Consider the following 72,089-nt stretch of genomic DNA (forward strand, 5'->3'; position numbering starts at 1 on the left):
CCATTAACAGGGGAACACTCTGTGCATCCCTCCCGGTGTAACAAGACCACAATCCATGAGATAGGCCCAACTCATAGTGATCATGCATGAACGTTATTCACCCATGATGAAAAAATGGGTATAAAGGATTTCACTGCAGCTGGTGCACTGAGGGCAAAGGTGCACATCTGTTACCTTGCAGGGGATGATTTCATTCCTACAGCCAGATATTTAAACTGCACCTGTGCACAAGCACATATTGAACTATATTAGCACATATACCAAGGCACTAATGCTAAAGTGGAATTGTGAAAATACGTTTGCATTACTGCATCAGCGCCAGGATACCCTTGGGTGACAGCTGCGCTTAATAAGCATTAAATACATACATTACTGAAGTTCAATCTTAGCACTAGCATTTTGCACATGTGTAATCAAAATAAGTGACGCTTATAAAAAATATAGCAGTGCACCAAAGGTGACCATCTAGCACATCAAATGGCAGAGCATGTGTCACTAAGACAGGCACACTGTTTGTAAAGGAACAACTTTACAAGCACAAACTCATCAATAAATATGCCTGCATAGTGTGTGTGATTGACCGGAAACCCAGTAATAGCTGCTGGTAGCAAACATTCCATGGAGCCACCATGCAACTATGATACTATAATCAAAATGGATGGAAAATGTAATGTACTCATGAAAATTAACTTTAACTGTTATCCTATTTCAAGCTATTCTTATACATCAAGTTGGCATACAAGCAACTCTCATGAGAAATAGATGAAAAGCAGCCGGGTGCACTGCTTGACAGGACTGCAGGTAAATGACGTAGAATGGCAGTCTCTGTGACAAATCCATCAATCAAACTATATCTCAAAAACATTTCAGTGCTTAACTTTAGTTATACCCAAGGTTATACATGTCCCACGTTGTGTACCTGATGCAAATTCACACAACAGCACACCATGTCTTGTTTTTATTGGTTGATGTTTCATGTTTATGGGGTTGTGGCTTCCATGCCAAACAAGATGGCAGCGGACCTAGGAGCTCTGGTGAAACGTGGAGCTTTGTCATCTTTTATTGCCATATTCCACAGGCGTTCTTCTCTTCAGACCGTAGTTACTGCCTTCCCATGTGTCCAGCGCTGATAGGGTTGCGCTATTTGCCAAACTGAGAGCCTCCCTATGTAAGGTGCTGATGAGATGAGTTTCCGACTTTTGCAGCCACCATTTTGTTGACATGGTGCTCAATGTCACCCCGTTTGACCATTTATTATTTATTATTTCTGCTTGCTTCAACTTTGTATGTCCTCTGGGTACTCATATCTAATGTGGTACCTTTCCACCATTTTAACCATTGCAGTGCTGCACAGTTTCTTCAGTTATTACAGTTGTGTTTTTGTTAAATAATTTGGAGGAGCTGACATTTTGTGTGTCGCTACAATCTTCTTCCTCCTCTCCCTTCATGGCTTTGTTTACACTTCATTTCATATGAAATATATGCTGGCCATGAAACTTCCTTAATAGTAACGTTCTTATACAAATAAGGTCCACTTCTAAACTACAGGCAACTATTCAAGAAATATGTGGTGAACCTCCTAAACTCCCTCTTGTTGGTTTATCAGAGACATTCTTTTAACGGTTGGCCTTCATTGGTGATATCTGCCAGTGTTGCAGGATCAACTCATCCAAAAAAGCTACTCTACAGCACATAAATATGGCGTGTAATCCTCTTGCCTTTGCTAAAGCAAACTCTACTAATACTAAACCTAAGAGGGCAACAAATTATCTTCCGTCACTCATCTTATCTTCTCGCAACGCTGTTTTGGATGAAATGAGAGGTCTGAATCCTTTCATGTGTGCCACCAATGAAAATTTGCAACAGATTGAGGATCGTTGAATTGCTATAGAGAGTAAATTGCTAGAAATGGAACAATGTGTCAGTAATCTGCAGGACATGAATACAAAAATTCTTATTCTTGAGCAAGAAATCCTCAAACTCAAACTCCAATAATGAGGACCTTGAAAACAGAAATCTACTGAATAATCTCCACATTTACGGACTACCTGAGGCCATTAAGGGTCCTAATCTGCTTGGTTTCCTAATGAAATTTCTTCCAGACCTTCTTGGCATTCGAAATACACCTTCTCTCAACATTCAGCATGCACATTGTATTGGTCATCTTAATTTGCATGCTTCCAAACCATGAGGAATTATTCTATTGTTCCTGGAATCTACACACTTCTTACATGTCTTGAAAGCTGCAAAGAGCAAGTGTCATGTCATCTCATCCTCGGATCCACCCTCTCTGCCTGGGATGACTCCTGATGGCCGACCGCACTGGGAACAGCTCCTACACCCGCAGACCATGCACGCAACCTTGGGGTCATCCACGACTCCACCCTCTCCATGACAAAGCAGGTCAACACCGTCTCTTCTGCCTGCTTCAACACCCGCTGCATGCTCTGCAAGATCTACAAGTGGATCCCCACCGAAACTAGTAGCACGGTCACCCAGGCCCTCGTCAGCAGCAGGTTGGACTACAGAAACGCCCTCTACGCTGGAGCCTCCGTCAAACTCCTGACATGGCTTCAACGCATCCAGAACACCTCTGCACAGTTGATCCTCGACATCTCCTGCCACAGCCACCTCACACCCCACCTGAGAGACCTGCACTGGCCCCGTCAACAAGAGGATAACCTTCAAGCTCCTCACCCACGCACAAAAGGCTCTCCACAACACCGGACCAGCGTACCTCAACAGACGACTCAGCTTTTACACCCCCACCGCCAGCTCTGCTCCGCCGACCTCGCCCTCGCCACAGTCCGAAGAGCAACCTCACGCGGCAGTTCGTTCTCCCACCTCGCCGACAAGACCTGGAACACCCTCCCCATTCACCTACGGCAGACCCAAGACCTGCTGACCTTCAGAAGACTCCTCAAGACCTGGCTCTTCGAGCAGTAGCAGCACTCCCTCCTCCCCCCTAGCGCCTTGAGACCCTCACGGGTGAGTAGTACGCTTTACAAATGCTATGATTGATTGATTGATTGGTCTGGTCTGGTCACAACATCTTTATCTCCTAGGATCTTTCCAATGCAACCAATGCAAGAAGAAAATAATTTCTGGCCCTCCGACCTCAAAAGCATTCATTAAATATTCGTTATGTCATACTTCATCCCTGCTTATGTAAAATTACTCATGAGGACAAAACAAGATAATTCGAGGATTTTGTGAAATTAAAAGCATTTCTTCAGACTCTCTCTCCTAACTCGATGGATATTATTGTTCATCAAACCTAAAGATTATACTATTACACATGTTTTCTTCTCCTTTTTTCCTTTTTAGGTTTTGAAATGCATGGCTTCTGTGTTCTAAATTATGGATCATCTCTCTGTCATATTTCTGTTCTGCCGTTGACTCATCCCATAAAGAGTCTTCATGTTCTTCTTAGATTTGGAGGTCTTACCTTGATCTGTCACATCCTTCTGATTTTCCTTTCATCTCTTTCTAATATTTCCTTTTCTTTTTTTCTATATATGAGTTTGTAGTACCACGCCACCCGTGCCCAAGAATTCCAATATGGCGGCCAATAGTGGGATGAGTGGAACAGAAGTCAGCACATCAGTCTTTTATGGTGCGCGTCACAGAAAAGACGGGAGTTACCAATGGAGCGGTTTCTTCTTCAGAAATGGAGTCGAGTGCAGGAGAGAGTGAAAACCACAGCAACGAGGAGGCGAAGTACTGGAAAGCAACAGCGGATGAGGACCAGAGCAGATCGAACTACAGCAAGACTGCCAACAGGGGACTTGGAGAGCTGACGACAAATCCTTTCGAAAAGCAAGATCATAAAGTTTCCAACTCTGATAGTTTCCAGGAGAAGGAGACCGCTGATACCCAGTCTGTCATGACCTAGGAGGCCTGTGGCTGCAGGCAAGTGCCTTTTTATAAATGTATTTTCCTTCACAATGTGGTGTGCGGGAGACGCAACACTTCCACTAGTGTGAAAGAAAGTACGACAGTTGATTTAGGGTCACGGTTGTGGTGGAGGCACAAAGGGTGAGGGAAAAGGACTGAAGCTACTCACAACCTACTTACGGCATCCCCTCTTTGATTCTTTCTGAGGGCCGCAACAAGTCTTCTCTTCTTGGGAGCCAACCACAGACCTAGGGACATCTAAAGAGAGATTAGTACAAGGAGCCAGAAGAAGGATCATATAATAAAATCTAGTGCCCAAGAGGGACAGTTGTTATTTTCACTTTGTAACCCTACATTGCCTGCAAAAAATAAAATAACAATTGCTGTCTTCATTAACTACACAACTTACCCCTTTATAGTATCTGAAAAAGCGGGGGACTTCAGAGTGCTTATAGTTTTTTTGGTATCAATGTGTGTATATTTTTGATGCATTTTGTTGTTGTTAATTTGTGGTGTAAGTTTATATCCCTTTTCGGTTTTGAAGCTTGTTATCTATGCCCTTGTTCCCCTATATGTGCTCTTTTTTTATGGTGAATGATATCTCATGAAATGTTTGTGATTTGGAACAGCCAGTTAAAAGCCAAAAGGTATGATCTCATCTGTCTAAACTTCTAACTGTCTAACGCAAACTTCACCCAGGGTTAGTTAAAATCCTTGCTACCAGCTTACAAACTGCTATACCCCTCGCGTTGAGAAACAGCCCGTTTGTGTTGAAAAAGCTGCCGCTCGAGTAAAAATCTACTTAAGTGGCAGAAAAGGAAAGCAGGGACCACTTCTAATGCGGATGGTGCCGTTTGCGATGATTGCACAGTGTGGACAAGCATCCGGCACTGTGCAATCACCACAAATGGCATTTTTCTATCGTACTTTGGCGCTTGTGGAGCTCCGTTTAGTGCGCCAGATTTTTTTTTGCACTTCGCTGAGTTCCGCGTAGTGCAACTCCGCAAACTTCACCCAGGGTTAGTTAAAATCCTTGCTACCAGCTTACAAACTGCTATACCCCTTCTAATCAAACCTGATCAATCTGGTTTTATCAAGGGCAAACTTGATATGGATAATGCCAGAATATTCTCAAATATCATTGCATTAGCTAAAACGCATAAGGACCCCTTTGCTGCCCTATCCCTTTTTTTTTGTTTAAGAAATTTTTATTGATATATTTTAAGGAGAAAATTATACATATGTCATAAATATTGGTAAGAATCACAAAAGAACATATATTCTAAAACATATGTATAAGAAAGAGAGAAGTATAGAAAAGGAGAGAGAAGAGAGAGAAAAGACAGAAGGGGAAAAGAAAAGAGAAAAGGACAGAGGAAAGGAGAAAAGAAGGAAGAAAAGGAAAGATGAAAAGCCATAGGGATAAAACATATGTGGGAGTAAAGGAGGATCAATCAGATAGGAGAGTTGGAAGAAAGATAAGAAGTAAAGGGATGCCAAAGAAGATCAGATTTAATTTTGGGGGGAATAGAAGAAGAGGAAGCAATTGCGATCCTATGTTCATCACAAATGAAATTCCACCATGTATGCACAGAAAGTTTGGAGTTATCCTTCCAACACGATAAAATTACTTTAAATGCAAGAGCAATAAACAGGTCCAACAGTTTAGCAGAAGAAGATACAATATCAACATCATCTGATAAGGAACCTAGAAAAATATTCAATAGCGATAAAGGGGAGGAATAGTGAAACATTGGCATGCAAATATTCCAAACATCATTCCAAAATTATATAACAGGGAGGCAATCATATAACTGATGTTTAAGTGAACCTAAATCTTTAGAGCACGACCAACATAACGGGGAGGAAGTCGGGGAAAACGTATTAATACTAACAGGAGTAATAACAACTCTATGAAAAATGAAGAACAAAGATTGGGTAATACGAGCAGAAATAGATACTTTAAACAGTTTGGACCATAAACGATCCCACAACGAGACAGGAAGGGAGATGGCAAGATCATGTTCCCAAGCAGACTCTACCTTAGATTTAAGGCGCTCCGTAGCATTTGATAACAGAATAGAATAAACAAGAGCAGCCTTAGGCTGTTGAGTTGAAAATAATGGGTACAGTTGAGTGGTGGGTGTGTAAATGGGAAAGGTATCAGGACATGAAAGAGATGCTAAGTGAGATTGAATGGCAGAAGTTATAATAGTGTATTCGTTAAGAGATGAAGAGGGTAGGTGATATACATTTTGCAGTACATGGAAAGGAATAATAACATTAGCATAAAAAAACTGATGAACAAACAAAATATCCTTCTCTTTCCAGTATTTAAAGTAAAACGATTTGCCTTTGTATTTAAGGAATTTGTTATACCATACAACGGAGGATAAGAAGCATTGGAGAGGGGAAAGATTAGAAGAGAATGCATTATAAAGCAGTGTTCGTGAGTATCTTAAAATAGGGAATTTAGTTAGAAAAGAGCAATTCGTCATAAATACAATCTGCTGGAATGAAAAATCTTTAAAAAGGGAGCGCTCTAAGAGAACCCATTTACGCACAGGATTATCCACATAATCATAAGCTAATGAAAAGGACTGTTTAATCAAAAAGGCGGAATGATACGATTTAAAATTGGGGAAACGAACACCACCCTCGTTTTTAGGGCGGGTAAGTTTGTGTAAAGCAATACGAGGGAGTTTGTCATTCCACAAAAAATTTGTACAAATCGAATTCATGCGGGAAAAAAAAGAATTAGGGATTTTGAAAGGGAGCATAGAGACAATATAAAGAACATGGGGAGTAATCATCATTTTAATCATGTCCAGCTGCCCCACCAGGAAAGGAATAAGGGGGACCAAATTTGAAGGAGAGACTGGAGTTTCTTTAACAGGGAATCAAAGGTAAATTTTAGTGTATCAACTAAGGATGATGAGAACCATATACCAAGGTACTTGAGTTTGGAGGGGCACCATGCAAATTCAGTGTCACTAAACATGTACTGATAGCAGGCTGCATTTATAGGTAGGACTTCTGTTTTGGATAGATTGAGCTTATATCCCGAAATGGAGGAATACAAACGCACTTCATCCAAAAAGTGTGGAAGGGAAGAAGTAGGGTCAGCCATATACACCAGTACGGTACAAAAGGGGATGATGGACGGAGCGTTTGAGCAAATCAAACACTCACCCCCAGTCAACTGATCTGGGTTTAATCCATCACCATTCTTTAGCCCACTCAGCCACCCCATTTCAGACATGGCCATATGCAAATCAGTCTGACCCTGTGCCTCATGGGAACAGTCCAGCCCGAACTGCCAAGCCATGTCTTCCATGGACCAGAAACAAGCATCCTGGGACCGGTTTCGGATTCATAATCCTCATCAGCCAGGCTATCTTGAATCCAGTGGCCAAGTGAGCAAGGGACTCACGTCTGAGCATACCCTGCCACACTTAGGGCGAACAAAGCGATACAAAAGGGGATGATGGACGGAGCGTTTGAGCAAATCAAACACTCACCCCCAGTCAACTGATCTGGGTTTAATCCATCACCATTCTTTAGCCCACTCAGCCACCCCATTTCAGATATGGCCATATGCAAATCAGTCTGACCCGGTGCCTCATGGGAACAGTCCAGCCCGAACTGCCAAGCCATGTCTTCCATGGACCGGAAACAAGCATCCTGGGACCGGTTTCGGATTCATAATCCTCATCAGCCAGGCTATCTTGAATCCAGTGGCCAAGTGAGCAAGGGACTCGCGTCTGAGCATACCCTGCCACACTTAGGGCGAACAAAGCGATACAAAAGGGGATGATGGACGGAGCGTTTGAGCAAATCAAACACTCACCCCCAGTCAACTGATCTGGGTTTAATCCATCACCATTCTTTAGCCCACTCAGCCACCCCATTTCAGACATGGCCATATGCAAATCAGTCTGACCCTGTGCCTCATGGGAACAGTCCAGCCCGAACTGCCAAGATTAAACCCAGATCTTTTGACTGGGTGTGAGTGTTTGATTGATTCAGATGCTCCGTCTATCACCACCCCCTTTTGTACCGCATTTGGCCGCCATAAGTGTGGCAGCGTATGCTCAGACGTGAGTCCCTTGCTCACTTTGTCACTGGATTCAAGCAAGCCGGTCCTCAGAAGCTTGTTTCCGGTCCAGGGAAGACATGGCTTGGCAGTTCGCGCTGGACTGTTCCCATGAGGCTCAGGGTCAGACTGATTTGCATATAGCCATGTCTGAAGTGGGGTGGCAGAGTGGGCTAAAGAACGGTGATGGATTAAACCCAGATCTTTTGACTGGGTGTGAGTGTATGATTGATTCAGATGCTCCATCCATCACCACCCCCTTATATATACCAGTACATCATCCACATACGCAGACAATTTAATCTCCATGGACGGTAGTTTAAGGCCAACAATATTGGGATTGGAACGAATACGTTCTAAAAAGGGTTCCAGACATAAAATAAATAATAAAGGGGAGCGAGGGCAACCTTGCCGAGTACCCCTAGATAGAGAGAAGAACTTAGAAAATTGATAATTAACAAAAATGCTGGCCCGAGGAGAGGAATATAGGAGCTTTACCAGGGAAATGAAAGAGGCACCAAAACCAAACCATTTGAGGGTGTGGAACATGAATGGCCAATGAATGCGGTCAAACACTTTTTCCGCGTCTAAGGACAAAGCTGCCATTGGGGATTTGAGATTTTTACTATGGACAATGACATTGGAGAACATACGAGCATTGTCAGCAGCAAGTCTACCCTTCACAAACCCAACCTGGTCCGTTTTGATGAGACAGGGAATAACGGAGTCGAGGCGTGTAGCCAGAATTTTAGCAAAGATTTTGCAGTCATAATTATTTAATGAAATAGGGCGGAAATGTTTGCATTGTGAATGGTCTTTATCAGGTTTAGGTATTATTATGATGAGGGCATCTAGAAAAGAGCCATAAGCCTTAGCATCTGCAATAAAGGAATTAAACAATTGCAGAAGTTTTGGGGCAAAACATTCAACAGGTAGTCCATCAGGACCTGGCGCTTTTCATCTCTTAAGTGAAGCAATGGCCCAAGTAACTTCCTGGATAGTAATCTCCCTCTCAAGTAGCGCAAATTCATCAGTAAGGGAAGGGGGTGAGGGGAGGTTGTCAAAAAAAGGAAGATAAGTTAATCTCAGAGGGGTGTGTATCATCGGTATATAGAGATTGGTAATATTGATGAAACACATCAGCGATATCTACGTCTGATGAAACCAATTTATTGATCGAATCATTGTAAATAGGGCCAATATTTTTATGTTCTGACTTAATTTTTAAGTAGTTAGCCAACATTTTCTCCGCTTTGTTTTGACCACCATGGAATTTGGATTTGATTTTAATAAGGGTATTACAGGCTTCATTAGTGATAATTTTATTTAAGTCAGATTTGGCATGAATTAGCTCCTGAAGTGGAAACTGGGATTTGGAAGTGAAGTAAGAATGTTCAAGCTCTTTAATTTTTAGAAGTTGGTCCTCATATTTCCTCCTGTTAAGCTTCTTTTTCTTAGAAACATAAGATATAGTGAAGGCCTAAGTGCAGCTTTAAAAGCATCCCAATTATTAGGGATAGAGGTGTCTGCAGGGTCATTTATTGCAAAAAAGTCATTAAAAAAACCTTGAATTGCTTTCATAAAGACAGTGTCGGATAAAAGAAAGGAATTAAATTTCTATCGACTAAATTTAGGCAAAATGAGGGAGAGGTCTAGGGAAGTATAAACAGGAGCGTGATCAGATATAAATATGGAACCAATCACAGATTTCTGAATAGAGGGAAGAAGAGATTTACTGACCATAATGTAATCGATTCTGGAGCAGGTATGGTGTACATTAGAAAAAAAGTGTATTCTAGTACGTCAGGATTACACATTTTCCATGAATCAAATAAAGGACGAGAGGCAATGGCAGATTGAAAACTCTTATGGGATTTGTCAGGTTGAAACCTATTAGAGGACAATCTATATGAGAAAGGGTCTAACCACTGGTTAAAATCATCAGCAATTACAAAGTCAGGACAATCAATGGACGGTATAAGGACCTTAATATCTTTCCAGAATTTGGGATCCGGTCTAACCGGGCCATAAATGTTTAGTAAAACCAATGTTTTATTTTGGATTACAACCTTCGCCATTGCCCAACGTCCTTCATCATCATTTTGGGAGGAAACAATTTGAACATTTAATGCTTTTTGAAATAAAATAGCAACCCCCCCTTTTTTACTAACAGCAGGAGAGAATACTACTTGCCCCACCCACTGCCGCTTCAACCTAAGAGATTCAACATCAGAACAGTGCGTTTCCTGGAGAAAAACAGCCTGTGAATTAAATTTAGACAAGTGAGACAATACCTTTTGATGCTTGACAGGATGACCGAGACCTCGAACGATCCACGATACAAAATTACACACGATGGTAGAGGGGAAGGATGGGTGACAAATGGAGTAGACACACTGCAAGGAGGTAACTAAACAAAGGGAAACAGCAAACAGCCATTAAACATGAGAATGAAATACCCAACACACCAACAACACTGAAGTACAATGCAATTAATAACAGAAAGGAGAACAGCACCCAGAGGAAAAAAGAAAGAGAGACCGTTCAGGACCACAGAAACAAGAGATACAGACGACTGGGTAGAAAAGCCATAGGAAAAGAGAACAAAAAAGAGGAGAAAAGAAGGGAGTACAGAAAAAGAAGAAAAAGAAAGGAGTACACAGATCAAGGCAAAAGAGCCTGACCAGTAAAGAGAAAAGCAACCAAGACAACAGGGGCAAAGATACACCAGAGAGGGGACAGAGCCCCGCGAACAATCAACGAAAAGGCAAATATAAGAAGAAAGACATAAAAAGATATAAAGGCTGAACGTTAGGGAAGATAGCAATAACTAGAAGAAAAAAGTCAACAGAGGTCAGCAAGAAGGCAAGAAACACTAAAAGAAGGTCATAAGAAGAAAACATTAATGGGCAGTGTCCATATTGGATGGAGAAACACTCTGAAGAAATGAATGAAGCTTTTGTGGATCGTCAAAGGAACGGGTACCACCATCGTGCGTTATTTTGCAGAAGCATGGATGCAGGATTCCATATTGAATGTTCAATTGTCTCATCAGAGGACGAAGATTCAAGAATTCCTTGCGTCGAGCATTTGTGGCAGACGAGAGATCCTCTGAGATAAAAATGTTGTGACCAGACCATTGGAGACGACGTTTAAGCCTCGCTGCCTTCAAGACAGACATTAGTTCAGTAAACTCAAGGAAAAGCATAATAATGCCACGAGGCTTGGAAGAGTTGGAATTCAGACGACCTAAACGGTGTGCTCTTTGTATGTTTAGGGGATGAGTAGATGGTTGAAGATCCAAAAGTTCCTGTAGGAATTTACAAATAAAAGACACCATATCTGGACCCTCCACGTTCTCCGGAATACCATAAATGCATAGATTGTTCCTACGATTACGATTTTCAAGGTCCTCGGTGTGTAGTTTCAGTTTGTGGATCTCTTGTTCCAGTTGAGAGATTTTGGCAGAGACATCCTGGATATTACTTACACGCTGTTCCAAATTCAACACTTTGCCCTCCATAACGACCCAGCGCTCCTCTATCTGCCTAAGCTTTTCATTGGTGGCAGACATGAATGGTTGTAGACCACGAACCTCTTCCAAAATGGAATCCAGGACAGGGTTAGAGGAAGACTGGATGGGGGAAGGAGGATCATTTTTGGGTCTCTTTGGTTTAGTGCCAGTCTGGGTTAATTTTGTGGTAGGTGGAACACTCGCCATTGTGCTATACAGATGCTGTACCACTGAAAAGTGTAGAAAAGTAAGCTGCTCTGAAGTGGACACAGCACAAAAGCCACCCAAGTGAGTACCTCCTGGGTACTCCTCACAGATTCCAAGAAACAAAGACAGTCATAGGGGCACGACAAACCCAGCACAGGAAGTAGAGATAGAGAGCGCTAGAACTGTGGGCAAAGCACTTGAATAAGAGTGAGAGCACTGGAGTGAAACAACTGGTTGAAGCGTCACAGCCTGAAGAACTGGTTAATGCGCCACAGCATGAAGAACAGAACCTGCCACAGAGACCTCTTCATGTGCCTACACCATTGATACGTACAGCTGATAAATATCATCCACAGGAGGCTGCATTATGAGGGCAAGGACATTGGTAAGGCAGAGAGACTATGCAGGTAAATCATACCTAAAATTGCAGTCATAATGGGTCAAACACATGAGGAGATAGCAGCTGAAAATGAACCTCAGCATGAAGTGATGAATAAAAACAACATTGGCAGTGTCAAGTGAGGAAAAAACATCAGCGCTGTCAAAACTTAGAAGAAACAGTGAAGAAACTCCAACGCGGTGGAGCTCACCTCAGGAGCATTACGAGACACGGGAGCAGCATCTCAAAATGGCGGCCACCCGCGTCTCCCGTGACAGAGAGTTACCGCAGATGAAATGGAGTGTAACCGCGGCATTTAAGCAGCCGCCGATAGGCAAGGTTTGTTCCTCGCACCTTCCGCCGGCCTCAGTAACAAGCAGCCCGTTCAGGTGAAGTGCCAAGTTGGTGATAAGGACATTCGCAGGTCCCGGCACCTCGGAGCTCACGGGAAATCTGTCCGTGCTCTCCGGCGAGTTAGCCACACCCCCTGCTGCCCTATCCCTTGAAGATGAAAAGGCTTTTGACCATATTAATTGACATTTTATGATTAACACACTCCAATGGTTTGTCTTTGTTCCAAATATTTAAATTTTTGTATTATTATTTGAACTCACATGACAGTGTTTTTGTTAATCAATAGACACAGATGATGGACAGAAGGCAGAGCAAATCAAATATTCACAACTAGTCAAGAGATCTGGGTTAAATCCATCATTCTTTTGCTCACCAGGCCACCCCAGTCATATGCAAATTAGTCTTGACCCTGTGATTCATGGAAACAATCCAGCCCGAATTGTAATGCCAGGTCCTCCCTCGACAGGAAACAGGCATCCTGGGACAGGTTTCGGGGCATCACCCCTCATCAGCCAGACTAGCTTGAAACCAGTGGCACAGTGAGCCCGGGATCCACGTCTGGGCATACCCGTCACACTTAGGGTAAGAAAGCAAAAGATACACAGATGATGGATGGAATGCAGAACAAATTGAACATTCACCCCCAGTCAAACTGGAATGGCGCGGGGAGCAAAAAAGATGGATTTAGGCCCAGATCTCGGTACTGGGGTGAATGTATGCCATTGTTCTGCATTCAGTCCATCAAATGTTCTATTTGCATTTGTTAGCCCAAATGAGACCTGTATACTTAGACGTTGGTACTGTGCTCTCCATGCCACTAGAATCAAGCTAGCATGGCTGATGAGGGGTGAAACACTGAAACTGGTCCTAGGATGCTTGTTTCCAGTCCAGATAGGACCTAGCCTGGCAGTTCGGGCTGGACTGTTCCCATAGGGAGCAGGGTCAAAACAGATTTCCATATGGCTGGATTCAAACTGGAATGGTATGGAGAGCATAAAACAATGGATTTAGGCCCAGATCTCTGCACTGTGGGGAATGTATGACATTGCCCAGCATTTTGTCCACCAATTGTTCTTTTAAAAGTGTTTTTCTGAATGCCAATTTCTCTACATACTTCAGTTTGAATAGACGGCTGCCCCCTTTCACTTTTTTATTAATTCATTGTCTTCAACCCTTCCTTGAGTGCATTTTTTGTAATTCATGTATCTCTGGATTTAGGCACAACCCTCTTGAGAATAAACTTTCAGCATACACTAAGGACGTTCTCATTTATATGTCCAGTCCTTTGTCCTCCTTAGTTCCCTTTATGGAAGAGATTCATTTATAATTTAGTATGTCAGGTCATAAAGTAAATTGTTCGAAAACAGAAATGTTACCTTTAAATTACTCCGGATATCAAAATATATTTGCAAATACTAACTTTACTTGGTGCCTCCCCAGAATTAAATATCTTGGTGTTTGGTTTTCATCCACTGTTTCCAATGTTACATAATATCATTTTGATGTTATAAAGTTTAAACTGCAAACATTACTTTCATCATAATCTCCTTTACATTTATCATGGTGGAGTAGATTAGATACTCTTAAAATGATCATTGTACCATATATTCTTTATACTTTATTCATGCTACCTTTTAAGAGTCCCAATTCGTATTTGTTACAAATCAACTCCATTTGTACAAATTTTCTCTGAAATAACAAACATCCCCACATTGCTTTGCCTAAATGGCAATGTCCAAAGAAAGAAGGTGGTGGTCATTTTTCAGAATTTAAGCTGTATCACTCTGCTTTTTAATAAGACAATTTGTTTGCCTTAATTCATGATTTTCATGATTTTCCCATAGCACATTGGATTATACATGAAAGGTCCTTTTTAAAAGATTTGTCTTTCAAAGATGTAATCTACATGTCTAATAGTACATTTATTATCAAACATCCTATTTCAAAATATTCCCTATATCGTGTACACAATGTGTTAACAGCTCAGTATGATTTTCTACAACTTTTTTTATTTTCCTCACTATGGTATATTAGGTTTCTCAAATTTAGATAAATTCGTTCTATTTCAAACACTGGAAAGTAAAGAGTATTATGTTTGTTCACCAACTGATAACGTGCGATTCTGTTATACCATTTATACAGTTGCAAACACAATATCATTTGCCTATTACTTTTTCCAAAGAACATCGGGGCATATTACCAAGCAATAGCGATAATTATCGCTATTGCTTGGTTAGAGACAAAATTTTACCGCTGAGCTGCGGCGATTTTTATCGCAGATAAACCTTGGTATTACCAAGGTTTATCGCAAATGCGATAAAAAACGGCCGCAATGCATGAATATCTCTGAAAAGTCAGCGATATTCATGCATTACCGAGCTCATGCTCTTTGCCATGTTATCCACCTCCCATTGGATAACCTGGCTAAGAACTGCTCAGGGCAGGTGTTAGCTTTTGGAGATATTCGCGCTTAGCGCGAATATCTCCAAAAGTTGGTAATAGGAGATAGCGATGTTAGCGACTGTTTCCAGTCGCTAACATCTTGGCACGCCCACTTTGCATGTCATTAGTGATAAATATCACTGACATGCAAAGTGGGGCCCAAGATGGTCACTATCTCCTACTAGCTGTCGCTAACTGGTGTTAGCGACAGCTAGGTAATAGGGAGATAATTTTATCTCCGCTTTCTTGGCTTTTAAAGCCAAAAAAGCGGAGATAAACCCCCTTGATAATATGCCCCATAATTTGATTTCTTCTGCTGTTCATCCCTTCCTCATTACTCATAATCTTCAACACTTATTTGTTTCACCCATGCCATTGACACTTATTGATACCATTCAACATGACTCCACTCCTAAAGTTGCATACATATATAAACATTTAATGATGTCAACTTCTGAACATACAAAAAGTCTGATTGAACTAGTATAGGATACTGATCTTGCTTTATCATTTTCTATTCCGTTCTGGGATGAATTTTGACTCAAAGTTTTTAATACCTCTACTGCGACTCATAATACCCAATCATTATTTTTATTATAAACCCTGAATCTATTTCTAACTTTGATTTGTCTGCTTCCCCACTATGTTGGTCATTCTCCATTTCCAGTGGTACATTAGTTCATCTCCTTTTTTATTGTTCTCATATTTTTAGATATTTCAAAAATGATTTGGTCTAAATGTTTAAAGATTTTAAAATATAACATTTCTTTGACAATTCAAAATGATCTTCTAAGATCTATGTCATCAGATTTCGAGCATTTTTCACGTAAACCTTTGTTATCAGATCTTTGTATTGTTCTTGCTTCCAAACCAGACTGGATAGTTATACTCTCCTGTTGGGAAGATGCTTCTAAATTATCTGTGTTCACATGGTGGAATTTTATCTGCTACATACATAAAATATCTAATGTTTCTTCATTGTAATTACATCATATAATTAAATTGAATTTGTATTGTTTACCTTTTACTAATTACCTATCTTTGCACTCCCCTTCTCCTATTATTATTTCTTTCTTTTTCTACAATCACTCATTTCCCCCTCTTTTCCTACTCCTTTCTCATCTTTTCTTTCTTCTACCTTTTTCTCCTCTCTCTTTCCCCTTCTTTCTCATATAAAAATACTCCCCTTTCTTATTTCACAGTTTTATTGATCCGTCCATGTTCTACAAGTTGCACTACCTCTGATTTGTAAACTTATATATACTTGTGTTAGTATAGTATTTTTGAGTCTATACATCTTCAATAAAAAGTATATATTTTTTTAATGTTTCATGTTTCTAATCTGCCTCATGAAAAAAACCTTGAATATCAGCGTGCACATGGATAACATACTAGCATATAAACGTTTGTTGAACTGAAAGTTGAATAACATTGTAATTGCTTTATTTTGTAATGTAGATTGGAGTTTATAATGTACAAATCAAGGCCATTGTTAATGTACTATTTAGTAGTCTATTCAACCCTTATATTTCTCATGAACATCCTTCACTCACTACAAAGAACTACATGATAATACATATTTCCCACACAGACGGCGTTTGAACTTCCACCAAATCAAGTTTCAAACCAACATTATCAACCATGCCGGTAATTGTGAAACAACCTGAATGAGGCCCAGCACTAAAAGCATATTGTTATCCACAAAAAGCCACTTGTGTGGTCAAATTCCTAATACTCATTCATAGAACCAAGGATTTGTCAATTTAACATGCCAATTTGAATTTATGAATTACTAATTTCTACCACTGCGGGCAAATTTGAGTAATCACAAATGTATTAGCCTGGGCAGGTTATAAGGGGTTTTGGGTGGATCTTCCCACAAGAGTGAGTGAACAACTACAAACTTTGAAGCTTATTCAGTATTAGGTGAAGGGAGTGTCTCGCCGTGAAAAAAGATGCAACTAATCTCCTGTGAAGAAAAACAGCAGTTCAGGAGGGAACACCTACATATTGAATTGTGGTTTACCCAAAAGTTGTACCTACAAAGAAAAAACTATTATTCCCATGAAATAAAACAAACATAAATGTGAAGAGGCAAATGTGGTTCAGACATTTCCAAATGCATGATTTTCTACCTTATCAGCATGCACCTGTGTAATCTTTACACCTAAATACCATTACATTTTGATATGGGATTTTGTGAGTTTTCAGTTTACTAATTTGTGAAGGTGTACCACACCAACTTCATAATACAATATCTTGCTTGGTCAAAACACACTTCCATGAGAATACTTTGCTTAAACCCTGTTTGCTATATCACAAGCAGTAGGCTTTTCTTAGACAAATGCATACAAAACATTTTAGGAACACCTAATCAATATTAAAGTCATCAAACTAAATAATACATTTAGAAACAAATTTAGAAGCAAAAAGAATCACAATTTAATACACAAAATGATGTAAAAAAATAATAGAAATCACTTTAAGAAAGCCAGGGATATGATTGAAATCAATCCCTTGAAATCATTGCGGACACCTTAAATTCTTCATTGGAACTCGCTGAAGTACCCAGCCTCTGGAAACATGCAATAGTAACCCCACTCCTGAAAAAACCGACAGCAGATCCTGAAACATTGGCTAATTATAGACCCATCTCCCTTCTCCCGGCCTTCTCCAAATGTCTAGAGAGACATGTGCACTCAGCCCTCACCAGCTTTGCGGAAGAAAACTCCCTTCTCCATCCAACACAATCGGGTTTCCGTGCGGGTTTCTCTACAGAAACCGCTCTACTGGGAGTCTTAGAAACCATCCGGAAACATCTGGACGAGGGTCAAACGGTTGCGCTTATTCTACTCGACTTAAGCGCAGCCTTTGATACTGTGTCGCACAAAAATTTACTTATCACGCTGGAAAATAATGGAATTCAAGGCAAAGCCTTAAGCTGGATCAAATCCTTTTTAGACCAACGGACCTTCCAGATAGCATCTCCTACTGCATGCTCTGGAATTGTCAACTCCCCCCATGGAGTACCGCAGGGATCTATTCTCAGTCCCCTTTTTTTAACCTTTATCTTAGACCCCTGGCGGACTTAGTGGAAAAATCAGGATTGTCATTCATGACGTATGCAGATGATTCTCAGATCATCTTCAGGCTGTCAGAATCTTACCCATCATCTCGGTCTATGCTCAAACAAGGCCTCCTGAACATCTTTAACTGGATGATTGTGAACCAGCTGAAATTAAACGGAGAAAAGACGGAGATCCTTGTGATGGGCAAACAGCCGGACTTATGGAATGCCTCACACTGGCCTTCCCTGAGGGGAAACTTTCCAACACCAGTTTCCCATGCTAGAAACCTGGGGGTGATCCTGGACAATGCCTTGTCCATGAAGCAACAGGCTAGTAAGGTGGTTGGACTCTGCTTCACCATCCTAAGATGGCTTAAAAAAATAGTAGGGATGCTGCCCATTTCCATGCAGAAAACAGTAGTCAATGCCTTAGTTACTTCCCGGCTTGACTACGGGAACATCTTATATCTTGGTGCAAACAAAGGAATAATAAGGAGACTTCAAATGATACAGAACGCGGCTGCCCGTATTCTGTGTCAAATACCCAAAAATACCCACGTATCCCCTTATCTGCGGAAACTTCACTGGCTCCGAGTGGAAAACCGCATAAGATTCAAGGCCTTAAGCTATATGTTTAAAATAAAAGCAGGCACTGCACCAAAATATCTTCAGGCACTAGTTCAACCATATATTCCTAAAAGAAACTTACGGTCATGCTCAGCTGCAACGTATTGTGTGCCCAGATTCAAGCTCTCCAGAATGGGAGGGAGATCCTTTGCCCATCAAGGTCCATCTTTATGGAACACATTACCACCCCATCTACGCAAAGAGGAGAGCTATTCCAAGTTCAGAAAAGAAATAAAAACCTGGTTGTTCGATCAATAACCGTTCTACGACTGAATTGATCGTTCCATTTTCTATGCTGTGTAGTCTCGTGCGCCGGGAAACCCTTATTGGGCAGCTGTTGCGCCTTACAAGTTGATAAAATAAATAAATAAATACATTGTTTGTATCTTTAAAAGCAGAATCCTTTAGTATTCTGGCGAAACGCTCAAAGCAAGACAAAGCTGTATTTAATAGATTTAATAGTCAATGATGTTGCCTTGTCCAGGGCCCATCTTTTACCTTTGAACTTTGAAACACCTACCATGCCAGTGGGGCAAGTTAGAACATTGGGGAGAAGGTAGAACATTGCTGCCATATGAGCTCCACAAGGTTTGTACTTTTTTGAGATTATCACAGTAGCCATGGCCTAATTTAAAAGACTTAGGGACGAACAGACAGTTCTTAGCTACCAAAGTAACATATTTCAGGGAGCTATTTCACCGTGACCCAGGCTTTGAGACTTTCATAAAAGTTACTCACTTCCTTGTATGTGCTGGAAAACCCACCCCAAGATTCTCAGACAGAATTCCCTAGTATCTCTTCAGAGAGAGCTCTCACAGGGTCCAAGGCAGTCCACTCCCAACTGGGCAGCTGGTTCTTCCCCATAGAAAGGAGCCCTGTTTCAGCCTTTTGTGGCATCCAACTTATATTTGGAGAGCAATTGCAGTCCATGAGTACAAGCTTAGAGCATGTCACACCTCAGTCCTCTTCACTTGGAGGTCAATGCAGAATGTCATTCTTCTGAGGCATCACCGGTTGAGTTGTGTTCTAATGAGCTGGTGGTGGGGAGCCACTTTTATCATGCACACTAGCTTGTAAATCATGCCCACTCCTGAGCCAATCTTAACAGAATTCCAACATCCCAGACATCCCACTTTTGCAGCAGTGGTCTGGCAAGATGGCCAACCCGATGTTTCTTGAAGGAGCTCTGGCAGAACCCTAATAAATCCTTTATACTCCTACTTACAAGCCTCATCAAACAATAAAATAAAAGAGGGAGAAAAGAAGATACACAGTTCCTGGAGAGTGAAAATGATAGTAACTGTAAACTTAGCTGCACGTTGAGGCACACCCTGGGCCCTCACAATTGGCAGAGGCAGAGTGAGGAATATTAAATGACCTGCAGCTACCTATAGAAGCAGAGAGTGTTGTGCCACCTCATGGATTAGGCGCTCAATGTTTGAGGGAGATGGGGAAGAGAAGAGCACACACATGGTGATATGTGTTGTGGCGATGGAAGTTGCATGCATGCAGCCAGAGGCTGTACTTAGATGATGGAGCCACAGAGAAAGTGCAAGTAAACCACAGAAGAGAAAAGCGGAACCTTAGGTGGCCATAGACACCCTCATTGTTAAGGTCAGTGGCATGAAATACCCTCCTGAGAGAAACCCCTGTGTCTGTGCTATGCTGAGGCTGTTATATTTTACAAACCCACTTGGGAGCGACAATTCCTATGATTACATTGGTATTATGGTCTACTGCAAATTCTGAAAAACAACACAAGAACTTATCAATCCTGATGAAGTCCTCCTCAGGATGAAATGCATTGGCTGGGCCAGATTGTGATTTCGAAGAACACTAATACAATTATTTTGGATACTACATTATGGCTCCCACTTCATGATGGATTGAAAAGAAGGAAGCTCTTTATTTAATAAATGAGGAAGCACATTTGATCTATCGAACTTTCAGTAAACTCCCTGAGTTCATACAGCGTTCCCTTTTGTGTACTGATTTTGTTCAAGTTTGGTGATTCCTGAAAAAGTGGAATCATATGAGGTTGAGCACTAGCTGTCTATATGGGTCAAAACTGCTCTTTTTCTTGTGAATACTTTGTTGAGGGAACTTACATCAATCAAGCCAGAAACTGCCGCAGTCAGAAACAGTACCAAAAAACCTGCAGCAGAGGTGAAACTGAGCAGACACAGTAATTTTCCAAACCAGACTGGATAGTTTGCGAAGGCGACATAAAGTAGTTAACCGCTTGCGTGCAGGCGGAATTCCGCTCGTACGCGGAGTTATGCGAAACCGCATGTTACGTGATGAGCTGGGCTCGTCATCAGCGAAGGAGGAGGCTACCTCATGACGAGCCCAGCTCGTCATCAGCGTGGAAGGGGTTAAAAACCAATATGATCCTATGAACAGGTCACCAATTGTTTTTTTTTAAAACATTTATTAACTATATGCTACTAGAGAACAAATATAAAGAATAATCATAGAGTACTTCATAAAAAAATATTATTCTACATACAAATGTGAATATTACTGAATAGGGAAAACATAGATACAAGGCATGGCATTGGGACGAGAGGGAAGGGAAGAGGGAGATGTAAAAGAAAATCCAAAATTAAATTAAAACTGCCATTTTACAGAATATATAATATATAAGTAATATATATTATAAAACTGTATATATGCAATCATTAATGAGCATAAACGGCAATAGCATTTCAAATAAGTTATTAAAAATATACCAAATCAAAGTGGCATGTATACTTCCTCAATACATGGATAATGAGAAGTGGATTCAGCTGCAACCTTGGATAAAAAGGTAGTTATTGGAGACCAAATTCATTTTTGTTAAGATAACAAAATCATGGGGTGACAAGTGCTCTATATGATCTATGGGTAAAACAAACTCCATTCCACCATGCCAGAAAAGAAATATTAAAACTATCTTTCCAATGTTTTGTAATCTGTTGAAAAGGGGAACATCCTTTACAACGCGGATGTTACCCCGCAGTACCGTTACAACATGTCTTTTACAACGCAAGTCGTAACCACGACTTGCGCTGGTGGGCGCTCAAGGATAAGGAATAGTAGATTTACTTTTCCAACACCTTCCCTACTGTACGTAGGCTGGTGTTGGAATAGTAAATTTAACTATTCCTAAGTCCGCACCCCTACAGCGCAAGTCGTGGTAACGACTTGCATTGTAAAAGACCCGTAACTGTACGCGTGGTAATACCACGCGTTGTACCGTCATACATCCGTTGAAAAGCTACAGCTATAAGAAAATCAACAAATTGAGCGTTAAATGAACAATAATTCCACTTTTATGATAAACTTCCTAGAAACAGATACATGATATTAAATGATATATTAGTTTGAAATATACAACTAATCTATGACCACATTTTATGCACGAGGTCAACAACTATGAAATATGCAAAACCAGCTGGTGAACCTCAAAGTAGAAGGACACTGTAAGATTAATGAGAGTGCCTGGGGTGCAGAAGGGTCACACATGCTGCATTTTTGTCAACAATGCTCACAAACATGGAGCAGCACCATTTAGTTCCAAAGAGCACATACATTTCGGTCACGCCATCCCCATAGCAAGATTCTACCAGAATGCCACTCAAGTACCTTATTATTCAATACCAGTAGGGAAAAAAGTCTTAATCCTATCCTGGCAATAAATAACAATATTAATTTACTTTTAAAATATATTTTTTTAAATTACAGAATCTTCACAGTCGTGCATTTCTCACAAGAGGGGGTCTGAAGCACAGGAAATGTTGAGCTATTCATCCACATATCAAGACTCAAGATGATCTGCTGGCACCAGTCAGTTGCTAGTGATAACAGACAGAAAAATATTCGTATGAGCAGAAAGATTTGGAGAAATTCAAGACACTCGCGTACCTAAATTTCGACACGTGATGCCCAATCCAACAAGTTACACATTTCTTAACACATTGAGCACAGCACAGGTTTAAAGATGGAAGAATCATTGATAACCAAAGCTTCATTTGTGCCCGTGTATGAAGCTGCTCAGCACTCACACCTAATTCATAACACCACTACTTATTTATGACAGTTTACCATCTAGTGGCACTGTCTGTCTATTTTTGAGCAGGGCACATCAGTTTGTCAAACTTTAAAGACTTTATTGCTTGGTTAATAAAAACCCTTGCAGCATGAATAAAATGACATTTTGTCCAAAAATACATATTTCATAAAAATGTGCTTATTTGTAAAATACATGCATAGAGTAAAGCAAGAATCCTTGCAGCCAGAAAAGATGGCTTTGTATCCAAAATTTCATATTTCAAATAAAGTGTGCTTCTTTATAATATACATGCATAAGGAAAGGATTGGAAAACCGGACAGTTAGCCCCATTGCACAAAGATGAGTCTAATCGAATAATAAAAGGCTGAGGGTTCAGTTAAAAGTGGTTAAAATGGCCTTGTGCTATAGGGTTTAAAAGCAGGGCTGAGTAAAGGAAATATGGCTAAAAGTGCTTTGGGGTATGGCCTCTGTCACTGCAACGGGAGTTTGTGCTCTGTATAGAAGCCAGCTCTCCCTAATCAGATGGTATCAGCTTGGACCAGTTTAGCAGTAACAAGAAGAGGGGCTGCCTACAGGAGAGTACCTTTAGGCAATGGTTGTTTAAGGGGCCCAGTGGCAGGCACTTTGGTAACCGATTCACCTCTGAGCCCTTCACCTGCATGATCCAGGGCTTCCATATTTCTTGAAAAAGTGTTAATAAATTTGACCAGAGCACAGTTTAAATGGTATTGGATGGGTCAAAGCAGGCCAGCACTGCTTCCCTGCAGGATCTTGTGCCCTTGGCGATCCACACCCTTCATAACAGGGCCCTCCCATCCTCTAAGAGGGTGGGGAAAAGACACAGTGCAGGTCTTATGTCCTCTTTGTTCTGTTTGCATAGCCAACATGTTGCCTGTTCCTGGTCCCTTTTCCAGGCTGGAAAATGAGTTTGGATAGGGATTACCCTCATCCTTAGCTTCATAAACTGTGCCTTTGTCCATTTGTTGTAAGGTTTGTGTAGGTAGCACTGTGGTTTTAAGTATTTGTAGGTGCACAATGTCATCCAGCCGTGTTTCCTTGCAGAGATGTGGGCTTTATCTTCTATTAGTCATAGACAGTTTGTGCTAATTTTTGACACCCTTTTGATTTCCTGATTGAGACCTAGCGATTTGGCTGATGCCCGGTGGAGCTACCATATAGCTAAAAGAGAAGATGGGCTGTGGACTCCCCCTCCCTGCCGTCACCTACTGAGCCACACCGTAGGCAGATTTTCTCCTCGTCTCCACGCCCTATCTTCCTCCTACCCCTTTACCCTATCCCCTTACCCTTCCTGCTCCATTCACCTTGTCCCCTATGTCCTTTAAATGCTTTCCAATTTAGTACTCTTTCTCCCTTTGTCTACCCCCCTAGCTCCTATCCACTCTCCCCTGAATCTCACACCTTGCCTGCTAGTCTGCCTAGCCCCCTGTCCTTTGTGCCCTTTGACTAAGCACTCCTTCTTCCCTTGTTGGGGAAAGATCCAATATTTATACTCTGGAGTCTCAGCGTACCCGCTGAGAGAGTCCACTGCGCCAAGGGAGCCACTCACAGCTGAGTTATGGTATGGCACCCCTTGCCAAAGTACTCTCTCTCCCCTTTTTGGGGAAGGATCCAGTTTGTAGGCCTTGGAGTCTCAGAGACCCCTCTGAGAGAGTCCACTGCATAAAGGGAGCCTCCCGAACCAGAGATAGGGAAGTGATACCACTTGCCCTGGGATCACAGCTTACTGGACTTTGGATGTTGCTTTGACTCGTCTTCAGGTTTGTGTCCCCGTCGCCCTTCCCCTCCTCTTTCCCTGCGATGTTCTTCACCCTCCCCTCCTCTTTCCCGCCTTCATTACCTGTCTACTTCCCCAGCTCCTTCCCCCTCCCCTGAATCTCTCCCCTTGCCTGCTTTTCCCCTTAAGTATTTGTGCTTATTGTTTATCTTGACCTTACAAGTAACTATGTTGCCATGCTGTAATAACTCTGTAACCTTTGTTACGATGTAACCTGTAGCTATGATCTGATGCTCATGTAAAGCGCTCTGATACCTCCGGGTCTAGCCAGAGCTATATATAAAAACTTTACAATAAATAAATAAAATAAATCTTTCTGTGAATGAGACGGTGAATATAATATATAAGGAAATTGTCGAATCACCTGGAACCCTGACACCAGTTATAGCTTCTACCATGCAAACATGGAGATCAGTAGGGGGTGGGCGGAACTCACACTGAGTTTCACTCTGTGGAATTCTCCGGAGTTAGATTTTTATTTATTTAAAAGGTTTTATATAGCGCTACTGGACCCAGGAGTATCAGAGCGCTTTACAGACAGATACGAAGAATACATATCTAGTACACATAAAAAACATAAGAACAAATAAACATCTAGAACAAAATAGAACACAGTTACAGAATGAATAAAAACTGGCATGTGAACAAACATATCAGATAGAAGAGGAGATTGAGGAAAGGGAGTAAATTAGGAGTAGGTAGGGGGGATGAGGGTGGATAGAAAGATAGGAGAGAAAAGGGTAGAGTGAGAAGGAGGGGAGGTAGTATCAAAAGAAGAGAGACGGGGTGGGTTGAGGAGAGTGAAATGAGGACTGAATCAGAATAGGGACTATTAGGTGCCCCAATATTAGTTTTTTTTAAGAGAGGGTAGGAGGGGTTCTTTGGGGAGCGAGTTCCAAATCGTAGGGGCATTACCAGAGAATGCACGTGATTGTGTCTTTGTACAATTGAGTCTCGGGGGGATGAGGACGAGGACGTTGGTGCTTCTCAAGGACCTGGAGCACCCAGCTTTTTGTAGTTTGTCAGAGAGGTAAGAGGGGGTGTTCTGGTGAAGGGCTTTGTGAGTAATACATGCCAACTTGAAGGTGGATCTACCTTCAATTGGGAGCCAGTTAAGGTTTTTGAGGATAGGAGAAATGTGATCAAAACGTTTACAATCAGAGATGAGTCTAGCAGCCAAGTTGAGAACAGGTTTGATCGGGGTAAGGTGGACTTTAGGGGTGCCAGCAAGGGTGGCGTTACCATAATCAAGTCTGGAAAGTACAAGAGATTGGACAACAATTTTGAAATCGTCTGCAGGAATGAAAGGTTTGATTTTTTTAAGGTGGAGAAAGGAGAAGAGAGCACCTTTCGCGGCATTTTTAATGTGTGGGATGAGAGTAAGATTGTTATCAATGCTGATGCCCAAGGATTTGACCGAGTTAGAAGTGGAGAGGGAGAAGTTGAGTGCATTGATGTCATTGATCCAGATTTGAATGGGCAGAGAGCAGTCTTTGGGGGTGAAAAGAATGACTTCAGTTTTTTGTGGATTCAATTTGAGATGGTTGAGATGGAACCAGGCTTGGACTTTATTCAAGGTATCGTTGAGGAGATGGATGTCATGGCGGGATTTAATCTTGTAGTAAAGTTGTGTGTTGTCCGCATAGAGGTGATAACTAATATTAGCTTGTTTAAGGATGAGGGTGAGTGGTTCCATGAATACATTAAATAGGGTAGGGGAAAGGATAGAGCCTTGAGGGACCCCAAGTGAGACAGGTTGAGGTTTGGAGAGGCAGTGACTGAGTTTAATTTGTTGGGATCTGTTTTGGAGATAGGAAGAGAACTATTGGTGAACAATGCCCTCAAACCCAAAGCGGTCTTTAAGAGTATTAAGAAGGGTGGGATGGTGGACAGTGTTGAACGCCGCAGAGAGGTCAAGGAGGATAAGGAGGGAGGATTCACCTTTGTCAAGAGAGCGATGAATGTCATCAGTGATACTGAGCACGGCAGTTTCTGTGCTGCAACCTTTTCTAAAACCAGATTGGAAAACGTCGAGGAGATTGAAGGAAGTGATATGTTTGTCTAACTGGAAGAGTACACATTTTTCAAGGGCTTTGGAGAGGAAGGGAAGATTAGAGATAGGGCATAGGTTGTTCAGGTCATTAGGATCAGCGGTGGGGTTTTTAAGGATGGGAGAGATAAAAACTCTGTGTGATTCTGCGGAGTTTCACCCATCCCTAAATGTAATAAGTTGGAAGTTTGGAATACACCTAACTACACTAGAACAGGAAACAAATCCATTGGGTGGGGCATAGAGTTAAGAAAAAGAGATGGCAAAAGAGGCTTTTAGTTCTTTTAACTTAATCACTTTAGTTGTTATTGTTGTTACAGCTCATAAAAAGTCAAATGCATAAAATGGCGGAATTAAAATGTGCTGCAAGTTAATATCTGCGGTGATATAGGCCAAAGAAAGGCAGTGTGCCTGCCTCATTGGAGACTGAGGAAAGTCCGAAGGGTGGAGGTCCAGAGAAGTCCCCTGGAAATTTAGGTCTGGGAGGTTGTGCCACTGCTAGGAGGGGGTGCTCGATCCGACCTGAGAGACACCTAGAGATAAGAGCAGGAATTTGGGCAGGCTAGGGACATGGAGCGGCACCAATAGCTGTGTGCTTGCCACATCAGAGATTGATGAGAGTCCAAAGAGTGGGGGGCCAGAGTCCAGAGGAGGGCCGTGAGGAGCAGACAGTGGAGAGGTCGGGGTCCGAGGATGGGATGCTGACTGGGCCCGGGCACCATGAGCTTACCCTTCCCTCTGCCCCATCCCCAGTGGCGCTCCGTGAGCCTGACGCCCGCTCACACCATGCGTTTGATCAAACTGGTGCATGAAGAAGACAGGTAACTCGCTGCCAGCTGTGTGTGTCCTTTATTCACCATTGACTAGTTTATTTTGCTCTCTAACATGCAATCACACAGGGTGCTGTCTCCCAAGTAAGTCAGACAGAGCCCTGGACAGCACTAGTTCCGGCCGGGTATGCCGCTCAGTCAAACACTGTTTTATTTTCTATGTTGTTTCCTGAAGTCGGACACATAAAGGGCTGATATCGCTGAGAGTGCACAATGTGTTTATTTATTTACATGGTCAGATAATGTGGACTTGAGCCCCCAGTGCTTTTTCCCCAAATGTTTTGAAGAACATGATCATCATGCGGATTCGGGTCAAACACTAAAACGAAGTCTGTGTCTACCGGTATTGCAAGTGCTGTGGCCAGTGAGTGTCATTGATTTCCTTAACCTAAACATGATCCAGCACACGGACAACTTCCGATAGATGGACAATTCATTTTTTTCCGGGGGTCTGTTTCCAGCCCATGCAGGTAAGGGTCTTTCATACCAAGGCGTAGAAAATTCTGTGCTGGTAAAGCGAGTTCCTACACTATCATCAGCTACAGGTGGTCATAATACTATCTTTTCATATCATGTCCGTTTCACATAAGCATGCTGGCTAGATGACGACATGCATAGTTTAAATGATTTTTTAAAAGACATCTAATTATGTTAATTTACATCATAAGATGGAACGGTTCGGATATATGACGTTACAACGCATACTTTTACAACGCCTACCATTACCACGCAATTTTTACAACGCAGGATCCATTATTTGGTATTTATTTATTTGTTATTTATTTATTTGTAAAGCGCTAACATTCATCCTGAAAGGACATCACGGCGCTGAAGAAGTTGCAAGTGATTTGACATCAGCTCTGATTGAAAATTATTGATCTGGCCTGGGAAAGAGGAATGTTTTCAGTTGTTTCTTAAATGAGACAAAGCAGTCATTTGTTCTAAGTTTAGGGGGTAGCTCGTTCCACTTTGTTGCCGCAATGTGAGAGAAGGCCCGCTCTCCCATCCTGACAGTACGAGTTCGAGTGATGACTGCTCTTCCTAACGTCATAGATCGTAGGTGTCTAGAGGGTTTATGAAATCTGACCCTGTCGTGTAGGATGGTGGGGCCTGAGCCGTGGAGTACCTTATGACAAATGCACAACAGCTTAAAGATGGCTCGTTGCCGCATTGGGAGCCAATGAAGTTCACGCATGCAACTTTTAGCTGAATCATATTTTCTTTTATTGCAGATGGCTTTGGCAGCGGCATTCTGAACCAACTGTAATTTAGAAAAGAGATGATCCGCCATTCCTACAAACAGAGAGTTACCGTAGTCCAGCCTACTCATCAGTAGTGACTGGACTAAGGTTTTCCTGCAATCCGTTGACACCCAGGGGAAGACACGTCTAAGCAACTTCAAAAGTTCAAAGCTCCTTCCACAAGTTATAGAAACATGGGATTTCATGGATAAATCCCTATCCAGTGTTATGCCTAAGTTTTTTGCTTTAACAGTGGGGTTGGGAGGCAAACCCAAGTCACTTGGCCACCAGCTGTTGTCCCAGGCCTGTGTGCCTCTGCCGAACAGTAAGATTTCGGATTTGTCGGCGTTTAGTCTAAGACAATGGTCCTGCATCCAAGTTGCTAATTCGGTCAAACAGTTCGTCAATCTAGTTTTGGAGTCATCATTTCCATCAATGGTGACCGTCAGCTGAGTGTCATCGGCATAGGAGCACATTTCTACGCCCCACTTTTTGCCAATGGTTGCCAGCGAGGAGACGAATACATTAAACAAAGTTGGGCTCAATGACGCCCCCTGGGGAACTCCGTATTTTATAAGTCGTGGAGGGGATGTGTAGTCACCCAAACGTACTGATTGGGTTCGATCCGCTAGGAACGATTGTAGCCATCCCAATGCTTTGCCCAGTATTCCTTTCTCTGCCAGGATGTTCAACAGTTGATTGTGGGGTACAGTATCAAAAGCCGCTGATAGATCAAGAAGTATCAGTGCGACTGTTCTACCCTGATCCACCTTGGTTCTGATACTGTCTGTCACCGCTAAGAGTGTAGTTTCGGTGCTGTTGTTTGTCCGGAACCCTGTCTGTGAATCATCCAGCAGGCCATTTGCTTCCAGAAATGTGGACAGACTTCTGTTGACCAATTTCTCCAGAACCTTTGATAAGTAAGGTAGCTGGGATATTGGTCTATAGTTGGCCGGATTGTTTACGTCTGCTCCAGCCTTCTTTACTAAAGGAGTGACTAGGGCCTGTTTCCATGAATCTGGAAATTCAGCAGAACTAAGGGAGAGATTGAGTACTCTAGTAACTGCTGGACATATAACAGGAGTTAACTGGGAAAAAATGTGATGTGGACAAGGGTCAAGTGGAGAACCCGACTTGACCTCAAGCATGACCTTTTCTACCTCCTCTTCTGAAAAAGGGCCGAAACCATGGCAGCTGGTATGTGCAACGGTTGGTACATCCTGTTCATAGATTTCGGTCAGATGATTTGGAAAGGAGGCGTAGATGGTATCAATTTTCTCGCAGAAAAAGTCATTGAGCTTATTACAATTTTCCTGTGAGGGGGTGAGATGTAGGGAAAGATTGGTTGGGTTGCATAATTCTTTGACGATTTTAAAAAGTTCTTTTGAGGAATTTTTATTCTCAAATATTCTACGTGTGAAGTATTCCTTTTTCGCCTTTCTGATTGCCCTGTGATAGAGTGTTTGAGCTTTCCTGAAGTTATCTTTGGTCTCATCTGTTTTGGATATTCTCCATTTATGCTCAAAGGAAGTACAATTTCTTTTTAGAAGCTTAAGTTCAGGTCCATACCATCTCTCTGATTTTTTGTTGCCTGGTGTATGACGAGATGGGGTGGTTGAACAATGTTCAAGAGCAATTTTGATATTTTTGTGAAGGAGATCTATCTCGTCATGGATATTGGTGCTTGTGCACGAGGGGTGTGAGAAATGATTTCTAAATTTATCGATTCTGAAAGATTTCCAGTTTCTCGTGCTTACTGTACATACATTGTGTTTTTTGGTCTGGGGGATAGGAAGATTGATACGAAAAGTAATCAAATAATGATCAGTCCATAACAGTGGTACATTACAACGAAGTTCCATTACCACGCATGTATTTACAACGCAGATACCTTTACAACGCATACAATTACAACGTAAGTATTGGTAAGTATATAATATTTTTTTTAAATGTAAATTAATTAAAATTAATATAATTTAATTTAATTTAATTAATTTAATTTAATTTAATTTAATTTAATTAATTTAATTTATTTTAATTTAATCAATTTAATTTAATGTAATTTAAATTTAATTGTATTTAATTTTTACCCTGTACCCCTTTACCCAAAAACCCAAAACTGACCCTTAACCCTAAAAATACCCCTTGACCCAAAAACCCAAAACTGACCCTGAACCCTAAAAATACCCCTTTACCCAAAAACCCAAAACTGACCCTGAACCCTGAAAAGACCCCTTTACCCAAAAACCCAAAACTGACCCTGAACCCTAAAAATACCCCTTTACCCAAAAACCCAAAACTGACCCTGAACCCTAAAAATACCCTTTTACCCAAAAACCCAAAACTGACCCTGAACCCTAAAATACCCCTTTACCCAAAAACCCAAAACTGACCCTGAACCCTAAAAATACCCCTTTACCCAAAAAACCCCAAACTGACCCTGAACCCTAAAAATACCCCTTTACCCAAAAAACCAAACGTATAATATTTTTGATAAAATTATATACTTACCAATACTTACGTTGTAATGGTATGCGTTGTAAAGGTACCTGCGTTGTAAATACATGCGTTGTAATGGTACTTCGTTGTAATGGTTCCTGCGTTGTAAAAATTGCGTGGTAATGGTATGTCGTTGTAAAAGTTGCGTGGTAAAGGTTGTATACCAACGGTTCGCAAAAATAAATGTATTAATGTTTGGAGGTCCATTTCATAGGATCTATAGGCAGTCAAATCACATAACAACCAAAAGCGTTACCTTTCAGACAAAGCATGGCACCAGCATTACGCAGGAACGTCTGTCATTTTGTTTTCCGTCTTTGCTCTCTAGTGATTGTGATGAGTTATAAAGACACAAGCATCTCTCCACATTCCTTCACTCTCCGTGCCCTCCTGCAATGCAGCATCTACAATGTCGGCAAACAGCATTAGTTCACTTTTAGCCTGTCTCCCTACATTAGTGGCCGGCAAATCCCTAAAGCTGAGGATACTGGAAATGCCGCAAACTATAAAATAGTGCTGATTAATTTTGCTGGCAGAGCGGAGAAATTGAATTTATTAATTCTGTGTTACAAGAGTAAAACCGCATTAGTAAATCCCCCCAATTCTGCTGGTGGGATACAAAATTCCGCCCTCCCCTAGTGATCAGTGCACAAATCACTCAAGGTTAATTTAAATCGACATGTAGAAGATCCCATATGGAGGAACATCAAGCTCAGAAACTGGGGCTTCCCTTTTCACCAGAAAAAATAATCAATGCAAATATAAAGAAATTTAAATATATGATTGATAATAGACAGTCAACTTCAGACATTACTGATCAATAAGCTTGGTATGGAATCCCCTCCTTACAACAATGAAGTTACATACAGTTCAATCTTCACATGCATGCAGCATTAGGACACCCTCATTAGGGCCCACCCACCTCCTTAGTTTGCTCATATTTAAACACATAGGGTGAGTGTTGTTTATAGAGGATGGTCATCAGATTCTTGTTTTACTTCATCCTGGCAAGAGAATTACGAAGCTGAGTTTGAAACTTAGTTTCTTTTGGATTATCCTGGAATTACACCAAGTCCACACCTCCCCAGAAGATTAGAAGATTAAAGTGTTCAGTATTGAGCAACGTGTAACTGCTTGAGATGTGGGTATAGAGATTTTGAATCGATAGTTCAACCCTGAGCATTGGGTTGAATCCCCCTGGGCTCAATCTTTTGCCCTCTGTGAACAGAGGGTCTGTATCCTTTTGTGTTGTGCATTGAAATAAAACAGTGGTCAGGTTTGTAATCCAATGAAGTTATATAATAGACTGCGATTCAATCCATTAACATGTAATTTCAAAGGTCATCATTGTAATCCTTTCAATTTTTTCAAATGATACCCAGTATGTTTGTATGTATTTCGAGCTGGGTGCCCTTTATCATGGATCACTCTATAATTAAACAAAATATGCTATAATGCAGCGAGGAAACCATCTTAGAATTCAAAGTAAAGGCGCTAATTAACATACAGTGCGGAGTTCTATCTCCAGTAACAGAGTTGGGTTTACGGCGAGCGTTTACAGTGGACGGTGCTGAAGGTGTTCAAGGCTCACGATCTGAAAGGGTGAACGTGGTGAGAAAACAACTTCAATATTTCTCCCAGGTTTTTTTCTCTTTTGCATGCAAAGATTGACAATTCAGTCAATTAACATATCCCAATGCTCAGGGTTGAACTATCGATTCAGTATTTGACCACGCTCACGCTTAAAGAGCGATACCCCAGGAGCACATCAAACTGAACTATCTCAGTCATACAACTCATTTATTCAAGAGGCTGTGCATTGGCATATACTCACGGTATACAGATTATGACATTGTGAATCTTATATGGTCATTCTGTGTGACCCAATTTTGGTTGCAGGTAGAAGATACTATGAAATGGTCCTGTGGCTATGATTTTTGACTGATAGCTAATCTGATCATGCTGCATGACCCTTCCAAAAAAGCGGGGATAACTTTACATTGCAGATGGCAATAACAGCATCACTAGCTATAGCAAATATATGCATATTAAGGAGGTGGAAACTGCACTGTCCCCTTCAATGGAGGACTGACTTAATGATTTGACCAGGACTTGAAAGACTGAGTTACAGAATTAATGATCAAACTGAGATATTTAATGAAATATGGGATCCCTTCCTTTGCCCATCTGAAAGACAGGCTTGCAACAATACACAGGTACACTAGACATAGAGGGGCATATGATCAAGCCCTATTTTGCCGCTATAGCAGCCATTTTCGACCGAAAAGCGGCTATTTAAATATTGTTTTATTATGTAGGACATGCTAACGCGTGTTTCCTTGAGGTAGCAGCCATCTTTTCTCCACTTTGCATGTCAGTGATATTTATCGCTAATGACATGCAGCAATAGCAATAACAAAAGTCACACTAACTGCAATTATCGCTGGTTACTAACGCTTGTTTAAAACCTGACTTACCCATCTTGTCAATGGGAGGTGGATTGTCAGTCTGAATCCGCACTTGCCTTTGCAATAGCGCAGTGGAAGTAGCGCTTGTTTTCTCACGCTATTGCTGGTTCTCGCCGCTATCGCTGGATTTTGCATCGCCTCTGAGATAAGCGTTGATGATAACGCGCTATATCGGTGATGAAATCCAGCAATAGAAAAAACGCGCTATGCATGCTCTGCGATACTTAGCGCAGTTTATCGATAATATGCCCCAGAGACTCCTATGTGCTTTAGATAGAGAATTCCCTTCTCAACAGTAATCAGTGATATTGGCATGATATGGATGGATTTTGTAGGAGCCTGAAAGGGTATGATTTCCCCACTATACTAAAATATCAAAGTCACTTGTCATGAGCACTATCTTCTCTTTTTGAACGAATGTGTTTCAGATCTAAATACATTTACAGCTGGGACACGTGAATGTAATAGATAGACAATTTACAACAAGAGGTGGTGATGGACAGAGTCTCTGAATTAGGCAGAGTACTCTCACCCAGTCAAGAGATCAGGGCTAGATCCAACACCGTTTTTTAGCTCATTGCACCATCCCAGTTTCAGAACCTGGCTGTATGCAAATTAGTCTGTCCCTGGCCCAGTGCATCATGGGAACAGGGCAGGCCAGACTACAAAAGCCAATTCTTACACTGGGAAGGAAACAAGCTTCCGGGGACCGGTTTCTGCCATTTCAGGCGTCTTCGGCCCGTCTTGCTTGAATCCTGATGGTGCAATGAGCAAGGGACTCACATCTGAGTATACCCTTCCACGCTTAGGGTGGACAAAATAATTTACAACAAGAGGTGGTGATGGACAGAGTCTCTGAATTAGGCAGAGTACTCTCACCCAGTCAAGAGATCAGGGCTAGATCCAACACCGTTTTTTAGCTCATTGCACCATCCCAGTTTCAGAACCTGGCTGTATGCAAATTAGTCTGTCCCTGGCCCAGTGCATCATGGGAACAGGGCAGACCAGACTACAAAAGCCAATTCTTACACTGGGAAGGAAACAAGCTTCCGGGGACCGGTTTCTGCCATTTCAGGCGTCTTCGGCCCGTCTTGCTTGAATCCTGATGGTGCAATGAGCAAGGGACTCACATCTGAGTATACCCTTCCACGCTTAGGGTGGACAAAATAATTTACAACAAGAGGTGGTGATGGACAGAGTCTCTGAATTAGGCAGAGTACTCTCACCCAGTCAAGAGATCAGGGCTAGATCCAACACCGTTTTTTAGCTCATTGCACCATCCCAGTTTCAGAACCTGGCTGTATGCAAATTAGTCTGTCCCTGGCCCAGTGCATCATGGGAACAGGGCAGACCAGACTACAAAAGCCAATTCTTACACTGGGAAGGAAACAAGCTTCCGGGGACCGGTTTCTGCCATTTCAGGCGTCTTCGGCCCGTCTTGCTTGAATCCTGATGGTGCAATGAGCAAGGGACTCACATCTGAGTATACCCTTCCACGCTTAGGGTGGACAAAATAATTTACAACAAGAGGTGGTGATGGACAGAGTCTCTGAATTAGGCAGAGTACTCTCACCCAGTCAAGAGATCAGGGCTAGATCCAACACCGTTTTTTAGCTCATTGCACCATCCCAGTTTCAGAACCTGGCTGTATGCAAATTAGTCTGTCCCTGGCCCAGTGCATCATGGGAACAGGGCAGTCCAGACTACAAAAGCCAATTCTTACACTGGGAAGGAAACAAGCTTCCGGGGACCGGTTTCTGCCATTTCAGGCGTCTTCGGCCCGTCTTGCTTGAATCCTGATGGTGCAATGAGCAAGGGACTCACATCTGAGTATACCCTTCCACGCTTAGGGTGGACAAAATAATTTACAACAAGAGGTGGTGATGGACAGAGTCTCTGAATTAGGCAGAGTACTCTCACCCAGTCAAGAGATCAGGGCTAGATCCAACACCGTTTTTTAGCTCATTGCACCATCCCAGTTTCAGAACCTGGCTGTATGCAAATTAGTCTGTCCCTGGCCCAGTGCATCATGGGAACAGGGCAGACCAGACTACAAAAGCCAATTCTTACACTGGGAAGGAAACAAGCTTCCGGGGACCGGTTTCTGCCATTTCAGGCGTCTTCGGCCCGTCTTGCTTGAATCCTGATGGTGCAATGAGCAAGGGACTCACATCTGAGTATACCCTTCCACGCTTAGGGTGGACAAAATAATTTACAACAAGAGGTGGTGATGGACAGAGTCTCTGAATTAGGCAGAGTACTCTCACCCAGTCAAGAGATCAGGGCTAGATCCAACACCGTTTTTTAGCTCATTGCACCATCCCAGTTTCAGAACCTGGCTGTATGCAAATTAGTCTGTCCCTGGCCCAGTGCATCATGGGAACAGGGCAGATAAATAACGGTGATGGATCAAGCCCTGATCTTTGGACTGGGTAAGAGTGGTCTGCTTAATTCAGACACTCTGTTCATCACCACCCCCTTTTCTGAATCGTTTTTGGCCACTATAGGTGTGGCAGGGTATACTCAGACATGAGTCCCTTTCTCACTGCTCCATCAGGATTCAAGCAAGCCGGGCCGAAGAGGCTGAAATGCCAGAAACCGGTCCCCGGTAGCTTGTCTCCTTTCTGGTGAAGAATTGGCTTGGTAGTTTGGTCTGCCCTGTTCCCATGATGCACTGGGCCAGGGACAGACTAATTTGCATATAGCCAGGTTCTGAGCTGGGATGGGGCAGTGAGATAAATAACGGTGATGGATCAAGCCCTGATCTTTGGACTGGGTAAGAGTGGTCTGCTTAATTCAGACACTCTGTTCATCACCACCCCCTTTTCTGAATCGTTTTTGGCCACTATAGGTGTGGCAGGGTATACTCAGACATGAGTCCCTTTCTCACTGCTCCATCAGGATTCAAGCAAGCCGGGCCGAAGAGGCTGAAATGCCAGAAACCGGTCCCCGGTAGCTTGTCTCCTTTCTGGTGAAGAATTGGCTTGGTAGTTTGGTCTGCCCTGTTCCCATGATGCACTGGGCCAGGGACAGACTAATTTGCATATAGCCAGGTTCTGAGCTGGGATGGGGCAGTGAGATAAATAACGGTGATGGATCAAGCCCTGATCTTTGGACTGGGTAAGAGTGGTCTGCTTAATTCAGACACTCTGTTCATCACCACCCCCTTTTCTGAATCGTTTTTGGCCACTATAGGTGTGGCAGGGTATACTCAGACATGAGTCCCTTTCTCACTGCTCCATCAGGATTCAAGCAAGCCGGGCCGAAGAGGCTGAAATGCCAGAAACCGGTCCCCGGTAGCTTGTCTCCTTTCTGGTGAAGAATTGGCTTGGTAGTTTGGTCTGCCCTGTTCCCATGATGCACTGGGCCAGGGACAGACTAATTTGCATATAGCCAGGTTCTGAGCTGGGATGGGGCAGTGAGATAAATAACGGTGATGGATCAAGCCCTGATCTTTGGACTGGGTAAGAGTGGTCTGCTTAATTCAGACACTCTGTTCATCACCACCCCCTTTTCTGAATCGTTTTTGGCCACTATAGGTGTGGCAGGGTATACTCAGACATGAGTCCCTTTCTCACTGCTCCATCAGGATTCAAGCAAGCCGGGCCGAAGAGGCTGAAATGCCAGAAACCGGTCCCCGGTAGCTTGTCTCCTTTCTGGTGAAGAATTGGCTTGGTAGTTTGGTCTGCCCTGTTCCCATGATGCACTGGGCCAGGGACAGACTAATTTGCATATAGCCAGGTTCTGAGCTGGGATGGGGCAGTGAGATAAATAACGGTGATGGATCAAGCCCTGATCTTTGGACTGGGTAAGAGTGGTCTGCTTAATTCAGACACTCTGTTCATCACCACCCCCTTTTCTGAATCGTTTTTGGCCACTATAGGTGTGGCAGGGTATACTCAGACATGAGTCCCTTTCTCACTGCTCCATCAGGATTCAAGCAAGCAGGGCCGAAGAGGCTGAAATGCCAGAAACCGGTCCCCGGTAGCTTGTCTCCTTTCTGGTGAAGAATTGGCTTGGTAGTTTGGTCTGCCCTGTTCCCATGATGCACTGGGCCAGGGACAGACTAATTTGCATATAGCCAGGTTCTGAGCTGGGATGGGGCAGTGAGATAAATAACGGTGATGGATCAAGCCCTGATCTTTGGACTGGGTAAGAGTGGTCTGCTTAATTCAGACACTCTGTTCATCACCACCCCCTTTTCTGAATCGTTTTTGGCCACTATAGGTGTGGCAGGGTATACTCAGACATGAGTCCCTTTCTCACTGCTCCATCAGGATTCAAGCAAGCCGGGCCGAAGAGGCTGAAATGCCAGAAACCGGTCCCCGGTAGCTTGTCTCCTTTCTGGTGAAGAATTGGCTTGGTAGTTTGGTCTGCCCTGTTCCCATGATGCACTGGGCCAGGGACAGACTAATTTGCATATAGCCAGGTTCTGAGCTGGGATGGGGCAGTGAGATAAATAACGGTGATAGATCAAGCCCTGATCTTTGGACTGGGTAAGAGTGGTCTGCTTAATTCAGACACTCTGTTCATCACCACCCCCTTTTCTGAATCGTTTTTGGCCACTATAGGTGTGGCAGGGTATACTCAGACATGAGTCCCTTTCTCACTGCTCCATCAGGATTCAAGCAAGCCGGGCCGAAGAGGCTGAAATGCCAGAAACCGGTCCCCGGTAGCTTGTCTCCTTTCTGGTGAAGAATTGGCTTGGTAGTTTGGTCTGCCCTGTTCCCATGATGCACTGGGCCAGGGACAGACTAATTTGCATATAGCCAGGTTCTGAGCTGGGATGGGGCAGTGAGATAAATAACGGTGATGGATCAAGCCCTGATCTTTGGACTGGGTAAGAGTGGTCTGCTTAATTCAGACACTCTGTTCATCACCACCCCCTTTTCTGAATCGTTTTTGGCCACTATAGGTGTGGCAGGGTATACTCAGACATGAGTCCCTTTCTCACTGCTCCATCAGGATTCAAGCAAGCCGGGCCGAAGAGGCTGAAATGCCAGAAACCGGTCCCCGGTAGCTTGTCTCCTTTCTGGTGAAGAATTGGCTTGGTAGTTTGGTCTGCCCTGTTCCCATGATGCACTGGGCCAGGGACAGACTAATTTGCATATAGCCAGGTTCTGAGCTGGGATGGGGCAGTGAGATAAATAACGGTGATGGATCAAGCCCTGATCTTTGGACTGGGTAAGAGTGGTCTGCTTAATTCAGACACTCTGTTCATCACCACCCCCTTTTCTGAATCGTTTTTGGCCACTATAGGTGTGGCAGGGTATACTCAGACATGAGTCCCTTTCTCACTGCTCCATCAGGATTCAAGCAAGCCGGGCCGAAGAGGCTGAAATGCCAGAAACCGGTCCCCGGTAGCTTGTCTCCTTTCTGGTGAAGAATTGGCTTGGTAGTTTGGTCTGCCCTGTTCCCATGATGCACTGGGCCAGGGACAGACTAATTTGCATATAGCCAGGTTCTGAGCTGGGATGGGGCAGTGAGATAAATAACGGTGATGGATCAAGCCCTGATCTTTGGACTGGGTAAGAGTGGTCTGCTTAATTCAGACACTCTGTTCATCACCACCCCCTTTTCTGAATCGTTTTTGGCCACTATAGGTGTGGCAGGGTATACTCAGACATGAGTCCCTTTCTCACTGCTCCATCAGGATTCAAGCAAGCCGGGCCGAAGAGGCTGAAATGCCAGAAACCGGTCCCCGGTAGCTTGTCTCCTTTCTGGTGAAGAATTGGCTTGGTAGTTTGGTCTGCCCTGTTCCCATGATGCACTGGGCCAGGGACAGACTAATTTGCATATAGCCAGGTTCTGAGCTGGGATGGGGCAGTGAGATAAATAACGGTGATGGATCAAGCCCTGATCTTTGGACTGGGTAAGAGTGTTCTGCTTAATTCAGACACTCTGTTCATCACCACCCCCTTTTCTGAATCGTTTTTGGCCACTATAGGTGTGGCAGGGTATACTCAGACATGAGTCCCTTTCTCACTGCTCCATCAGGATTCAAGCAAGCCGGGCCGAAGAGGCTGAAATGCCAGAAACCGGTCCCCGGTAGCTTGTCTCCTTTCTGGTGAAGAATTGGCTTGGTAGTTTGGTCTGCCCTGTTCCCATGATGCACTGGGCCAGGGACAGACTAATTTGCATATAGCCAGGTTCTGAGCTGGGATGGGGCAGTGAGATAAATAACGGTGATGGATCAAGCCCTGATCTTTGGACTGGGTAAGAGTGGTCTGCTTAATTCAGACACTCTGTTCATCACCACCCCCTTTTCTGAATTGTAATAGATAGACAGTCAAGAAGGGTGAGGGTTAGAATGTACTGCTCGTGTAGTGACAACAGTTGTAAAGTGAACAATGTCCCTGTACTCCTAAAACTGACTCCTTGTGGCATTTCTTATTATGGATGATCTCCTGGTATTAAACAAAATAAAGCAAATACAAAAAACACACAGATCACCAATGATGAAATTCTATCAATCAAAAAGCAATGGGTGCCTCTGAGACATGTGCGAAATCACTGTGCACATGCACACTTTTGCCCTGAGTCACAATTCGGCCTCACACACTTGCAGAACAGAGTTCCTAAATAAACACACAAGCCATATGTGCTGAGAAGGACTTCTCCTTATTTGTAAGATGTCCTTAAAAATCACCAGTCCCATAGAACACTTTCTTGTACCCCTAATCAGGTAACACAGTAGTTCATATACATATAACAATTCAACATGGTTCACAATTAACTCCAAAGACGAGTATTCCAGCGCCTGCCTGACAGTTTCTTGAACGGGGAACTACTGCTCGACAGGACTGCGGGTGCTTTAAACGTGAGGGGCTTCATCGAGGAATGACAGGTTTGAAACAAATGCATCGAGTGATCCATAACATATCTCAAGCACAATCCAGGCTTTACCTTTCTTTAACCCACATGATTATGCATGTTCTAATAGGCGTCCCCGAGGCAACCAAACACAAGAACATTGCTCGCTTTGTCAGGATTCGTTGATTTATTACGCTTCTGCAGCGCCTCCTGAAACAAGAGCCTTGGGTGTCAGCTTAACATGTTTGCTTAACTCCAACATGATAGAATATTTGAATCGTGCCCTTCCACGTGCATGAGGAGGTTCCCCTCTCATTCACAATACAGCAACTAAAAGCAATGAACAGGTAAGAAAGCGCCTTGGTACAATAGGTGTCATAGTAAATTGCAGCGCATTTAAATTGTTGACAATACATTGTTTTATAATGCAGTGTAGATTGCCAGATAGATCCAAGTCACCTGGGACGCAATGTTCCTGTACTGGGTTTTCGTTTACTGGCAAATGCATACTGGGAGTTGTAGTCCTGGTTCAATTAATCTGCTGCTAGCATGAAAAAAAACACATTGCTTTGTAAAAGGGAAAGACGACCAACACATCAAATAATGACAGTGATCCGCCGTGCAGAAACAACCAGAAGGCCATGAGCCTTGAAATCAACACGCCACATGCCCTTAGAGGAACGTAGCTGAATTTCTAAGAGAAGGCAACAGCTTTCTCCTTCATCCCAAGTCATAAGCAAGGACTCACTTATTAAGAAGAGACTGAAAAGTATACGCAAAATAGGTCTCAGAGGGCATTGAGAACAATAACAATGGAATTGACCATCTATGCTTCAGGAAGCAACTCAAGACCTGGCTCTTCGAGCAGTAGCAAACCCCTCCCCCCCCCCCCCAGCACCTTGAGACCCCTCCGGGTGAGGAGCTCGCTATACAAATGCTATGATTGAGTGATGATTGAATGGAGCCGTTCCAAAGACATATCCCCTGTTTTGTCCACAGGGTCTGCAAGTGAGGCACCTCATAACCGTTATAATATGGGCTATAACGCTGGGTAGCACTAAAGCAATATGCAAAGTGTCAGAAAAGTCAGTCTCAAAGTCTAAGGCATGGTCAATTTCTTGCCAGAAATGGAGTACCACCAACCTCTCTTAGTGCTCTCCATCCTTCACTGTTATTGAGGGAGTAAAGGGCAGCAGGGCCACAAGCGGTGCAGGGGGACTGCCTTCCACATCATAGGAGTAGACTATGCCTTTGTCACTATGCATTTGAGTACAGCAAAGTACCTACGCCTCTTCTGGGGGTTTTAGATGGAGACATGTTCTGAAATTGGGTCGACAAGTCCAGATCATAGAACATTTTCTAAATACATTGCTACAGGGCATCTTTTCAATGAATGAACATCTGTCTTCTGGGAGAACATGATATTCATTTTATCAAATTCACTGGAATTGAGGCTGTGCTGCTGCACCTACAGCACACATAATTCCAGCACCACTGGGTGTGATCTATGGTAACGTCATCATCTACGAGTGAGGGGCGGAGGATAAAAGGACGAGGAGCCTAGTGCAGGAAGATATATTTTCGAATGGGACCAAAACCAATGCCATGGCCCACCCCATGAGTAAATGTGCCAGAAGACTCAGCATCAATGTGCTTCTCATGTATCACATCGATGAAGAGTGTGTCCTCCTCCCATCCAACTGAGGTACTTAAGAAACATGGAGTCAGGGAAGTGCAGATCTAGCCTGTACTGCAGACTCACTAAAAAAACATGCAGTTGCGAACTCGACATTTGCAGTGCAGTCTTTTCCCAACAGGAAGACTTGACACTGAAGCCAGGGTGTCAGAGTGGAGGGTGACCTCTGGTAAGTGCTTGGAGAGTCTCTTCCAAGAGCTACCTTTCGGTCATCCGAAGGCTCAATCAAACAATACCTCACAGAAGCCAATCATTATAGCTAAACCCAAAGAAAGCTTACATACAGCTCTCACCCTTGAAAGCATATTAACATCGCTAAATACCTGCTAGCACAGGCTGTCACTGAGCCAACAATTCAGCTCTCGTGTGCGGATGGGTCAAAACCAGTGTCCATTTGGCAGGAGGAGCTGTACCAACTTGGCAGAGTGTGTAATAGTAACACTCTCAATGCTCCATCACCAAATTATGAGGGAGGGCTGAACTTTAGGTTGGACCCGACGTGTCCTACAACAATCCATAATTTCTCAAAAACACTAAAGAGGACAATATGACTATGCTCTCATCTTACCTGAAAATACCCCGTAATGGCGTCTGCAACAGCCAGGTATCAGTTGAAACAAAACAGTATATTTAAAGCATATGCAGTTTCTTTGTGGGGAAAGTGTAATCAGTGAAAGGGGGCTTTGTTGACTTAATGTGATTTTTTTAAAGGCGTGATGCTTGTATTTGAGAGGGTTGCTCCTCATGTCCAATAGAAGTTAATTTATTGTGTTTTGGTTATTGCAGTCGGCAATGGATGTTTAAATGTACTGCAACTAATAGAACTCAAAGAAAGAATGTGAACTAGATCAGCTGCTCTTTACCTGGTAAACATAAAAATTCTGTGCATTTGTCACATTAAAACAAATCCTAGATGTTTTTGATAGTATTTTGAGAATAAAACATTAAGGGCATATTTATCAATTGTTCTCGTAGCGCAATATAGCAAGCCTCCGTGTTCCACTGCGTGAAAGGCCAGGCATGCCCATTTGTAACATTACAGGGTGCATTCCTCTCCTTTCCTAGCGATGGTGCACTTTTGGCGGCCTCGCACTAATGCATGCACCCATGCATCATGTTGCAAGCGGGACTGCATTGTAGGCAGGATTTCTTTGTACAGGGAGGTATGCCATCCTGTACAAAAATAATCCTTTGAGGCTTTTTCCTCTTTCTATGTGTTCTACCCTTGTAAGAAGAGGAATAAAATGAGAGAAAAAAATATATTTCTTCTTGATACGTCTCACCTGGTGAGGCGTACCCTTTTGATGCATTCCCAGATCTACCACTCCTCGTAAATCTGGGAATGTGCCATAACCATGGGTGGATGCATTGGAACTCCCACTCTTCACCCATGGAGCTCCTCTCGGCTGCAGAGGCATCGATTTGCACTGCCTTGCATTACTCTAGTTGTATCAAGCCATGCAGGACCCCGCACAGTGGCATTGTGTGCGTTGATACATCTCACTTAGGGTTTGTGTTGCCCTTGCACCCCCTTAAGTAGCACAATAGCGCCACAAAACTTTGAAAATCGGCCCCCAGATAATTATTTGTATGCTGAGACAACTTCATCTACGTCTCCATGTCACCTTAAATTACAAGTCATGGTATGCAAATAGAAGCCACACCTGCCTACAGTGACCATCTCATTCCATGCTATTGAAGACACTGTTTGCTAATGCAGTCAGGGTATTTTAGTCTTTGTTTGCTTCCATTGAAGTACTTAGACTAAGAAACCTGATGGTAATGATTTCCAAAAGTGGAAACAATGTTTGCGATGGCATGGAATGAGGTGGCCATCCTACTCCTATCAAATCAACAGAATTCCCATGGCTACCGCATCACATGCCTAACAAAACGTTTTTTTGTACCGGCTGAAAAGCGTATCGTTTTCTGTACAGGGACATGGTCAAACTCAACCTCCTCTACCATTAATCAAAATGTATTTAATGGTTTCTTGTCCATATTTCTTCAAAAACAATCTCTCTCCATACTCCATTTTCAGTACAATAATCTACGCTTGTAGATTTATGTATAATTTAGGGCATACATTTACAAATTTCTGGACCTTTCAAAGAGGGTCAAAAGAGTCCAAGAACTACTTATGGAAAATGTTTGAGAATTACCGTTTCGCTCCACCCTCTGTGCCAAAGCGCAACACATGAGATCAGACCTACATATTGTGTAGTGCATCTTTCTGCTGGCAGACATATACTTTTGGGCCCAAATACAAAGGAAAAACCACGTCATACAGTCTCTCAGTATTTTGAATTAGCATTAGCGCAGATAAACATTGGATCGACTGCTTTGTAACAGATTCCAGGAAAGCTCAGGGTTCTTCTTAGTTTGATGCCGTAGGAGGCCTCCATTGAGAGTGCAATGTGTGTATCTGTTCTTGTGACACCACTGTCTGACTATTCACTTATTCTGTGCTTGTACACTATGCCTGATTTTTTTCAAATTTTTGTGCTGCTTTGCGTTACTCTAGATTTATCAAGCCATGCAGGATCATGCACGGTGACCTTGTGTGTGTGTGTGTGTGTGTGTGTGTATAAATCACCCTTAGGTTTTGTGTTGCCCTTGCACCCCCTTGTGGCCTAAGGCCATGAACAGAAGAGGAAGCTCAAGACAAGTCCTGTTCGAAATTCTAATTATGCTGGAGTAATAAGAGTACTTTCAGTAATTATGCATTACTCTTGTGATGCAAACTTACCCAAATTACAAGGTTAGGCCAGCTTCAGTAGTTAGGGCCAAAAGCACAAGAACTAAGAGAGTGCAAGCAGCTGGCTACTGCTGTTTGTGTCCTATTGCATTTACTGATACTTTCTCAGCGCATAGTGCATCCTTTGGCCCATTTTCGATGCTAGAGTGAATTTTGCACTAAGAAAATAGAGCTAAATGCTGGATTGCTGGATTACGCTTTTACACATATTTATGAGTGATTTTGTGGTAATTCCGAGTATTTACTCTGGAGAGAATTATGCCAATTATGCCCACCCCTTCTCATGATAAGACTTCGACATGTATTGTTCTACAATTGGCTATCTAGGCTTTACCTTTTGATTGTAAGTGTACTCTGAGAAGTGGCTTTAAAGCATCAATGTTATGCAAATGCATGCCTCTTTTCTTTCAGACATTCTCAGATCCCAACAATAGGAGTTAAATCCACAGTCTCACTGCTACATTAAAACCGCTGTGTAGTGTCACGCCATGTGTTCGACTTGAGAATGAACCAGCAGTGATCGTCATTTTCTCACCACATATCTCCTTCCCGTCAGCATCCTTCTGAATTTCCTGGCCCTACTTTGGCATCTGAGCCTCTGTGCTTCTCAGGGCTGATACAATGTGTGATTCTGGATGCATGTTGTCCCTGAGCAATTTGGCTTGAACATATCAATATGAAAACATCTCGTGAGTGAAATAGCAAATTAAAAAAAAATGTACCCCAAAAATATTTTGCCTGTCAAGAAATATTTTCTAGGACACCTTCACCAATTTAGTGTGTCTTAAATTTCTTTTGCCTTCCTGGAAAATTATTTAGTGCTTGAGTAATTTATTGGCCATTTCCAGGGTTGGAATGAGCCTTGAAAGAGTTTGTGAATAACCTATTTCAATGAGTAAGAGTCTTTATTCTATAAAGCCGCTTCTATTGAAGCAACATTAAGCTGCACGCCAATGTTTTTGATAGATAAGCGAGGACAGACTAAATTAAAAAGCGTAATATAATCACAGTCAGGCATACTGAGGCATGTCTTATCAAAGCCTTGGGCTGCCTGGCCTTTCATCCTCAAAAACCTGTTAAATTAATATGATCATTGTGACTCAATCTTCACAAAACATTGGGGTTTGTCCCATATTTGCTGATCGGACATTATTGTTAGCTCTAGGACCCCTCTGTTGAGGTAGCTATGCGCTCTATAAATCCATATTGATTGATTGTTCACTTCAGGGACTCCACAAAATTGTGATGCAGATTAATTGGAATGTCCCCTAGGAATTGTATTCCAAAAATCGTATTTTTATGATGGGATCTTGGGGAGCTTTGTAGACAGCAAGAATGCAAACATTTTAAAAGCCATTATCAAAACCACAACATTTAGGAACCATTATCATAAACTTTTAAATGAACATTAAATTTGCTGTGTATGACTCTCTATGAAACCCAGTGTCCTGAACACGAGTTTCAAAATGTTGTTATTCATAGCTATGATGTGGCACAATGGGAAATAATGCTATATAAGGCAATTCCAGGCTGCTCTGATACTGCTTTTCGAGAGCCTGTCTGTGTAGTGCTGGCTGACTTGTCCAGTGCAGAGCAGAGAGCACAGCTTTTGCAATGTTAGGGGCACTGAGATTGGTGGGGGTAAGTGGCAGAATGGCTGAATCTTTCTTTTTATGTTTGTGTCAGAGAGACAAGTCCATGTATGTATAGGTCATATATTACTCATCTGTCCATGCGTTAGCAGTTGAAAGCAGGGGCGGATGATTCAGGTGGGCTTACATAACATACAATAATAGATTGGTAAAGTGAATAATGGATGTTATTTATCCTGGGCTTCTGAGTGACATTGTGGACAACTCGAGCTTCACTCTCCTCTATTTGATGTCACTCAGACCACCTCAGTGAACAACATCCAATTTATTCACTGTTACCCATCTATAATTCTATATTTGATAACTACAAACCCAAACTAAAAAAACACATTGATAATGTCCCTGTCCACCTCTCTATTACCCCATTCTTGCTTCCCTTTTTTGACTCTTTTTCTATTTTTGGGGCAGTTTTCTCGGACCCGTTGTGTCCCCATCATAACCCCATCATTCTCTTGGCCTTTCCCTATCCCTGCAGTCCCATACCAAAGAGAGCACCATTTTAAAAATAATTATTTAGAGCCTTTTTTAGAGTTAAGCAGATGAGATACTTGATGACAAATGTGGCACATAGTGTGTCCTCTGTATTACAACTGCCTTTTAGCCTATGCCACATGAAAAAACTATCACATATGGTCAGAGTATCCCATCCAGCAAATTCTTCATAAGGCCCTCTGTTTTAAAATGTATTAAAATGTATGTATTTATTTATTATGATTATACTGCATTTTCTACATTTTAAATATTGGACTTCATGTGTTATATTTCTATTTCTTATTTATTCTTATTGTGTTAATGGGTTTCTAAACATGAATTCAATTAATTGTTTTAAGAGTACTGAAACTCACTGTAGCTTTTTGACAGAACATTTGTATATATTCTCACTTTCCTGTTCCTCCTGAAATATCGCCTGATTTCCTATTTTAATTTTTTTAATGTAGTCCACTTTGAAAAGTCCTGGTAATGGTATGTCTTTTTCTTTTTTCATGATTAAAACTTCTTATTAACAAGATTCAGCAAAAACGAATCGATCTTACTTTGTCAATGCTTTTGGACACTCTTACTAGCTTTGTCTTGCTTTTAAATTGCTCTGCATTAAGCAACCCAATAGCCACAACCAACCATTTTGCATGTTATTTCGTACACTTTCAAGATTGCCACCCCACTGTGATGCAATGTTGCCTGACACAGAGTTCCAAGATAGAATGTGATGGCCATCTTAAAAGTAGAACAAATAAAGAGGGATAATCTCAAGAACGTTTGATAACCATCGCAAAATTAGCTTAAAACAACTCTTCACATCGCAGTCCATTGCGACAAAATAACACCGTGTTAACGTTGTATTCCCAACCCGGCAGCATCATGTGATAGTACCAGGATAACGCGCCAAATGACCAACTAAAAAATTAACGCGACGCTGAAAAAATGCGAAACACAAACACGAAAAAAGTTGAGATGCCCCAAATCGTGATACAAAAATCAGCGACAACCAGCGGCAGGCCTGCAATTCCCACGCATCATGTGGCAAAATGCACTATAAAAGCAAAAAAAACACACCAAAAACAAGGCAAACTGTGTAGCACCATGGATGCACCCGGACCGAGGGTAGAGGACAAACCGAACCCCACAAGCCCCACGGAGGACCAGCCAGGAACCCCGTGATTCGGGAAGAGCAAGGAGAAGAGGAAGAGGAAGACGGGGTTCAGTCAGCAGGAAGACCGGATCATCGTTACAGAGGAGAAAGACCACCACCAACAACTGTTTGTCACCTCCACTGAGTCATTGGCAACACAAATGGAAATATGGCAGTCCATCTTCAACAACGTGAATGTAGTCAGAGTGTCGAGGAGGTCAAGAGGTGCTGTAATGTTGTGCAAAGCCAAACCAAACAGAAACTCGCTGCCAACAGGAAGGCAGAAAACGCCACAGGAGGAGCTGGATGAGCTGGAGGAAATGGTGGCCACAGTCATCAGTGTGGAGACGGTGCAAGGAAATGGGAGCTTAGACATAGCTCAACATAACCTGACCAACAGCAACAGGGTGAGTAATGATCAGGGACTGCAGGGACGGAGGGAGATGGGCACAATGGCACGCATGCACAATCATGTGTAGCACACTGCACACGCACAATGATTGTGAAACATGTCCCTGATACCCTTGCCTCACTGCAGCACACATAGCAACACCAAGTAGGACCCCATCCACAATGTACACAAAGGGGCCCCCCTCCCTATCACCAATCCCACAACCTACCCATGCACATGTGCAGAATCCAGAAAAGCAGCGGCTCTGTGAGGTGAGCCACACTGACAATGCAAGTGACACTGCATGACCGATATTATGGCTACAGTCAACATGCATGACATTGTGCATGGTACGACATTGAGGTAGCTGGGTGTGGACCACACCCATAAAGGAGCCGGTCACACTCTGACACATCCACGTGCACCTACAACCCATGACATCAAAAACACATCTGCAGACAAACAAGGCACAAGAGTACAAAATCTGTCCAAGAGCACAAATGACCTGAGTTGCAAACATCCCGGCACCCGAAAGCACACAAGTCAAAGACACACCGCCTCAAAGGGATAAGGGGCCACTCAATCAGAGCTGCAGGGGAGACTGCACAAAATGTGTCACACACCCATAGCAATCACAGCACATCAACATTGACGACAATGTGGTACAAAGTGCAACACTTACACTACTGGACAGAGGACACAACTGGTGATGCTTATGGGTAGAAGCAGGCCAATCATATCTGGCATGACACTGTGAGATGATAATGTACGAGTACAACCTCACATCCGTCATGTAGTCGAAATGTTCACTGTCTCCCAACAAATAGCCAGCTTCACCAAAAGTCACAATGTACATTGCCATGCAGTCTGTATGTAATCATCTACAATGCGTCAGCATACAGGGCACACACTGTTAACCTGCATCTCCCCTTTACATTGCAAAGGGACAATCAACACCTCATACAGAGCAGACCACACATCTCTTCAGTGATGATGAAGAGGACACCCTGCATATATACTCAGACACCCTCCAACGGCTCATGGACAGCCTCTGCACCCCAACCTCAAGAGCAGGGCAGCCCAGCTGCATCGAGGTGACCCCACCCCTGCACAGACCACACAGCAGGAAGCACACACCACCCCCGCTGTCTCCCAGGACCCCCAGAACCAACACATGGAATTCCAACACCATGTGTTAGGGTGCCAGGAGAAGATGGCTGATTAGCTGCCGGTGGGGTTCGACCTCATGGCAACCAAACTCGATGCAATACATGGTGTCTGAGTCCCATCAGGGACCACTTGTCAGCAATGACAGCACAGAGTTGGCACAGATGCAGAGGACAATTGAGAGCATGGAGCCGATGCAGGCTGGAAGTATGGCTGCCACGGCGGAAGACCAGCGAGATGTAGATGGGAACTTCCATGCCTTGCAGATACTCATCTTGCCCTTGCTACCACAGAGCCTGTACCAGATAACTGCTGCAGGAACTTTGACACACACATCAGCGACCCCTGATTGTCATTGGCACATAGTGATGCAGCCTTACCACCTTCGCACCCTGATATGTCAGTGGCACACAGTGATGCAGCCATAACACTACCACACACACCTGACACATCGAACACAGAAGACATCTCAGTGGACTAAGATGTGGAGGATAATGACTGTGTGAGGAAGTAGGTAGTAGCATCCATCACCGCCTTTTGGCCTGTCCCTGCCTGGTTCAGCCCTATGCATCATGCCTTGGAACAACACCTCCCACTGTCCCCCGAAACACTGCGAAATTCACCTGGACCCCGACATGGACTGCCATATCTGCTCTGGTTACCAATGACACAGCAATCCTTCTGCGGACTGAACTCTGCCTCTTAAGATTAACTTTTCATTCCCCCAAGGACTCTGGTTGGCCCACCACTGGGCAACCATGTAATGTGGGCTTGGAATAGCCATGTACTGCTCCAGGTCTGACACTCCCCAGAATGTGAATAAAACATTCCAAATCACACTGATGTGTCATGTCTATGTTCACTCAAGTGTAAAAGTAGGGATGAATGTAGGGACATTAATTGCACTAAAAGGTACACCCTGGTAAATGACATCAATGCGCATGTTTGACCCTGAGCCACATTGCCAATTAGATGACTGTGAAGGTGTGAACTAGCTGTGGCCTCATTGCACAAGAACAACAATCTTGCAACCCCCCAACGTAGCCCCATGTCAATGTATTAAATAGGGCTGTGTGTAGAAATGTCAAATTCAGTAGCAGGCCTGAAGTGGTGTCCCCCATCACATGTCACTACAGAACGTCTCTTCGCATACCTACTCGTACACATCTGTGTGGACACAGTCTGTTTTGATGGATAACATGGATCTACATGGCAAGAAGTTGGACACCACACTCACATTGCTGAAGACACGTAAGAGCACAGGTCTATCAGCAACTATCCCAATCACAATATCTGGTTCACAAAGGTGGGGCAGTCAATAGGAACTCACCCCCAATGTATAAGCATCAGTCAGTCCCAACTTGTGTATGGACAATGCTCATTGAGGCACACGATTTGTCATTTTAATCAACACTCATCACAGTTGTACACTAGTGAAGTTGTGTAGACTTTATTAGCATGCGCATGTCAGTACATGCATGGCAAGGGTTGCATGGCAAGGGTCACAACATGTAGACCAATGCCTAAGACACTTACAGGCAGCATAGGAACATGTTGAGGTGCAGGAAATGGGGAGGAAAAAATGAACACAAATCATTACAGATGGCAACGCGCTCTGCCCACCTTGCCTTGCTGGACGAGTCATGTGATGTTTGGCGTCTGCTCATTGCCCCTTGTCAGGGGACAAGACTCACAGTCCATAGGGCTGTACCACCGGACTGTGCCGACTGTGTGCTCTGCTGACAGTGAGAAGGTGAAAGGGTCCTACAAGATCACATGTCGCACTTCATTGACATATGTGTTCTCTCCCCCCAGCAGTATGTCTGAATTTGTAACGTTGCCAAACGACGCTGTGCAGCTCCGCCCATGAGACTCCATCACCTTGCACAGTTGTGTGTACACACATGTAGGTCCATGCACATGCATTCTGAGTCCAGGCGAAGGCAGACATGTCCACTGTTGCGGTGGGATTTGTGACCATTCCTCCAAGATGCAACAAGGTGTGGGGACCTGTGCTGTGGGTCATAATCAGTTGTGGCTGCAGGAACGAGCACAGCTTCATGGGCAATCTGTTCCAAGAGTACGTCGTTGTCGAGTCTAAGGAACACAAGGGAGAGCCAATCCATTAACTGGTCCATGCAACTGTGCTCCGTCCATGCCGTTTCACCAATCTGCAACACAGCCCAATAGGGGAGCGCCTCGATGTGGTCACTTCACACGAGGAGTTGTGCAATCTCCCATGCACAAGTGCCAGCACATACGCCAAAGACCAAGGCATCCTATGCACGGGTATCCCTGTTACACTCCTGTTCGTGGGCCAACAGGGGGCGCACACACATGTCATAATCCAATTCAGTTACCATTGTGTTGGATAGAAAGAGCTCCGTGAGCCACTCGAATGTGCATGATTGACAGGGGAACAAGGGTTGGAAGTAGGTGACGTACGCAAGAGGTAAACTCAGACGGTAACTGATGAGCAACACTGCCAGTGACAGTGATCCCAACAGATGAAGCATTTGTGCACCGTACAGCTCCACGTGACAGGGGTTGTGCATGTGCCCGGGATTGCATGCTATTGCGTTTGTTGGTCTTGTAGGACCAGCACTCTTCTGACCGGCGGCAGTTATGTGGGTGATATGCCACAGCTCGGAGCAATGAGTCGTATTTGTGATCAACATTTGGACGTATGGGTTGTTTTTTACTTATGTGCCAAGGGCATCCCGTGCAGGTGTACCTCAAGCAGGGAGAACTGTGTGTGGGGTGTGGACACATTGGTCTTTCATTAGCGCAGTTCGTGGTATGGGAGTCGTCAAGATCTGGTATGATATCTCTTGCAGGGGGTGCTAGCTGCATTCAAGACCAAGGTCGGAGGTTTAGATGTCCTTCCGCCTTGTGTATTGAGACAAAGGAGCTTTCATACCTAATGTTAGTCTGACTACTGCTTGCATTTTTGAAATGTGATGTGGCCTTTGCGGAGCAATTGATGCCAAGGCTTAGAACCAGTGTGCACCAATAAAGATACACACGCAAAAGTTGGCATGTATGAGCCAAGAGCCCGATTGGCCTTGCGCTCCTTGTACAATCTCTATCTTTCTCTCTCTCCTTCTCTCTTTCTATCTCTCCCCCTCTTTCTCTCTATCTCTGTCTCCATCTCTCTCCCTCTCTCTTTCTCTCTCACCCTCCCTCTCTTTCTCTCTATCTCTCTCTCTCTCTCTCTTTCGCTCTCTCTCTCTCTGTCCTTTGATGAGCGCATGACACACCTTCTTATCTTGAATTTTGTCTTGCAGGATGTGACTTACAGATTGTCCTGAGAAGAGCCATGACTCTTCAAAATAGTTGTTTTGTGTTTATTCTGAATAGAATACATTATTTGGGAATTCTAAGATGAATGTATGATTCTCCTTTCTCTGACCACACATGTATGTTAGGTGCTGTAATTGTGCGACATCATGCGATTTGTTTTGTTCATGATTTCATAACGTTGATGTGACATATCTTTGTTCGGGGTGCTGGGGGGTGCCAGGGGTAAGACCCAGGGGGGGTTCTGGGGGGGTGGTGGTGGGTGTTGTTGTCCTCGGGGCTCCAGGATGCATGGTCAGCAGCTCCATGGCATCTGTTGTTCTTCAGGTGTGGCTCTGGGCTGGGCTCCCTTTTCTGGTGCATGTTGTCGTCTGACATTACACCAGGTCAGAGCAGGTGTTAGATTCCTGCTGCTAACGCACCTTATCACCTGTTTTGGTATCTTATCGCCGATCTGGCTGGTTGTTGGCAATGTTGCTGAGTGGTGTTTTTGCCGCTTTTTGCACGGGAATGCCTACTCTGCATCTCATTAGCGATAGTTGCCAGGCTCATCTGTGCCGATGTTTTTTGAGGCTCCTATCACAAGTAAAGTGGTGATATCGTCTGTTAGCACCAGATTGTGAATGGGGCGATGAATTTATTACCACTTTGGCTTAGATAAAGTGCCAATAACTCTGCGATAAGTCCTTGAGAATATGCCTAAAAGTTTTTCTACTTTCAGTACATCCACTTTCAAGATGGCCAGAAACTGCTACAGGCATTGCAAATGTCCACACAATAATAATAGCATCTGACACTGGCAAAGTAATAGTGGCGGCCAGCAAGGAGCAGGAGAATGGCAGCAAGAGAATTATGGTGAGGGCGAAATAGAGGGAAGGAGAGAATACCTGGGAGGGAGAGAGTGGGGTGAAGGAGGAAAAAGAGCTATGTGGAGGGCGGGAGAGAGTAGGACACTGAGATGCAGCAGTGCACAGTTTGGGACACTCAAAGAGAGGGTGGGAGGATAGAGAGACAGGGTGGGTGAGGCTGGAGGAGTGAGTGAATGAGAAAATATTTGCTCTCCATCAGGGATATCTTAAGGATTTTCTGGACCCCAGGCAAGATATATTTTGGGGCCCCCTGTTTGACCCTCTTTAAATGAATTCCCATTTTAGCTCATTCTGACCCTCGTGATGTCTATCAATAGTGAGTTATACCTTAACATTTCAGTAATTCAGCAGATAAAATTGCCAAAACTTGAGTTTATTGTACATGTCCCCAAATTGCACTTTTCCCAAAGTACTATCTGATGACAAAACCCTCACCTACAGTGTATATCACTCACTGTGTCATTCATATCCCTATCTACATCACAAAACAAGAAATAGGAAGTGCATTCAGCACATACAGGTCAGTCAGCACAGAGATACCTGTGCCCAGCAGGGCACCCTGGTCTCCATGAAGTGACACAATGCACAGGGATGGACTAGTCTCTTAGCTGAACCAGGAGAGGTTGAAAGAGATGCAAGATAGATAGAGAAAAGAAAGAGTAAATTATAGGAAGGGTAAAGCAAGTATTTTTACTTTCCAAATAATATTATAAGGGGGCCACTTGGAAAGGAAGAGGTTGCTGGGCAATTGCCAATTTTGCCTATGCCTTGAAACATCTCTGCTCTTTATGCATATCCAGTGAAAGTATTTTTATTTATGTTTATTTTTTATTTAAAGGATTTGTAGAGCGCATAGCTGTCCAAAGGCTTCCAAGAGCTAGGAGACCGTTGTCATACAGAAGTAAGAGGCGTATTAATAATACTGATGGACCAGCCAGGTTTTAATCGATTTCTGGTAGGTTGCTTCTGTTTTCCAGAAGTCTAGATTCATGTGGGAGCGAATTCCACAGATTGGGTGCTAGGCAATTGAATGACCTACCTCCCCATCCAGCTCTCCTTAATTCTGGTAGTTTTAAAAGCCATTCAGAGCAGATCTGAGGCTTCTGTTTGGGAAATAGAGGGTCAACAGGTCTTTGATTTTTTACGGCCCTTGTTGTGTAAGGCTCTGTCTGTCAGACAGAGTCTCTTGAACTTAATTCTGGCCTCAATCGGGAGAGTCTGATTCCTGTATTGGGACTTTGCACAGCAGACTTGCTGCCTCATTCTGGACCACATGAAGTGTAAGGATGACATATTTTGGTGTCCCTAGGAAGAGTGAATTTCCATAGTCCAAACGTGATATGCCCAGGGAATGGACTACTGTATTTCTGAGCTGTAGGGTGATATGCTCCAAAAACTTTGCGGAGAATTCTGAATTGTCCAAACCATGTGCCTGCCAGTTTCTTGTATTGTATCTCCATTGTTAGATCCTAAAACCAAGGTCACATTCGAAGGTGGTGGACTACCCAGGCAGTTAGGCCAGCTGATCAGAGGCCTGGTAATGGCATTGTTTATGAGGACCATCAACTCCAGTTTATCCCTGTTCAGCTTCAGGCAGCTGTTTGTCATCCATTCCACAACCCTTTCCATGCAGGGTGTTAAGCTGTCAGAATTACTGTTGAATCTGGGATCTAGGGAAATCACCAAGGGTGTTTTACAGTCAAAACGTAAACAGGAGTAGTTTTCTAAAGGTCATATATTTGGCTTGGTCCCTCAAGATCCAAGGCATTTGATTCCATAAGCGAAAAGCGACATAGGTGAATCGTCTACCCTCCTCAGTGGCCTTTTGAGTCAGTTGAACTGACACATTCATGGCCATGATTGATCTGAGCTGTTTTTTGGCATGGGCCTGCACATTTTGTTTTTCAGAACGTCCAGGACTTTTTGATAAAGCGCTTTGTGTGCTATACAAAGGGCTTTGTAGGCAACTCTCTTTTTTATAGGGAGCCAGTGAAGCTCTTCCCTAGCCTTAGAAACTGGCTCCCATATTTATATATATTTTTAAGGTGAAGGACTGCTGCATTTTCCAGTCTCTGCAATCTATAAAACATGACCTTCTGGGCCCCCATACAGAGGGCATTACAGTAATCTAACTTCGATAGTGCCAAGGAGGTAACTACGGTTTTCCTCAGTTCAAAGGGTAGAATGGAGAGAATTATTTTTTAGAGATTGTAGCACAAAAAAGCAGGATGATGTATGATGATAAGTTTGAGCTCTAAATGAGTAATAGCTATCAAAAATGATACCCAGATTTTTTGCTTTCTGCACTGGACTGGGAATAGATGTCCTAGAATCTGGCCACCATGAGGTATTTAAAAAAAAAAGTGTTCCGACCAAAGAGGATCACCTCTGTCTTTTCGAAATTTAGGGGTCTATTATAATGACGGGAGGATCGCCACCGATCCACCCGCCATTATACTCTACTCCGCCCGCATGCAACCTCCCCCGCCATCCACCCCCCCCGATTATGTTGGCGGGGGTACCTCGGCGGACAGGAAGACCGTCCGCCTCTTTTCCGCCCGGTCGATGAGTCGACGGGGTAGAAAAGGTCTGAATATGGTGGCGGTGTCTGTTAGACACCGCCATCCATATTACAATGCATGCGGTTAAAAGACTTACCGTGGCAGCAACAGCATGCGGATTTAGCAAATGGGGGCTTGTTGCGGCCCCCAGGATGTTGGGGGGGTGTGAGGGGCACTCCTCATTGGCACGGACAAAGTGGCAGGCACCGCGCGGTGCCTGCCATCTTGTGCATGCCAATGCACGAAGTGCATTCCCAGCATTGTGGCGGGCGGTGCTGTGAGCACCGCCTGCCACAATGCTGGGAATGGAGGACGCCACGGTGGCGGTGGCATCCTAATTGCTGGTGCGGGACCGCCGCACTACTGGCGGCCTGTCCCAGCACTGCTAGGGTGGCGGGGGGATGAAAGTCCGCCCGCCATCCTAATAGGCCCCTTAGTGTCTATGCTGTTAGTGTCCTCTAAATAAAAATTAAAGTTCCCTAATATAGTATAATTGCCAAGTTGTAAACTGCCTTCTAGAAAATCACTAAGGGTTCCCATAAAAATGGCCCTTGGGCCCGGAGGTCCGTAGAACAACAATCCATAAAATGTTGCATTGAAATTTACTTTACATCGGAAAGAAAGTGCTTTGCAGTCTTTAATATTTACTGGGTTGCATTCCTTCTTTATAGAGTCTTTATAAATTATTGCTTCTCCACCACCACGTTAACCTGTTCTATCCAATCTATGGGCCTAATTACGATAGCAGTGAATCCGCCACCGACAGCCTGTCGGTGGCGGGTTCACTGCTATAATAATCAGGCCCGATATCATGACCAGCCATCTCATCTGCCCAGGTTTCTGTAAATAAACTATGTCTGGACTATGAGACTCCAGAAACAGGAAAAGCTCAAGTTTATGTTTAATCATTTATCACATATATAGTTTTCTAAGCAGAGGTCCATTTTAAAATGAGTGCAGGAGTCTTTGGTTTCTGCATTTCTGAATATAAGTAAGAAATCTGAAGAGTACTTACGAAAAGGAGCAGGGTTCAGGATCCCGGCCCCAGACCCTGGGTGCCGTCTGGGCAAAAACGGGCACAGATGGGCTTGTCTTTGGTGTACCTTCGACGCACCAGTCTTGCTCTCGCTGCGCAGACACGCTGCCATTACCAAGATATAACCCGCCACGCGAGAGTCATGTCCAGGTGGGGAACATCCTTTACAACGCAACTTTTACAACGCACTACCATTACGATGCAACTTTTACAACGCAAGTTATTACAACGCATTGCGCTGGGGGGCGCTCTAGGATAGGGAATAGTTTAATTACTATCCAACACCTTCCCTACTATCCTTGGGGACTGGAGTTGGAATACTAAATTAAACTATTCACTATACAGCGCCCCCCAACGCAAGTTGTTGTAACGACTTGCGTTGCAAAACCTGCATCGTAATGGCATGCGTTGTAAAAGCATGCGTTGAAACGTCATACATCCGTCCAGGGGCTTAGCTGAGCCCGCAGCTCTCACGGCAAATGAAATAGGTGGGATAAATTAAAAAATAGACCTGGGTCCACTAATTTGAAAGCATCCTGACACAGGAATATGTGACATATGTGTGTAAACCAATATTTAAAAAAAGTCAAATTGTGATATGTAACTAGTCTTTACCTGAGCAAACAATAGATTTGAACTTTATTCTTTGAACTTGAACAGATATCAATGACTGAAATTGTGTGCAAGCTTATTATTTGTTTCTCAAAAAATGTAAATCATGTTAGTGAAGGTTAGCAACATCATTCTACATTTAGAGCAAGTTTATTTTCTTCAATTCTCACAAAAGCTTTTTCACCAAACGCATCTTCTGTCCCTCTTTAGCACTCATATTGTTGTGCTTGTTATGTTTTGCAACTTTCCCAGTTCTTGCTTCTCGTAAAAGATGTTCCTTTTTATGGGCAGGGACCCTGGCAGCACAATTTCGCTCGTTGCCTGGAGGGTTTACAAGCACAACTTGGCAATGCCCTGCTTTTTCAACCGCGATCGGTCTGGGTCGCCTGCGTTTATTTCAGGCTTTCTGAAATGAGAAATGAATGTCTTCGGCGAAACGCAAAGGGACAATATTTTTAGCCCATTTTCCTGAAGGGCAGAATACTTAATTATAAAAGCTGGTCTTAGCTCCAAAAAATGACGCTGGATTCTGAAATTGTATTTAAGTGCAGCCAGAACGCTTGCATAATGCAGGCCTCGTAAATCTGCAGTTCTGTACAGTGGCCACTTACTCTCGGGAGGGGAGCAGCTGCCCAGTGGAGGTGCTCCAGAACTGATGCAGTAAAAGTGCTTGGCATTTGTACCACAGTCCACACACTCACAGGCTTTATTTATGGTTTGCCCTTCTGCCATTTGTTCAGCACAACGCTCGCTAATGGTTTTGTTATTATTCTCCATCAAGACTGAAGCTGGGAGGTGTTGTTGTTTTTTTTTAAAGTATCGATCAAAACATGTTCCACATTTGAAGTTTGAGGTCTTGGCTTGGCATAGTGTGCTAGCCGATTCCCCCGGGCCGCACAAGCACGGTTTGCCGCAGAAGCTCTAAAAATGGGAAGACGTTTATATTTCCTCATAGATGCAGAATACATAAAACCCTCAAATGTATCAGTTCTTTCTTTATAGGATAAACAGCTGGCTTATGTGTATAGCACCAGTGAGCAAAGCTGCTAAAGCAGTGCACTATGTGTGTATATTAGAACATAATCCAAAATTATCTGAAAGAAAATATAATGACTATCAATCTTGTTGCTTCAGATAACAATTCATTTTTCTAATTGTACATTTTTAGATGCAATGCTTCTTTTCTATAGTATTCTTACAATTGTGTCTCGAAAGAACGCATGATTCAAAAAAGTAGAAATCCTGTCAACATGTATTTCCTGATGTAATTGCTTCTTCAGGGCTGTCAATCAACAAAAAAATAGATCCATTGTAAAACTACAGACTAAACTGTTTAAATTACAAACATGTCCATTTCCAATATCTTAAGTACCATTAATCTCAACATTTCACAATAATGTTACATCTTATTGACTTTTCATATCTACAAGAAAATAATTATTTGTCATTAATTAATTAATTTTTAATTACTTGATTATTAGTGATTAAGATCTTTTACATGTTCACATGCATTCTGCCTAAATCCCTGCAAACAAATAACTGACAACAATATACTATGTTGTAAAATTCTTTTAAATTTGCAAAATCACACAATATTGTTATATTCCCATTGTGTTTCACATAAAACATTTCAGATTAAATTAATAATTATACTTAAACGAGGATCATAACTAGTCCCAATCTAGTATGAACATTGCTTTAGTGGTGGAAGTAGGCCATGGGAGACTGGGGGTAGAAATTCTCTGAAATACAAAACTATGGACCCTGATGTATACATGCCAATGGACTAATGATGTAAAATGTTATGTATTTGCAGGGAAGAAGGTGGGACTAGGGAGGGTCCAATCCATTACTGCTGATTGAATTGCTGGTTAAGTGAACACTGAGCAATTATGTTGTCTGTTATTGTTTAGTATTTGACTTGTATTGCTACATTGCTACATGTGAATATGGAAATTGGATTTTTCATGTAAACAACTAATAAAAAGATGATCTAAAAAAAAGAATGATGCACCTGATATACCACCACATATTCTTTGGGACTCATTTAAAGTGGCTGCCCATGATAATATTATTTCATACGTATCTCAGAAAAGAAGAATGAATAACCAAATGCTGATCCTTCTTACTAAGGTCTAGCCCTAATTATTATGGAGGGGAAAATAAGGCAGATAAACGTTTAGCCAATTATCTCAAAATTAAAAAAGAATGTGTTAAAATAGATACAATTCTTAGTACTACTAATTGCTCCCGTTTAAAGATGAAGACATTTTACAGGAATTTAAGACCTATTTCCAACATCTATATACTCCTGAATGGTCTCCCTCTTCTACATCCATTGAGCATTATCTAGCTCTTATCCATAAACAACATGATGTCAATCTTGGGTTTTCCCCTTTAGAAGATGGTTTGTCTGAGGAAATTTTTCATGCTATGAATTTGATCAAACCAGGTAAGGCTTCTGGTCCAAATAGATTTACCATTGAATTCTATTGTTCTTTTTCCCATCTTTTGGTGCCTCAGCTACTTCACTTATTTCATTCTTTAGTTACAAACAAAACAGCAGAAGGAACAATCCAGGAAGCAATAATGTGTCTATTTACCAAAGTAGGAAGGACACTAAGTTCCATAAAAAATATTGGCCTACATCATTAGTAAATATAGATTATCAGATTCTTGCAAAAGCTACTGCTCTTCCGATGGATTCTTTGTTACCACAATTGATAGGGAGTGAACAATCAGGCTTAGTTAAATGCAGAATGACATCTGACAGCACTAGACTTCTTTTTAATTTCTTAAGCACATCTCAGGTGTATAAACATTCCTTAGCCACTATCTTTCTTGATGCAGAGAAGGCTTTCAATACATTAGGTTGGCCTTTCATCTTTCAAATTTTACAGGGGTATGATTTTGGACCTACATTTAATAATTTGGTTTCTTTTTTATTCATCTCCATGGGCATCTGCTTTTGTTAATAGTTTACAATCATTCTACTTTTCCTTGCACAGAGGAGTCTGTCGCACATTTTTACTTCTACGAAATCCCAGTATTCAAGGACTGCAAAATAAACAGGTAAATATGGCTGCATATGCTGATGACATTCTCTTACTTATATCCAATCCAGACTTCTTTGCCTGCATTTTCATCGAAGGTAGACCAATTTGCTGAGGAATCTGGCTACAAACGTAACTCACATTGCTTTAAACAGGATTTCAATTGTGCAATTTTGTGAGGTCCCCACAAAAATTGTGATACTCAGGATTGTGGTTTGCGATTAATATTAAAGAAACAATTCCTCTGAATCTTAATTTGGTAATAGGTAAAATAGTCACTCTGACTTCTAAATCTAGTATATTTTTCAAGGTGGGGTAGTAGGGCTTCAATTAAGATGATGCTTGTCCCTCTTATTTTATATACTCTTTCTAATGATCCTGTCCAAGTCCCTTCTTTTCTTTTTATGAAACGTTATGCAATCCTATCTACATTTCTATGGCATAATCAAAAAATCTCAATTATCCATCTCCAAATTGCAACGTTTGTTTCCCCAATTTCCTTTCCTATCATTCAGCTTTCTGTTCAAAACAATCCAAAATTCTTCACCTTATAAATGTTCTCTACCTCTTCCTATTTGGACTGATGTTGAATTGTCCAGTCTAGCTCCCTTGTCATTTAAAGAAAGTCTTTACTTTACACATAAACCTATCTCCTTATTTACTCCTATTTTTAAGTATACTTATAAATTATGAGATCCAATTCTTTTTCAACATCTTACTCAATGTGATGTAGTTCTAGAATCTTCCATATGGTATAAAGACAGGCAGCTTTTAAAAACTGTATATGCAAGAATTTAGGGTTGGCATGCACCTGCAGTCACTAGCCCCTAAAAGCTATCCACACTGCCTAGGCCTGTGGCTGCTCCTTTGAGGAAAGCTAAAGTTCACATGGGATAATAATTCTGCTATCTTTGCTTTGCAATAAGCTACAAAGATGATTTGCCCACTATTTGTAATGTTTATTACAAATCTATTTCACTGCTTGTAGGAAAGTGCCTTTATTGGTGTGAACGCCCCCATTTTTTCTGGACTGGTATTGCTGGAGTTTAGACTCTGCACACTGGGGCAATGCTACTCAGTGTCCAATGTATATGCTCTGAATCCTAAAACATGGAGTGATTAGCTCACATCACATTGGCATAGTTAACTCTCATATAAGGCCACAGTATCTAGTGTAGAAAATGTACCCATGGTATTGAAAGTTAAAAATCACCCATGAACTGCAGCACTTATTGTGCCCCTGTTAGTGTGACAAGGAAATGAGACTCCGGGTCTGCGATTGTATCCTGACTGCTGCAGTGTGAAATCTGCAGTGCAACCTGTTTAAAGAACCCTTTTTAACAGGGAATAACTTCTCTCTTAAGTATTCGTAAATAACCCTGTACAGGCCTTCTAGCCAACAAGGTAGGTTCCATGGTAGTTGAAAGTGGGACATGTAGAAATTGAACGTTAGCATGTCCCTAGAGTGACACAGCCCTAACAGCTATTTTTGCTGTGGCAGGCCTAGTTGTCCTAAGTAGAAACCCGGAGTACATATTAAAATACTGATACTGCTAACTCAGGAAAGGGACAAGTTAGAAAAATAATAAAATCACTATTTTAATAGTTATTAAAATCCAATTCAGGGGTGAATTTTGATTTTAATTAAATATTAAGAAGAAATCACCTTTTAGAAATTTACCCTTTACTCACCTGAGCTTTCATAATGTTAATTAGCATTTGTCTTTACAAACTCAATGCCTGTCCACAGCATTGCATGAGGTGAGGATGAGAAGCTACACAATAGGTTGGCCTGAATGGGCAAGGAGTAGTCATCTTAGCTCTGCAGAATCTTTAAGATGTAAATGTACAGGAATTTATATAGCGCAAATCACCGAGCGGTTTCTAAGCGCTTGCTTAGGGAACCCGTCCTGGTATTCCCCTGTGAGATAACCCCGGCAGGGTATCTGCAAGGTGAAAGCCTGGTATCCCGCCTCGAGGGGCCGTTGTGGAGATTAAGCAAGCTATTGCCCAGAGTCGCAGAGTGTGAACCCGTGAATCGAGTAGGCACCAGAGCGAGAATTGTCGTGTCCATGGACATTTTAGAACTCAAGACCCCGCCGAGCCGGGAATTGAACCCTGGTCCCGGGCTGACCTCTGCTTCCACGTCTGCCTCCTCTAACCAGTGAGCCACACTTCTCCACAAGATGGGGGCTGTTGGCACCACAAAGCTAAATTCTGGCTGACAGGTTTGTTTGAGGCAGGTGTAACACCTTGGTGCACTTGAAGCAAAGAAAACAGGATGCCAGGACAATTCTTTTGTGTTCCCTTTCTGTATACTGTAGGAACCTGACTTCGTCATACCAGAATTCTGTCTCCTTCTTTGTCATGGGCACAGGGCCTACTGTAATCTGTAATTTAGTGTTATATGTGGAAAAACCACAAAAAAGAGGGAGGTCCCCTAACTGATCCAATGTGGGACGAGGGGCTAAGTGCACAGAAAGATAAGGGGTACCAGTCAAAGACAAAGGGCTAATGTCCTCACACTAAACAAAAACATAGGAATTACAATGAATTAGGATAATAAAATAAATGCCCAAAGATTAGATGCACCACAGTGAATACAGCATATTAAAAATTACAAGAAACAAAGAAACCAAAAAATGTTGTCTCATTAAAATGTCTTCTTCATTTTATTCAGTGCAATGTACACGAATTCTCATATTTATCAAAAGCACAATAAGTAAAATCACAATAAAATCACATTTCATATACACTTATAACATTCGAGAAGTAGTCTACTTTTCTTTGACTTTTTAACTATTTCGATATATATAAATGCTTTACACAAGTAAGTTAAGCGCAAATGTGCTCTGTGTCCTAGCTACCATGAATTGAACTAAGGTGGACACCAATTTTCCCCAAAAAAGATACCACTTTCTTACACTGGTGCAGTCTGATCTTTAATAAATATTTAAGAAATTAAATGTTTAAGAAGTTATACTTTATCTGCATGAACCTCCAGTATGCTAATTAGCATTAGTCTTTCTCTGTCAGTGCTGCCCATTAGTGAAACAACGGCGTAGGCCTTTTGGCATGAAGATCTGGTTATGTAAGGTATCTGACCCCTCTCAGTTCAGGAAGTGCAACTAGGGAAAATTTAGGAACTTCATCAACTGAAAGTGACCCAGCGGAGGCCTGCCCATTAATAGTGAAGTGTAAACGTAGACATGGGGGGAGCCTTTGTTCCTTGTGACATCTGTAGCCAGCTTGGCACCAGCCTAGTTGGAGGAGGAATTTGGTGTAGTTGAGGAAGATGGCATTTTCATTCCCTAAACACATCCCTGGCTGGTACACCATAAACCTCAAAGGCAGAAGGGTTCCGCCATATTGGATTTCCCTCAGAATAGTGCACTGTGGGATAGTTTGCAGTAAGGCAAACAGGATGTGCTGCAAAAGTGTGAAGGATTTCCCCTGCAAATGTTTTTGTCAGAACAATTTCTTGGGCTGTGGAAGAACAGAAGAGGCATGGACCTGCTGTTGATTACCTGTGTGGAGGCCTGAGGGGTGGACCTTCTCCCTTTTGTACCCAGGAGTAGGGACTCCACTTGTCTGACCTCCTTTGGACTAAAGGAACACAACAAGCTTCAAGAGGCTTTTTTTCAGAGAGTTTACACAGGTGATCAATAGCAACTGGACTTAGACTGGGAGGGGAACTCCTGGTTGCCTCTGCTGGACTGAGTCCTGGCCCTTAAGTGAAGTCCCTGATGTCATGGAGACCTAGAATAAACTGCTCCAAAATGTCTGAAAAGTTGGAACTTAGAAATTGTTTGGTCTTCCAAAACCTCCGGAGCTTCAGTAGCACTTCTCAGAAAATATGTTTAATTTTGAGAGGACTTCATCAGATAGACCTTTGGTGTTGCAGCACTGCAGGATTTACATCTCCATAAAAAAAGTCTGAAGGTAGAAATCCTGAGTGGTCAAAGGCATGACAAGTATGCGAGTGACTGGAGGACTTCAACCGACACAAGCTTGAATTTTCCTGCTTGAAACATTTCCTTCCGAAACCATCGGCATCAGTGGGATCTCGTCAATTGTCTATATGACTTCAAGAGGACTTCGCTGGATATAGCCCGAGGCCATGTTTCGCTGGAGGATTTGATTTTCCATTCCAGAGACTGTGAGCCCGTTTACAAGTCTGGGGGTCCAAGAACTGCCAGACTTGTGGAGGTTCGTCCTCTATGCATCTGCTGGTGTTGAGGAAAGAAAAGTGGCCCTACAAGCACACCCTTTTGCCCCTGTGCACAGGAGTGCATGCAGGGGGACACATGTTGTGCCTCCCCTTGTAGTTGTGCACCCCATGGTGCATTCCTTTCTGTGCAGAAATGTGCACTGGTGGTTCCACAATGGTGCTGTTTAACGCTCACAATGAGCCTGTACACAACACCCTTATGGGACCATGACACCGCTCACCTGCCAGTCCACAAAATTACATGTAATATGGCAGGTCTGCATGGGCAACTCTTGGCGGTGCAGGAGCATGACGGCGATGTGCTGCCTGCTCCCGCACTGCCAAAAGTAGTATACAGGCCCTATGTCAGAAGGTGAAATCATTGAACAGGGTGACCTGTTTGTGGTATCCGAACTCCGCTCCATCACAGTAGGCCTGAAATCAAGCCTAGGTCAACTGCAAACAGTCAAACAGTGGCACCTTACTTTTTCTTGGTGTTTTTTCAACTATAAATTCAGATCTGTTTCCCATTATAATATTTTTGTTGTTTTGGTGTCATTTTTTTTAATTGAATTTTTCAGAAATTTGTTGGAAGATTTTTGTTTTTCTTTAACATTTTAATTGTTTTCTTACTGCTAAATACTTTACACATGTTTCATTGCTTGAAGTCTGTCTGTTCTGTGCCATAGGTACAAGGGACTGAGCTCAGGTTTATTTATTGAACTTGCTTATTAGGCCCGACAGGATTTTGAACTTATTACCTGAACATGATTCACTTTCTACCCAACTAATTACCCATTTTCTTACTATTTTAATATGACCAGTTAAAGGGGCCTAACCATGCACCTTTCTGAGTCACTTTTCTGCTGGCTTTGAGAATACATGACAGAAGAATGACCCACTTCCTCCTCAAAGATTTTGTCAAAGCAAAGAAGCTCTTTTTTAAGTCTTTTCAGAATCCTGTTGATTTGAAATGGTAAGATGTGAAAACATGGTAGTTCACAAAAACATTCACTACATGATCTTTGTGTGTTTGAGGTGCATATGAAGAAAAGGGTAAAGCATTGTTTCTAAACGGTACAGCGTCAGTGTGCATCATTGAATAACACAGCAACAAGTTCATACTTTTCTGAGGTTATGAATGCTGCAGTCCAACCTCCCATGCAAACCCAAAGCTTTCAGCAACTTTACCTTTGGCTCGCACCCCAGTTCTTTTGAGCAGGTTTGAATGAGTGGTACACTCTGGCTGTGCCTGGCAGTATACCAACCTACTCGAATTTCAGTTTACAAATCTAGTAGTTCTAAAACAACATAGGAACAAAAATTAAGTATAGGTTGAATGGCAGTCATCTCAATAATGTAGCAGAAAAATCCAGGGTTAATTAAATTTATAGTTTCGATAGCTGAAATAAATGAATAGATGGGTGTGAAGAAACATCTTCTTACTCATTTGTCCCCCCTCCTAGTATTTTGCTTTTGATACCACACAGGTTTTAGATTTCTGCTTTAAGTGAACAAGCTCTAATCAAAAAGCTTTGTGCCCTAACCACCAGTGCCTGAGTTTCCAAATAAGTCCCACTGGCATCCATCTGGGATTTGAGGACTTAGGCTGGTTACACATGGTCGGGTGTGCAGGCCGAACAAGTGGGACTACTGTCTACCTCAGCCCAGTATCTGTGCACGGATAGCCTTTTACAGATGAAACTGTTAATACATTGTTTATGGTCTGTGCAGTCCTTATGATTTAATGGGGGATTCAAGAAGAAATTTCCCATTTCTTCTCAGCTACAGTGTCAGTATGTAGTGTGTTAATGGATTAATACTATAACACTATTTTGCGGCAATTTAGTATTGGCTTGAGTTTAACATGTGATTCTCTAAGTTAACAAAGGTCCTGAATGTAAATGTAATGTTACTTTGGTGATATTTGCACTTCTTCCCTTGGTTTGGGATTTGGTGATATTTCAAAGACTCATCCCCTTGATTAGATGTGTACTACCACGCTGGAACAAATACCTTCTTGTGCTGGCCAGCAGGTAGATCAAAATCTACCCCACATATTAGTCCCATTTGGCAGGAATTAAGTCTGTTCCCGGGAGAAGGCAACACAATCAAGAGAAGCAAAGAAAAATAAATGCTAAGGTATGCTGGGTTGGAAAAGCTATACATCCATTATTGACAGTATCTGAGCCAACTGGAAATGGCAGAAGCCGGAGACTCAGATCTGCTGTGTCCACTAGATTGAGGCTAACTATTTGCAATCAGGGCAGCTTTATTCACGCACCCTGATGTGATCCATTTAGGTAGGCTTTTTTTATTATATTTCTGAAGTAGTATTAATGGTAGCTGCTAATGTATACCACTTGGTTATCAGTTGCCAGGCATTCCTAATATGGAAATATATCTAGGAAGAAACTACGGGCCATATTATCAAGAAAGGGCGATACATTATCGGCGCTTTTATCAGCAGGAAACTGCCGATAAAGCGGCAATATTGGGCTTGATAATATGCCTTTATAAATTCCCATAGAAGCCCAGATTAACATCAGAACCTGGGCTTCTATGGGAATTCACAAAGGCATATTATCAAGCCCATTATCGCCGCTTTAGCGACAGTTTCCTGCCGATAAAAGCGGCGATAATGTATCGCCCTTTCTTATTAATATGGCCCGGATTTCTTTACATAAGTGGATGAGAATGGACTAAACATAGGATGTCATGGCAGGAGGGTATGTGAGGATGGACAGAAGGGAGATGATGGGCAGGGTAGTATTATTTTTACTCGGGTCAATCAATTTGAAGGGTGTCTATAATGATGAGGTGTTGTTTCAAGGTGCAAGTCTTTGTGAACGTGAAACATCAGACCTTGAGGAGCTTTTTCTATCTAGTCTTTTCCTTCTTCCTTTTTTGTCTAAAGCCTGGTCATGTTTCTGATGCTGGTGGACATTGCCCAACAGAAATCTTAGTTCTATGTGCCAGGCTTAGAGGGATTTGCAAATGTATTGCTCTGCAGTTTAGGCAGCAGACTTTGAAGGTGTGGCAAGCTGTCAGTAAGAGCCTATGAAATTTTTGGAGGCTGGCAACATTTCGTCAACCATACTTAGTCAATGTATGATTTTGGCAGCAGCATCATTGATACTTTTCAGAGGTGTGAGGTGGGACGGAAAGATGCCGGGAAGCATGGCAATGAAGCTGTTGAGGTGTGTTAAGACCAGGACGTGGGCATTTACTCTGAAATGGGCTTCAGGAAAAACCCAACCTTTACTTTGAGGACCATAATGAGTTGTGCGTTATGGTTAATGCAATTTGTTTTGTGAGTTATAAAGCTGACAGCGGAAGCAATATGTATGCATTGGGATCTGGCAATGTTGAAATTTAAACTGCACCACCAACTATAAATAAAAACTCAGTGAAACTATAATTGTCTGCAGCTGTTGTGCTTGTACTTTCTGAGGTACTGTTGCCTGATTAAGAATTAAATAGTGATATTGTATCCAGTAGAAAAACTATTCATTAATGCCCCGGTCCTGCAGGAGAAAAACACCCTACAAACTTTGACATCTACAAACCACTACGACGGGAAAATACTGCTGTACCCTGAATATGTTTCATAGGGCAAGTGGGACATTCTTAACCGCAGCAATCTGCTAAAACTCTTTGCAAGCATCCCTGGTCTAGAAAAGACAAAAACAACGGACATTGAGAGGGTTTCTTTTCTCACCCCAGGACCAAACGAGACAAATGAGACCACAGAGCTAATCTTTACCAGCCTAGCCACGGCTGAGGCCGTGAAAAGAAACCAAAATCTACTGGAAAGCTGGAGTATAAAAATGGTGACCCAGCCTGTGTCAAAATATCCAATGATCTTAAAAAACAGCGACTTGAAGTTCCCATTAGCTTGCCAGGAACAGAATATTCAAAAGAAGCGAGCCACGAACACCTTGTCCTATTCAGCGACACAAGTTGAGTCCTTTCTCCATGGGACTAAAGGTGACACAAGTACAAGTTTTACCAACGAAAGTCTCATCAAAATAACAACAAGTCTGGGATAGGGCACCCCCTCTTGCTCAATTAGGGGGAACATCAGCAAAGACTGGTCTTGGCTGCCTCGGGCTTTAAACCCCAGCCCCTAACACCGATCCTCCTGTAAGCAAGGAGATCTCTCAGTACCAACCGCAAATTGTCTCAGCAAAGCATACCAACTCGGCGCTCACCGTTCGCAGTTTGAACATCATGACTTGGAAAGTTGCAGGGATTAGAAAGCTTGTGCAAAATCGAGCGGCATTGGCATTCTTGGAAGGAGCGGACTTAATTTGCACCCAAGAAACATGGGCAATAAAACCAATATCAATAAGGGGGTACGTAGAATATTGGAAACCAGCGATCTAAGATAACATATTTGGAAGACCCTCAGGAGGGATATCCATTTACATCAAGCACTCGTTGAAAATTCATTTCACAGAAATAAAAACTACATCAAACATGCTTCTGGCGGGCCTTGTGAAAGGCCTCTCCACGACCACCGGCCCACTTCCAATACTTCTAATCAACGTCTACTTTAACTCTTATGGGCCGGGCACCAAGGACAAACGAACCCTGATGATAAGCCAGTTAGAATCTTTGATCTTACAGTTTGCATCAATGGAAGCTATCATCCTTGGGGACCTGAACACACACAATATAGGGGTTATTACAACAAAAAGCAACCACTCCGGGGCCACAGATGCTTATAATGCCCTGATGCAGACCTAAAACCTGTTAACAGCACACTCTCTGTTTTTAAGGATCAAGCCAGGGGCTGTCTTTGCCCCTTCATACAACAATCAAACAACAATAGACTATATCATACTAAGCAAAAAAATACAAAATCTAATGACGAACTACACAGTGCACCCGCAAAATGAAAGTGACCATGCCGCCCTAACAATTACATTGAACCTCACGGCAGACACCCGTCACACACTACGCTGCATTGGGGCATCTAATGGAGAAGAATTGCACAAGCTATCAAGGAGAATCAAATGGGGGCCAACGCCAACCAATAAGTTTGACGAATGTAAAAAAACATGGGCTGGGTGGCCATTTAGCGTGAATAACAAGGGTGCCATCGAAAAATGGCATTGACTATCCAGCAAATTAGCCTCACTGCTCCGAGGAGATGCAAAAAGCATAACCCCCGACATTCACCATAAACCTTTGGAATTATCACAGCAATTAAAGAGAGTGCCAAACATCTAAACGCCAAACGCAGAGCTTACTGGAAAACCGGCACAGTGTCGGCCCAAAGGCAACTTAAAGAAGCCGGAAAAAGTCACTCGAAGACGGCGTGGGCCGCGAAACGCGAATGTATTGAGGCAAAATGCCTGAAAATCTTTGACCTGCTGAGACTCTGCAAATCCCAAGAGTTTTGGAGATACCTAAACACCTTAACTCAAGGAGACAATCACAGAGAGAATTCACTCGATGCACGCTCCTGGGTCAGCCACGTAAAAACACTGTTTAAAGAAGATCGAAGTAGACCTTCCTCAAATAAAGGCCTTAACGCGAGCGAAGAACTCAACATCACCGCTGACACATTGGAAACATTGGACGATGACACCCCCCTAGGAAAAACCCTAGTTTGTACAATCCTAAAAAAAATTAGACATAAGAGGTACCGGACCTCAATGGCCTGCCCGTCTCCCTCGTTAGGGCAGACCCAGATTTCTGGACAGAAAATTTGACCCAGATACACACAGAATGTCGGTTCCTGGGAGACGCTCCAGATTCCTGCAGGGTCGGTTCTGCACCCAATACATAAGAAAGGGACCAAATCTGATCCAAAAAATTACCGCATGATTGCCCTGTTGGACATCGAGGGCAAGGCCTTCGCAAGTACCCTCCTGATGGAACTATCAAGTTGGGTCAGCACAGAAGGCCTTTTGCCCTTCTTCCAAACAGGGTTTAGACCCGGCGCATCAACGGTGGACAACATAACTGCCCTCTCATATCTAATCCAACAAGCTGTGTCTCACAAAAGCCTCCCTCTCTAGACTTGCTTTATTGACTATTCTGCAGCGTTTGATGGCGTAGATCGCTCCATCCTCTGGCAGAAGCTGGCACGATGCAACATCAACCCAGCTATACTAAAAGCAATTCAATCCCTGTATCTAAGAACGTGGGTCAGAATTAAACTCTCATGCGATTCTGCTACAGAGAAAATCAAAACGGACCTCAGCCTAAAGCAAGGGTGCGTCTTAGCACGGTTGCTTTTCAATTTATACACTGCAGACATGGGCCAAGCTTTGACCGGAGCCACTCTAGCAACACCTAGGATTGGGGGCACTAAGATCCAACTAATGCAATATGCCGATGACCTGGTACTTCTAGATCATACCAAAACAGGCTTACAAAAAGCACTCACGGCATTGGCAACTTACAATGTCAAAAATAAGCTGGTGGCCAACCTGTCCAAATCCAAAATAGTAATTTTCGGGCATTATCCCCCAAAAAAACCTAGTAAAATGGAGGCTTGGACAACTGACTCTGGGCTGCACAAAAGATTATAACTACTTGGGAGTCTGGTTCAGCGAAACAGGCCGCCCCGGAATTCACCTTCACAAAATTCAAACAAAAGGGAAAAGCATCACCTACGCCCTCTGTAAGCTACACGCCACTCTTCATAGCCCCACAACAACGGCCCTCCAAAGAGTTTTGAGGGCAAAATTAATGGCATCCCTTAATTACGCACAGCAGGCGTTTCCAGGAAAACTAGCTAAACACCTGGAAACAATCCTCTGTATGGCATATAAAAAGTTATTCCACCTACCCGCCTGCACCAG

The sequence above is a fragment of the Lissotriton helveticus genome, chromosome 8, assembly GCF_964261635.1.
Source record: "Lissotriton helveticus chromosome 8, aLisHel1.1, whole genome shotgun sequence".
Classification (NCBI taxonomy): domain Eukaryota; kingdom Metazoa; phylum Chordata; class Amphibia; order Caudata; family Salamandridae; genus Lissotriton; species Lissotriton helveticus.